The sequence below is a fragment of the Sarcophilus harrisii genome, chromosome 2, assembly GCF_902635505.1.
Source record: "Sarcophilus harrisii chromosome 2, mSarHar1.11, whole genome shotgun sequence".
Classification (NCBI taxonomy): domain Eukaryota; kingdom Metazoa; phylum Chordata; class Mammalia; order Dasyuromorphia; family Dasyuridae; genus Sarcophilus; species Sarcophilus harrisii.
The window spans coordinates 116157282-116229370 of NC_045427.1; the positions used below are offsets into that span (position 1 = coordinate 116157282).

At 35.4% G+C, this 72089-nt stretch overlaps 1 long non-coding RNA gene across 1 annotated transcript; it reads right to left on the reverse strand.

Annotated features, from left to right (window-relative positions):
• Positions 1–8969: 8969 nt before the first annotated feature.
• On the reverse strand, positions 8970–30401 carry LOC105749057. The gene is made up of 4 exons (XR_001120329.3): positions 30128–30401; positions 26067–26157; positions 10911–10980; positions 8970–9724 (listed from the first exon to the last, which is right to left on the reverse strand). It is a non-coding gene; the product is annotated as an uncharacterized LOC105749057 (long non-coding RNA).
• Between the last annotated feature and the right edge of the window lie 41688 nt (positions 30402–72089).

Here is a 72089-nt window from a genome sequence, read left to right on the forward strand (position 1 = left end):
AATTCACTTTAATAAACTTCCTGAACTAGTTTCCTCATTGGTAAAATGGGGATAATCCTGTTCTACCTACCTCAGAGAGGTTTTGTGAGGTTCAAATGAGATAATAGAAATAAAAGAGCTTTCAAAAGGTTTAAGGTTCTGAATATATAGGTCAGATTACATCATGGCCTTGCTCAAAAGCTTTCAGTAGCTCCCTATTGTCTAAAGGATAAATAACAAAGTTCTCAATCTGGCTTCTGAGTCTGTTACAGCTCATTCTTCCAAACCAATATGGCTACTGTTTCCAAGATCTCTTTCCTTCCCTCCCCTTACCTCCACACATTTGTGCAAGTTGTTCCTCAAACCTCAAACACATCTCTACCTCCACACATCAGTCAAATGAAACCCAATCTCTATAAAGTATCTGCTTCCTTCAAGAAGTCTTTTCTATTCCCTCACTCCACCTGATTCAAAATGATTTAAATTTCCTTAGAGAACCTTGTTTGGATCTCTACATTACATTGTATTTCCCCTTTGAGATTATCGCCCTATATATTCTCTTCTATATATCTTGTCTATATCTAATAATTTACGCGTCTTCTCCATTAGAATGTGAGCTCCTTGAGGGCAGGGATTGTTTTTACATTTCTTTGTAAACTTAGTGCTTAGCACAGTGCACCTAATAAATGCTTTTTAACCAAATGCCTTTGCATGTGTTCTATTTTATCTTCCTCACTATGCTATTCAATTGTAAGCACTTTGAAGTCAAGATTGTGTCCTTTTTCCACCTTTATATTTCTGGCCCCTCATTCTATGGCTGATATAGGGGTTCTATTCAGGACCCGAGAAACACTTAGAAAAAGAAAAGGAAATGGCTTTTCAAACCAAGAAAGAAAAAGAAAAAAGTCAAATGTGCTGTATATACTATCTTTTCCAGCAATAAGCTGCCATTTTGAAATTTCTCCCAACCTCCTAGATATCCCTAATTGAACAAAAGTCAAGGATTAGAGAAAGGAGTTGAGGGATGCCCCATCTACGTTTCCAGATACCTATTCCTGCCTTATAAAGATTCATCTTAAAGTGGCTTCACTCGGAGTGACACAGTCCAGGTGAGACAAGGCTGGACCAAAGCTCAAGCTGCAGACGTTGTAATCAAATTCAGGGTGAATGGTGGGGGAAAGCGGGGCAGTGACCCCTATCTAAGGCTGAACCCTGGGCTGATAAAATGCCATCCACATTCCTTGGAGGGAACTCCTTCTAGTGCTGAAAATCTGACATCATGAAAAGTATGTGCTGCCTAAGAACACTTGTAACCTTAACCCTTGCTCGAACAGAAGCAAACAAAGCAGCTGCCATTTTTCCTCCTGGATTTCTGACTGGTCAAGTGAAGATACCAATTCTCAGCCACCTATCTGCCACCATCTATACATGGAGACTCGGGTCTTTTGATAAAAAGAAGACTTTTCCTTTGAAGATGGAGACTTTTCCTTTGCTAAAAGGAAGCCAGGATCTCCATACTAATGAAAGTTTAGATTCATTCAGACTTTCCACCTTGGACTGCAGTAATCATAGGTTAGTGTCTAGAATCAAAAGGTTTTAATCTCACTGTGCTCTGCCCTGATTAGATTGCATCTGGGGATGTTGGATTGATCCTTGAGGTTAGGGGCTTTCATTTTTGTCTTTGCATTCCTAAAGCCCAGCATAATACAGCTGGGCTGTATATAGGGGCTTAACAAATGCCAAGTGATTAATTGGGCTAAGTACCACATTTTAAGGACTTTGATAGACTAGAGTCAGGGATTCATTAAACTGAAGTTCATGACTTGACCTTTAAACATTTTGATAACTTTTATTTCAGTATAGCTGGATTCTTTTGTAATGCTGTGCATTATGGACATTTAAAAACATTATTCTGAAAAGGGAAGGTCCATAAACTTGATTAGGACACCAAAAGGGTCCAGGACACAGAAAAAGTTAAGAATTCCTAAACTAGAGTGTTTTCAGAAGTAGCTAATCATTGGAAAAGACTTTTGAAAACTGTCCCTTCGCCCTCTTTTTAACAGATAAGGAAATCTAGCCACATAGAGACTAAGTGACTCATCCAGATCCAGTTTTCTTCCCACTAAACCACATCACCTCTGAGAGGATTGTACAGAGGACTGGAAACAATGTCACACAAGAGTGATTGAAAGAGGGAAGAGGCATTTTTCTGTTGCTCTAGGGGTTGAAATTAGGAACAATGAAGAGAAGTTTGACCTTACTAATGATTCCTTTTCCTATAAAGAAAGGTCCTTCCCTGAACTGACCCTAGAAACATATTTGCCCTTGACTTGGTGATTTATGGGCTCAAGACAGAAATCACTGTACTCTTAAATTGAGCCAACCAAAGCTCAATATTTAAACTCTGAACTTCCCTTACCCATCAAAAAAATAATATCCACGGGATAATAATTATCCAATCCTTTCTTTCTCCCTTTGCCCCCTACCAAAATTCAGGATGTTGACTATTTTTCCTAAAGACATTTATTTACAAAGGAAGGGGCACTTGCAGAAATAACAACCGTAAAATTCAAATAATCAAAAGGGCAGCTGAGAAAATTCTCCTCAGAAGTGACTTTTGAAAATAGAACTGGAAATATGGTTTGAAAATCATTACAACCCCCTCTTATGTGTGATGATACTAAGATTCAGAGGGAGAAGATTCCCATTCTGTCCTCCCACATATTGGCTATCTTCATCAGCTCTGTCATCCACTAATTGACAAGCACACTCCTTTTGCCCTCATCCGAATTACTGATAGATATATATACACATAATATAGAAATGTTATATATATTCTAATACATATATAATAAAGCCAAGACAAATCTGTCTTTATTAAAGAATTTCATCTAGTTTGGCACTGATTTATTAATCACCATTGTTGGACACCACCACTGGACTGGTAACCAAATTTACTTAACTAGTGTCAGCCAGTAAACCCACATCTCTTGATATGATAAAGTACTGTCTTGAATCCTCAAATGCTTTCTCAACATCCATATTCTGAAGCATTTTCCTCATCTACCAGTTCAATAACTTTGTTAAAAAAAAGAAAGATCGGTATCACTTGACTTGTTTTTAATCCTACTTTCTATAGGAAATCTTCCTTCCACTGCTTTCCTTCTTTTAATTATTTTCTCTTTATTCTGTATATAGTTTGTTTCATATATATTTGTTGACATAATATCTCCTCTCCCCATTAGATTATAAGTCCTTTGAGGGCTGGGTCTGTTTTTTGTCTCTTTTTGTATCCCTAGCATTTTGCACAGTGCCTGGCATGTCATAAGTACTTAATAAGTATCTATTCATTGATTATTGACATCTATTAGTGATTACCACTTCCTTTTCTAAATGCCCACAAATTTTGATAACTTCTAGAATATTTGTAGGAATAGAAATCAAGCTCACTAGCCTATGATTCACAGATTCTGGGATGGGGGAGGAATTTACTCTAGTTCTCCACTTTAGAACCTTTTTTTTTTCTTTTTTGCCCCTTTTAACTGCAACTGACTCCTTGGAACAGTTGGGTGGCACAGTGAACAGAGAACTTGGAATCAGAAAGACCAAAGTTCAGAACTGGCCTTGTACATTTAATAGTTGTGTGTGACCCTGCGCAAGTCAGTTAACCTCTCTTTATCTCCATTTTTTTCCATCTGTATAAAAGAGGATAATTAATAGCATTTATCTCCCAAAGTTTTGTGAAGATCAAATAAGATAATTGTAATGTGCTTAGCTTAGAATCTGGTTGTTAGTGCTAAATAAATATTAGCCATTATCATCATCATCATCATCATCATTATTTAAATGAGTTTCATGGTATAAATATCCCTCCACTGCTCAGGGAAATTGCATCAAAGGATCTGTGATTCTATCATTTTTTTTTTAAACCCTGAGTCTCTAACAAACAAAGTCCTCACAAAACTCCTCTGTATTAGATCTTTCTTTTCTCTGAAGGATGCTCCCCTCTCCCTGAAATTATTTATTCCCAATAAGTGCTCCCACACTTAACAATAGCCTATGATTAACATAGTTTAGAAAGTCAAGGTAAACATGGAAAAGAAATACAGAATTTCCTCTGCCTAGAAAGTATCCAAGCTCCCAGAGGGAGCTGAAGGGAACAAAGGAAGCATGGTATATTACCTTTGGCATTGTATTCTGGAGGGAGTTTAAGTAAAACACCATTTATCCTAATATAAATCTTACCCTCTAGGTCCACACATCCTTTTAGAGTCCTGATCACGTTCTCACATTCTTAAATCCTCTCTCTTCATGGATTTCCTTTCTCCAGCTCCATTCATCTTTTAAGATTTTCTCAGTATCTGTGTTCCTCTCCAAGACTGCCTCTGTGTCTAAGTTTGCCTGGCATGTGTATCTCTGCTCACTCAACTCTACCTCAAACTCTCCAACAACTGGATATGGTGTCTCCTTCTGGGAGACTAGCTTTGCTCCTAGATACCTTAATTGAGGGAGGAAGATGAAAGAGAAATCTGCTTCTCCCTACCTCCAAGGAAAGTTCCGTCCATATTCAGTGTCTGGACTGCACTCAACAGAACTACTGAACTCATCCAGCGCTTAGTTATTTGAAGCTCTTTAATCATGTACAATGAGGTTGCTCCCTTTAATTCCATTGAAGGAAAAAAGTATGTATTCATACATCATTAATGGATCAGCAGTTATTAACACCTTATTAACACATTAACACCTCATTACCCCTTTTATCTTACTCTTTGCCTTCTTTAACTATATCAGTTATGGGAGTTCTTTCATTAGGAAGGGGAGTCCTGGTCTTAGGGAGGCATATAGGTGATTGAGATAAAAGAAGAAGGAGGAGGAAGAGGAAGAAAAGGAAGAAGAGGAGGAGGAAAAGGAAAAGGAGGGAGGGAGGGAAAAAGGAAGGAAGGAAGGAGGGAGGTAAGGAAGGAAGAAAAAAAGGTGGGATGGAAGAAAGGAAGGATGGAAGGGAGAGAGGGAGGAAAGCAGTCAGGAAGGAATAAAAGAAGAGAAGGAAAGAGCTAGGGAAGTAAAGTAAATTTTTTGGGGAAAAAAACATTGGCTTGAAAGTTAGAAGCCCTGGGTTCAAATTATACTTCTGATGCTTACTGCTTGTGTAATTTTGGATAAGCCACTTAAATTCTCTGGCCCTATGCTTCCTCATGTATAAAATGAGGACTATAGATTAGATGAACTGAGTCCTTTCTAGCTTCACATCTAGGATCCCAAGATCTCCTCTCTCCACTCTTGTCACTTGCCTCTACAACCTTGTGAATCTTGAAAAAATAATCCAAAAAAAATTTCTTTTTGCACATATGCCTCTTTATTGCACATTGATGCCTCGGCCTGCGAGGTAGAGTGTGTGGACCCTGGAAGAAAAGAGATAAGGGCAAGAGAGAGGGGACGCGCAAAATGGAGGTAAGTCAAATCCATCTGATCAAGCCTCATTTTAATGGGTGCAATAGTACAGATATATATAGCAGTAGAAAAGAAGGCAGGGTTGTTCAAACACAGTACAGGGTGGGGGTCCATTACAAAGGGTTGGTATCCCGCCCAAGGATGAGCTGCTCAGATGTTTCTGGTGGCAGGAAGCTCTATGATGTGATTAGGGGATGCCTAGATATCTGCCTATTCAAAGTTAGGATGTGATTAGGAGATTCCTATTCAGGAAGTCTTTGGTATAATGTGATTAGGAGATTCAACCTATTCAAGGTTGGCCTTATGTGGCTGTAGATTAGTGCTGGCTCCCCACACATTGAAATAGTCTCTGCAATTCCTCTGAAATTGTCACCTCACCATAAGTAGTTCTGAATTCATAACTTCCTGTGTCCCAGTATATACCAACAGAAGACTCACCCTAATTTTAGTCATCATGCAGGATCAGCACCTTGGGCCCTAAACTTTACAAGCTGCTTTTAGTTCAGGTGAGAGCTGGACAGAGCTCATCTTTTTTGCTCACACTGAGTCTTTCAGGGCAAAACAAGCATGCTGATAACTCAGTTGTAGATGAAACATTTTAAAAATTTTCCTTTAAATTCCATGGCATTGCACTTCCCTGGATCTCACTTGATCCAACTCTGGGAGGTAGATGCTATTATTATCCCCATGCTACAGTAGAGGAAACTGAGAAAAACAAGGTAAGTAACCTGCCCAGAGTTATGCAGCCAGTAAATGTTGGAGCATGGATTTGAGCAAGTAACAAGTTTTCTTCTGGTTACTATGAGCCAGCAAGGGAGTTGCTGAGCACTAACGCAAAGCCACAATTGTGTCACTTGTTGTTGTTACTTGTGGAGCATTTGTGGTTTGTTTTGTTCATTCCTTTCACATATTTTTCATGATCCCATTTGTTTTTTTGTTTTTTTGTTTTTTTTTTTAGCATAAATACTGAAACGCTTTGCCATATTCTTCTCCAAATGAAGAAACTGAGGTAAAAGGGTTGAGTGATTTGCCCAGGGTCACATAGCTCATAAGTGACTGAGGTTAGATTTGAAGTCAGATGCTCCTGACTTCAGTATCCCCAAATGAGGTGTTGACACCAGGTGTTCCTGTGTGGTTACAACTTTGCCATAAAATCTTCCAAATCTCTGGATCACTATAAAATTAGAGAACTTTCCAACTGGAAAGGATCTTAGAGGTCCTCTGATCACAGAATAACAAAACTTTAGAATTAGTGGAAAGCTCAATAGAAGTTAATCCCATCCCAGGAAGGAATCTCTATTGACAAATGCCCAACAAGTAATCAACTAGCATCTGGTTAAGGACTTCTGATGAAGAGGAATGCACTATCCTCGGAAACTGTACATTTAATTTTTGAATAGCTTTAATTTTTAGGAAATTCTTTCTCATATCAAGACTAAATTTGCCTCATTATAACTACTACCCATTGCTACAAATTCTGTTTTGTGAAGCCAAACAGAACAGGTCTTTGAAATAAGTCCTTCAAATACTTCAAGTTTGATATCTTTTCTTTTCCAGATGAAACATCACAAATCCCTTCAACCAAACCTCAAATTCCTTCATTCTTTTGTTTGCCTTCTTCTGAATGTTTTCCAACTAATCAATGGCCTTCTTAAACTGCAGTGTCTACAATGACATTCAATACTCTAATTGTGTTCTGATTTGTGAAGCAGAAGATAGAAGGATTTTCACCTCCTTATTCCTGGAAGCTTTGTTCTTTATTCATTCTTCAGTCCTATCCAACTTTGTGACCCCATTTGAGGTTTTCTTGGTAAAGATATTGGAGTGGTTTGCCATTTTCTTCTCCAGCTCATTTTACAAATGGGGAAACTGGAGTAAACAGGATTAACTGATTTGCCCAGGATCACACAGGTAGTAAGGATCTGAGGCCAAATTTAAACTCACAGAGATTAGTCTTCTTGAATCTATGTTCAGTATTTTAGTCACTCTACCTACCCATTCCTGAAAGCTATACTTTCATTAATTTGGCTATCACATTAGTTTTTGATTGCTATATGGGAGACTTCACCCATGCTGAGTTTACAATTCACTCAGACTCCCAGATCTACTTCACTCAAGTCTAGTCTGTTTCTCCTTCATTCTATATTTATAAATTTGATTGTTTAAATACAAGTTTAATACTTTATATTTATGTCTATTGTACTTCATCATAGCAGATTTGACCTAGTTCTCCAGGCTGTCAGGATCTTACTTTATTCTGACTTGTCATCCTGTATGTTTCCTTTCCCTCCCAGATGTGTTCTACTTGAAGATTTGATGAGCATGCCTTCTATGCTTTTATCCAAATTATTGATTAAAATGTCCAATTCCTCTGGAGCTCAGTTTCCTCATTTGTAAAGAATTAAACTAGATGATCTTTAAGATCCTTTTCAGTTTTATATGTATGATCTTATGTTAAATAGAACAGGGACAGACAAGCTATTGGAGATCTCCTCACATACACACACACATACACACATCCTTTTCACAGCTGGGGAAACTGAGGCATTTAAAAGAAAAATATTACCCAATATAGAAGTCAGGAGTCAAAGTTAAAGTAAATGATGATCCTGATGTACTTTGCTTAAACTAACTGCTTCTGTACTATTGTGTATATTTAGGGGTGTCAGATTCAACTCTAGATCTAACAAGGAAAGAGTAAGAAATATGGAAACTTCTTCCTATGAGAAATTACTGAAGGAATCAGGGACACTTAGCCTGAAGGGAAGCCTGGAAAACAGGGGTAGGGGAAGACATGTTGACAGTTTTGACATATTTGAAGAACTGTCAAATGGAAGGGTGATTAGACGTTATCTTTATTGCTTTAGAGGTCAGAAGCAGTATTTATGGGCGGAAGCCACAGTGATATTTATTTTGATTTAATCAAAGGAAGAATTTGCCAATAATTAGAACTGCTTACCACTGAAATAAGCTGTCTTATTTTCTAGCAAAGCACCTATCTACCTCTGGAATTATTCAAGGAAAAACTATAAAGAATGTTGCCAATGAGATTCTTTTATGGAGTGGAAGGTTGGATTAGAAAGAAGACTTCTAAGAGTATCTTCCATTTTCCTAATTCTATGGTTATACAACTAGTTTGTGGCAAAATCAGGACTGGAACCCAGCTCTAGTCACTCAAATAACTTCCCTCTTCTTCCTCAATTAGCAAAGAATCACTTTTTGCCAGCTCAGAAGTTTGGGAATCTTTAGGTCAAACTATTTCTTAATACAGTCAAAGCTCTCCCCCTCCCCCACAACCTTTGAATATTTGAAACATTTGAATGAACAGACCAGAATAATTTTTTTTCAGAATAATTTTTTTTAATGTGGTTCTTTTGAATGAGTATTCTCTTCAAGTAGCTAATGCTGTATTTAAAAATAAATACTCTTTGACATTAAATTCCATTTAGAATATATTTATGCTAATTCACCTTAAGTTACCATTAGTGGACAAAATGACCTCTAAATTCCCTTTAAATTCCAAAAAATTGTATGAGAAATCTGAGGGCTTTTCTAATTCATTTTAGTATCTTTCTATAACAAGTGCTCACTAAATATATGTTTCCTTTAAAGTAGAATGAAAGAAATAAAGTAAAAGAGAGTAAAATATAAGAAACTCTGCTGGATGCAAGAGAATAAGGCTTTGTACCCACTCCCTTTCTCTAATGAACTCCTTTGCTCTGGATTAAAGCATAAGATCCAATCAGGTTCAGCATTCATTCTATTGAAAAGAGAGTCAGGTTTCCCTTTCTGATATTTTTTAATTTAAAATTTAGACTTAGGCTCATATCCAGGTCTCCCTAAAGCGAGATTAGGGAACTCAATGTATACTATAAATTAAGTATGGGACCAGTATTTATACCCTACACGTAAAAGAAATGCTGAATGTCAATGTGATTAGACTGTGAGCTGTGCAAGCAGGTATGGTTTTTTGTCTTTTTCTGTATCGCCATGGCTTAGCACAATGCCTGACATATAAATAAGAGGTTAACATTGATTGACTGACTAATGGACACAAAAAATTTTGGCACACATTAATAGGATAATTTCAAAGAGGATTTAATAACAACTTACAACTATTATTATTATCTCTCAGAAATCTAATGGTTAAACATCATTCTAATGCTTAAATCTCATCAGAGATTGACGACCAAGCATTTTACATCTCAACCCAGTTCTGAGTTATCCAAATTTCCACTCCATGTCTTCTGATAAAATAGGACAGGCATAAGCCAATCTTCTTAATGATGGTATTCTAGGAAGGAAGGAAGGAAGGAAGGAATGGAGAGAGGGATGGAGGGAAAGAAGTTATGCTCAGATTCTCTATAGAATACAGCAAGCAGCTATTGAATGTTTTTTTAAAAAGCAGCTTTCTCATAGAGACAAGTAATCTCTAATGTTGAATCTGAAGGAATTAACTTTCTTTCTTTCTTTCTTTCTTTTCTTTCTTTTTTTTTTTTTTTGCTACTAATTAATCCTTAAATTTGTATCCTGACATTCAAGATTAAGATATCTGTGAACTGGCTCTGGAAAGAAGAAAGAAGGAAGGAAGGAAGGAAGGAAGGAAGGAAGGAAGGAAGGGAGGGAGGGAGGGAGGGAGGAAGGAAGGAGGGGGAGGGAGGAAGGAAGGAAGGAAAGGAAGGAAAGGAAGGAAGGAAGGAAGGAAGGAAGGAAGGAAGGAAGGAAGGAAGGAAGGAAGGAAGGAAGGAAGGAAGGAAGGAAGGAAGGAAGGAAGGAAAGGAAGGAAGGAAGGTTCTCAGCTACCACCTAATAAGTGGAAAGAAAAAGAAATGCAATCACAAGAAATGACTCAGCACTCCGGTCCCTGGAAACCAGTAGTATGCACCATAGTTCAAGGTAATAAAATATAAGCCAGCACAGATTTCATAGATAAAGGATAAAGGAATTCAAACCAGCCCCAGAAAGAAATCTCAGAGGATTGCAGTTCTTCCAGAAAGTTAAGAGAAGAGAGAATGCCAAGTCATCTAAATATAGCTCAGGGAAACTCCCAGAATAGAGAGCCAGCACCCCCTTAGAATCATTCAACAGCTGTGGGGAATAGCAAGACCAAAGGGCTGTGGACTTTTCTGGAGGTTGGGCCAAGCTGGCTAGCCTCTCCTAAAACTCCCGACTGAGAGGGGCAGACATCACAGAATCTCAGAGCTGGGCCAGACTTTAGAGGCCAATTAGTCCAATTCACACCTGAATAGGAATCCTTTATATAACATACCCAACCAGTGGTTACTTAGCTTCTACCTGAAGACCTAAGTGAAAGAAAACCCACTTCCTCCCAAAGTAGTTCATCCCATTAACTCTAATTGTTAAGAACCCTTTCCTTACATCAAAACCAAATCTCCTCTGGAAACTATCATGGTTGAACTTGATTCTGTTCTCTGGGGCCAAACAGAACAAATCCCAATAAAAACATTTCAAAAACTCACCCAAAATCTTCATCATGACCCCCTTTTCTCTTTGTTGGGCTGATGCAGAAAATTGCCAAGGATTACACTTCTACAAAGGCAAGAATAAAGCTTACTCAGAGAGCCAAATTTGTCCCTAGCATCTGAAATTGAGGATGACAAAAGTAAGAGCCCCTAAATTACTGGTGACATTTAATGGCACCCAGTTCCTCATCCAAATTAAATTTCCTCTCTATACTATTGGCATCTTCATCAATTCAATTCAATATAACAAGCATTTATTACTATATGTAAGATGATGTACCAAACCCTGTGAATATATATATTTATATGAAAGAAATAGCCCCTGTCCTCAAATATTTTTCTTTATTTTTTATAAGTCTTTTTATTTTCAAAAATATGCATATATAGTTTTTGACATTCAACTTTGCAAAACCTTGTGTTCCAAATTTTTTTCCCTCCCTTCCCCCGTTTCCTCCCCTACATGGCAAGTAACCCAATATAGATCAAATATGTGGAATTCTTGCATACATAATTCCACAATCATCATGCTACACAAGAAAAATCAGATTAAAAAAAATGAAAAAGAAAACAAAATGCAAGCAAGCAACAACAAAATATGTGAAAATACTATGTTGTGATCCACACTCAGTCTCCACAGCCTTCTCTCTGGTTACAGATGGCTCTCTCCACTACAAGACCATTGGAATTGGCCTGAATTGAGGTGCTTGTTTTCTAATGCAAATGGGCATAGTGGGTACAACTGCATACAGATAAATAAATACAAGGTCATCTAAAGAGGGAGAAAGTACCACCAACTGGAGGGATCAAGAAAATCCTCCAAAAAGTGAGCTTTGACAAAAAATTCAGTTTCTAAGACAAAAAGCTGTGGAGCAAGAGAGCAGTGAGCAGAACAGATTGGCTAGTTCCACATCTAAGAGACTCCTTGACTTTTACCTTGTCCTCACTTTCTTTGACCCATGCTCATCTATCTCCCATACCTGTATTTGCTCTTCCATTCAATATCTACTCCCCTAATTCAGGCCCTAATTTCCCCAATATACATAATTGCAATAATCTCTTAAATCATCTTTTAGATTCTTGAAAGAAATATTAGAGGTCATCTAGTTTAATCCTCTTCTTCAATAGAGAATGAAAGCAAGACTCAGACAAAAGAAATGACTTGTACAAAGTCATACAACAATGTTATAACACTTCTAGCAGGGAAAGTACCATAAAATCCCTCCAATCATCTTTCAAAGATAAATTCAATTAACCAAGAACACTATGAGGCTAAAATTAAGTACGGGGTCAGGATTTGTGGAACAAAAGAAAATGGGGAAAATGCCACCTAATAGCTTCCTATTTTAGCTATTCCTAATAACTGGGTATGAAATCCAGTTATTTCTATAATGAGGAAAATATACAAATTCTTTTCAATACTCATTAAACGAACAAGATTAGAAGCGAAGCAGAAAACTGGAGGAAAATTTTACATCTAAGGGTTCTGATAAAGGCTTCATTTCCAAAATATATAGAGAATTGACTCAAATTTATAAGAATACAAGCCATTCTCTAAATGACAAATGGTCAAAAGATACGAATAGACAATTTTCAGATAAATTATGTCATATGAAAAATGCTCTAAATCACTATTAATCAGAGAAATGCAAATTAAGACAATTCTGAGATACCACTAGGCACGTCTCAGATTGGCTAAAATGATAGGAAAAGATAATGATGAATGTTTGAGGGATTGTGGAAAAACTGGAATGTTCATGCATTGTTAGTGGAATTGTGAACTGATCCAACAATTCTGGAGAGCAATTTGGAACTATGCCCAAATCAGGATATCAGGCTGTAAATACCCTTTGATCCAGCAGTGTCTCTACTGAGTCTGTATCTCAGAGAGATCATAAAGGAGGGGAAAGGACACACATGTGCAAAAATGTTTGTAGTAGCATTTTTTGTAGTGGCAAAGTACTGGAAACTGAGTGGTTGCCCATCAGTTGGAGAATGGCTGAATAAGTTATAGTATATGAATGTTATGGAACATTATATTGTATAAGAAATTATCAGCAGGATGATTCCAGAGAAGCCTGGAGAGACTTACATGAACTGATTCTCAGCAACGAGAATCTTGCACACAGCAACAACAAGATTTTGTGATCATCAAGTCTGATGAATGTGGCTCTTTTCAATAGTGAGTTGATTCAGGCCAATTCCAACAGACTTATCATGGAGAGAGCCATCTGCAACCAGAAAGAGAACTATGGGGACTGAATGTGGATCACAACATATGTCTTTTGTTGTTGTTTGCTTGCTTTTTTGTTTTGTTTTGTTTTCTTTCTCATTTTTTTGATGTGATTTTTCTTGTGCAGCATGATAAATGTGGAAATATGTACAGAAGAATTATACATGGTTTTTTAAAAATTTTAATAGCTTTTTATTTACAAGTTTATATGTATGGGTAATTTTACAGCATTGACAATTGCCAAACCTTTCGTTCCAATTTTTCCTTTCCTTCCCCTCACCCCCTGCCCTAGATAGCAGGATGACCAATACATATACATGTTTAATATATATTGGATTACTTGCTGTCTAGAAGAAGGGAGGGAGAAAAATTTGGGAAACAAGTTTTTCAAGGGTGAGTGTTGAAAACACTCTTTAAATAAATCTTTAAATATATTTTGAGAATAAAAAGCTATTATTTTAAAAATAAATAAAATAAAAATTTAAAAATACTAAATGTTGGTATCTTGGGGAAAAGCCCTGAACACCTCATCCTAGTTACTTTTCTGCTCCATGTCACAATTTCTCCAATCCTCTTCCCTTCCAATTCTTCTTGCACTCTTTCATCACTATTGCCCCTTAGATCCTGAACTTCTCTCAAAATAAAGCTCAAGCAATATCTTCTACATGAAACCTTCCTTAATCCCTCAATTTGCCAGTGCCTTCCCATCAAAAAAAAATTAACGTGTACTTATTTTGTAAATATATTTGCATATACTTACATGCGTACATGTTGTCTCCCCAAATCGAACATAATCTCTTCAAGAGTAGAATTGTCTTTGTATCCCCAGCATAATACCTCACACTTAGGATAGGTTCTTAAATATTTGTTGATTATTACACTGATTGATTGATTGGTTGATTACAGCCTCAGAAGTAGCTGAGAACTTTAAGGACACACTCTTGGTCCAGTGGGCATAAGCCTTATTTGAAGCCCTAACCATCTGTGGTTATGATTGGGAGCCATCAGTGGCAGCCCTTAGGGGTTAGCACTGGTAATCCATGAGATTTACCACTTACAAACTAGAGGAAAAAAAAAAAAAACAACTATTATCTCAGAATCATCTATTTCCTCATTGTTCCTGATAGTGTTTGGGGAACCAATTGTCGATTTTCAATTAACTTGAAGATATGGAACATATAGATCCCAGAAGGAACTCTCTGATTTCCTCTACTATACTCATCACAGGTAGCTTCCAGAAGGGATTTTATGAAGTTTTGTTTTGGATTTTGGGTTTTTTGTTTTTTTTTCATAGATTAGGGAAAACCATTGAGTCCTATCCTCTCATTTTACAGATAAGGAATTCAGGCCCAATAATACTTAGTGCTCTGTTTTACACAGCTAATAATGTGAACTCTAGTCCTACATACTGCAAATATTAAGAAAAAGAAAGATGAGAGCCTTTGCAAGGCATAAAACTAAATGGGAAGAGAGATGGTTATATTGGCAGAAAAACAGGAAGCGTGGACAATATTTATAACCTAGTCTGAATCAGACCTTTCACTCAGCCTAATTCCGTGGGTTCCACAGAAATTTTTTTTATGCTTATTATCCCTTATTTATCTTCACATGCCTTATCGTTTAGTCAAATGGTCCTTGCTATTTCTCATACATGACTCTCCATGCTTCTCTACATTAACCAGCTAGTTCACTTAGTGGATAGAGGGCTAGACCTGGAATCAGGAAGATTTCGTGAATTCAAATCCAGATTCAAACACTGTGTGAACCTGACCAAGTCACTTTGCCCTGTTTGCCTCTATTTTCTCATCTGTAAAATGAACTGGAGAAGGAAATGGCAAACTGCTCTAGTATCTTTGCCAAGAAGATCCCACATAGGGTCATGAAGAATAGATACAATGGCAATGATCGAAGAGCAACAATAACAAAAAGCTTTTCTACTAGTTTTGCAACTTAACTAACTTATGACATTATAATAACATTACTAACTTATGATCAAATAATTTTCCTTATCTGAGATTCAGTTTCTTCATTTTTTCAAATGGAAATCTTAGATCAAATCAGAAGTCATAAAGCTTTTTTTTTGTATCATGGACCCCTTTAGGAATTTGATGGAAAATGTTTTTAAATGTATAAAAGAAAATATATAAGTATAAAAAGAAAATTATGCTGAAATTTAATTATTAAATTTTTTTTCAAAAACAAGTTCTTGGACCCCAGGTTAAGAACACCAGATAAATGTTCTCTATGAGCAAAGTCTCTTTCAGCTCTTGCAGGCTCTGATTCCAAGTTGAATATATTTAAGGGGTATTTCATAGTAGCCCTTTCCTACTCTATAAATATTTCAGCCTAGCTTATTGAGCACTTTCCACCCACTCTTAGTCCATGCTGGGCACAAGTTTAATAGCTTTCCTTATCTCTTGCTGTCCTTTTTGATTTTAAATTTTCAGGTACTGAAAGCCTCTGTACTTTTGACCCATCCCCATGACCAACATAACACAATTTCCAGGATTATAGTTAATCTTACAATAGTTATGTTTAAACTGAATTCTTCAGAGATATAAAGTTTATGTATGGTACAATTCCTTTCTTCATTGAGCTTATTGTCTAGAAGGGAAACAGAAAACTACAAACAGGTAAGTGAAACACACAATATATCATGCTAAGCATATTAGAGAGATAGTGTTATTTAAAGTCTAAGAGGGAAAGTCATTATCACCTGAGAGGATCAAGTCAGAAGCAGATTTAGATTGGTGAGAGAGATGAGAAATACACGAGGCTATTTTAAAAAGTTATTTGCAAAATGAAGGTTAGAAGAATTTCCTTCAAATACAGTTGGTCTTTGGATTTCATAGAGCAAAGGAAAAACTCTCCTTCCCTTCCTCTGTTCCTCTCAAGGAGTTTACATTCTATTAGCACGCAAAAAAAATGTACATAAATAAATATATTCAAATATAATCCAGGTCAAGTGGTAGGATGGCCACAAAACTTTCTGGGATTTGTAGTTCTTACTACTTTTGGAAGAAAGGAAACTAAATTGAGGATAGCTGTAGTGTTCTTCTCTTAAATATAAGTTCTCCAGGAGCAGTTTTCTTCAGGGGCTTCTGGGAGCAGCCTTCCTTTCAGTTCAATGTAATCACCCCAAATGCAGCCAGGAGTTAAAGTCCAGATCCTTTTTCTCTTTCCAAGTCTCCTTCCTTGGACCCGGTTAGCTTTCTTAGAGGCCTATCTCTCTCCTTGGTTCCAAGAGCTCTTGCCTCTAGTCCTTTGCCTCTGCCAGCTTTAGCCTCTCTTCCTCCAAATTTCTCCAACCAGCACAAAGGTGGAAGTTGGAATGAATCTGACTCTGACTCCAAGAGTGGGCTTGTGGTCTAGTGGGCTTCCTCTCTAGAGGGCTTGAGAGCTCCTCCTTATATATGCTTTCATAAAGGTGTGAATCTTGTGGAACTCTAATTAGTACTAAGTACATCTAGAGAACTGTTAAGCATCCTGCTAAACAACTATTGTCTCTATCAATTCCACTGACTTAGCACCTTATAAGAATTCTAATAGATAGCCCTTGAATAAGGGATGAAAGGTTGGCATTTTTCAGATACAGTAATGATGGGTCATGGGGAATGTGAGAGAGAAGAATGAAGTTGTCATTGGATGTTAGCAGAGTGACCGTGGAAATCAATGTCCAGGACCTTAGTGGTTCCCTTTTCCTGAACCCTGAAATAATTTCTTCATGAACAAGTATGTGACTGTTGAGAACTTTGTTAGGCAATTATTCCATTAGCAGAAAAACCAGATGGGAAAAAAGGCAGCTTTACTCCACCTTTGCTTCTCTTCCACTTAATTGTGTCTGTATTTTAAAAACTTTTTGTTAGAAAATTACATTTTCAAAATTTTTATATTAATTTTATAAATACCTGTGAGTGATCTTATCTTAAAGTTGCCTGGTGTCTTTTATTTGCAACAGAAAGGCTTGGGAGAACATTGTAATCCTCTTAAGAGAGGGATCTTTCTTAACACAGAACTAGGTATTCAAACCCCTACCCAATGTTAAAGAGTTCTACTCTCTCACTGGAGGAATAAGCATAAGCCATTTCAAAAGCACAGAATTGGTACAAACCCAGGCTCTATTGCAAAATTTTACCCCATGCATACGAGCCAAGTGTATGTTGTAGGAATCTCTCCAGAATGAATTTTCTTCTTTTTCCCTCCCTCTCCCCCACTCTATGTTATCCAAAAATTAATGATATCAATATTATTGGGATTTGCTTTTCATCTTGATTTTAACCAATTGGTGGTTACAATTTTATAATCATTACTATTCATTTTATCAATTGAATTGAATTAAACTCAATAATGTCTAATTTTGAGGAGAATTTTATATAACAATTGTCATTGAAGCTAGGCAGTTTGAGTTTCTCTTCTGAGACAGAATAATTGGTTTTTAACCAATTATTGGGGTTTTTTTCCTTTGTTGGTTTTGAAATTGTTTTGTTTTCAAATACAGTACTATTAAATAGCTCATGTATGCCTTACTCAAAGCCTTAACAAAGGGTAATGATTGTTATTTGGTGGCACCAGTGAGACTACCTCCTGCTTGGTGATTGCTTTGAGTATTAGAGTTGTGACTAAACTGTCATTTGCTCAAGTCTGAGCTTGTGCCTTGTTATTACTGCTGTTGAGCTATGTCAGTTTTGACTAAATTCCTTGGCCAATTGTGTATTATTCTTTGGTAACTGGTTAAACACTGGCATTATGGAGTTTCATTGTGATCTTATGATAGTGTTATTGGTAAAACATTATCACTGTGCAAACATTGATGTATGTAAGGGTATATTGATACTTCGCACATACTTTGTGATCAGGATATAATGAAAGCTTTGAAGGATAATGTAAGCAAGTTGAGGGATAGTTGGAAAGCCCACTTAAGAAGTAAATTATGGCAACTCACTATAGATGTGCTATATGAATTGTCAAGAGCCATATAATCATAAGTTACCAGAAAAAATTTTGATAGGAAAGAATGACTAGTTTGTGACTGATCCACCTACCCCAATGTGATAAAATTAGCATTCTAAGGAATTAAGAGGATAATGAAGTATGGTAATTGAGAAATAAGTTTGAAAATACATTTGAATTCTCACCTGTTCAAAAGATTAAAGAACTCTCTTGGCCATCTACCTACAATTCATGGGATTGTTGTTCCTCCTGCAAGGAGTTTGACTCTTCATATGTCCAGAGGTTCAAGACAGGATATTTCCCTTGTGTCTGATTATTAATGTGATATCAAGGGGACAACTTAATGACAGATCTCTTAGGTCACAGAAAAAGAGGATGATGAAACCTCATGGATGACATTGTTGGAGTGGGCTTAGTTCCCTGAATTGTACAATAAAACCTCTTCTGAATATAAAAAAGGGGTAAGATCCACCAGAAGGTGTGGAAAATATCTGCTTGATAATAAAGATAAGACAAAGTATGTTATGGTAGAGAAAAGTTACTGGTCCAGATTGGGACATTTTTTTTTAGAGAAGGAGCCAGATCCTCATGGAGAACAAGCATGGGCAACCCAGATTACATGATTCTTAGTGGCACTTCTTGGCCAGTTGACATTTGATGTAGTACAGAGGGAATGGTTAATAGAGAATCTCAGCAGAAAAACTTTCAAGTTATTAATAGGTTTGGTAGTTAGGAATCCAGATATGATGTGGCAAAATTGCTTACAAAAACTGGGAAAATGCTTAAGGAACAGTGAAGCATGAAATCAAGTATATTTCACATTTGTTAATATACATATCGGCGCAGAAGTAAGAAATCATATAATTTTATGCTCTGTGTGGATGCTAAATTATGAAGGCTGATAGAACTGGGGTCAACACATTTTGAAGTGGAGAATGAAATCAGGTTAGAACAAGTGCACATAGGTTTCAAATACAACAAATTCATTAGAGTACAATTGGGTGGCCAAAACTTTAAGCAGAATCCTTCTAGTCTGAAAGAGTTGCTAAGCACCATAAGTGACATGAGAAATAAGTCCAGGAATGTCCAGAAGTCTCACTGGAAGCCCATTATACAAATGGTTTTGGAGCACCTGCTAAAGCTAGGACCAAAATTGTAAGGCAGAAGAATCACTATAGGGATATTGAATTCACAGAAGAAACTTGAAAGGAAAAACTTCACAAGCTGAGCACCATGAGAGCAACAGTTTCCTTGGAAGAGTAGTGTTCTAAAGGAATTGAGACCACTACAAATTGACATGCATATAGTGTCACCTAGAGAAGGCTGAGAAAGCAACCCTCATTTCTGTTAACTGTAGAGAGAAAAGTTGCTAAATGCACAAGCAAAGAGAATGGACCTATAGTACTGCAGAGGCCAAGAGCTACAAGTTTGCTTAAAGAAAATAAAATGGACCCAGACAAAGAGATCAGCTTGGTGCCAACAAGCACTGACTAATTGATGATTCCTATTGATTCTTTTCTACCTTGTTTCATAGGACTTCAAACAGAAATGTCTGTAAAATTGGGAATGTGGATTGCATTGCCTTCTTGGAAAATTGTGTACAATGACCGTTGTGTTCCTGTCATTCTGTGAGAGACATTTAAAGAATGACTCTTGTTGATTTTGGCCTTGAAGAATTGTGTGACACAAAACTACCCGTACTTGGGATATATCAAGGGGACTTTAGAATATCCTGAAGATATCACTGGTGACAACAAAGTAATGGACAGTCTTGCCCTGGTCTGTCAGGACCTTTTATGTGAAAATTGACTTTTAGTACTAATTAGAACCAATTCCAATGAGTTCTAATTCAATTCAGAATACTAGTTGAATATAGAAAGCAACAGACTGTACCTCAATAGCTGCTTGTTTTGATCATCCATGCAGCTTATACAGACACATGTAGAAAGATTGAGTCAAGCAATAACTATGTGTTATAAATATTGAAATAGGTCCTAAGTAATTTGATTTTGGAATAGAAAGAGTGGCTGAAACTCAGCAAGAGTATAGGTATGTTCTCACCTTATAAGTGGGATATGGCATGTACATAGTGAACAATCCACAAATCCATCTTGATGGTATTCACAGACTTCTCAGGAAAGATGTGGAAAGATCTCTTTAGATGTGAGATGACTTCAGAAAACACTCAAGAATCAATATATCCGTATACATCATTCACAGTGGTAGCTGCCCCCCTCCCAAAAGGAAAAATTCATATGTTTGTAAACTATTATATTCTGAATAAGAGAACTAAATTAGAGTAATTCACCATGCCAAAGATTCAAAGTGCCTTGGATCGTCTATAAGGTTATTATCTGATTCCTGTGGCAGAAGAAGATAAGACTGCTTTTATCCATCCTACTGGATTTTTACCAGTTTGAACATACACCCCAAAGCATTTCAGGGACACCTAAGACCTTCCAAAGACTGATGGAGAAATTAAATGACATAAATTACCTGAAAGTGTTAAGTTACAACTTAATGCTGTAATTGTCTTTGGGAAGACCCTGGGGGAGCATGAAGAAAGCCTAATGAGGTCAATGGAAGGAAACTAGCCTAAAACTTTCAACTGCTAAATGTGAGTTTTGTAACACATCTGTCAAGCATTTAGGGCACACTGTGTCATAACCAGCTCTGAATATTGACCCAAAAAAATAGAGTCACTCCTCAGTTGACTATGGGCAAAGAATACTTGAGATTTGAAATTATTAGACTTAGCAGTTAGTATAAAATTTTTGCTTAAAACTATGCTGCTAGCAAGATAATTATATAAATATGTATACCTATTTTGGATTTAACACATTTTTACCATGTTTAATATATTGATTACATGCCCTCTAGGGAAGGGAATTGGGGGAAGGAGGGGGAAAATTGACACACAAGCTTTTTCAAGGGTCAGTGTTGAAAAAATTATCCTTGCATATGTTTTGAAAATAAAAAAATCTCCATTAAAAATTTTAATCTAGATTAAACTTTTTTAAACATTTTCTTAAATGTAAACAATTAACAAAATAATAAAACAAGCCTTGATTTGTTAAAAAAAAAAAAAAAACTATGCTGCTATTGCTAAATCACTGAGTAAAGATGATTGGTAGACACAAAGCAGAAAGAGAAGATGCACAAAGTTGTTTCGAAACCAATAAATCCTTTTAAGGATCATTAGACAGGTGTATAAACAAGTATTTAAAGACTTGGTCAACTACCTTATCTGCGAACCAGTATTGGTTTATGCTGACCCAGCCAAGCTTTTTGCTCTGCATTAAAATGCCAGCATAAAGGGTTTGAGAGCAGTTCAGTACCAAGAGAGTGATGGTACATGTAACCAGATACAATTGCCAACAGAAATTTGAGTGATGATGCAACATGCTATCCCATTCCCAAGCTAGAATTTCTGGCTCTGAAATGGGCTGTCAACTGAAAAATTCAGAGACTGTATGAAGCAAAAATGCAAGTGTGAAGTGATAGCAGTCCATTGACATAGTCTGACAAGTGCCAAGTTGGATGCTCTTTGCCAAAGATGGATGTCAGCACTAGCTAACTATGAATTCAATATTCACTACCAACCAGGAAAAAATAATGTGGATGCAGATGAATTTTCTAAAAGACCATAGGACAACAAAGCTGTGGTGATACCTAAAGAAAGAGTAAAAGCTATACTTAACAGCCAAAAGATTGGACTGCAAGCAGATGGCAGTACAGCTGAAAGTTTGGGACTTGTGCCAGACTATATGCCAGTCACACACATGAATCTCCCTTCATCAAACCAACTTTCCTTGCCTCAGTTGTCTGTGGATGAATGGCAAAGAGGGCAGATGGCTGACAAGGGGCTATGTGAAGTGATGCAAATCATAAAATGTGGTAGCAATAGCAAACAACTCGTGTCAGTCTTCTGAATACTCTTTACCATAAAGACAATGGCTGAAGCTGGAGCTGGACAGTGATTACCATAGTGGACACCTATCAGTCCTCCTTCAGGTATAAGGAAGCAGTGGGTGCTGCTCAGGGGATACCACGCTACAATTATGAAAGGTCTATATGATGATTTTGGAAAGATGGGCCAAAAAAAGGATATTACAGCTAGCAAGAAATAGATCTTACAGGCTCAGGATGGCTGTGTATATGAGCAAGATGTGTGAGACTTATAAGCCTGTTGTGTGAAAAATACTGCAAACACCTGCTGCTTACTTAAAGAATATAAATATTAGAAAACTTTTGGAACTGGTTTGAATTTATTTTCTATCTCTAGAAAGACATATTAAAAACCATGTAATATATTAATGATAATGGATCACTTTTCTTTGCATCAAGAAATTTAGAATAAGGGATGGAATAAACTACAGATAGCAATCTAATCAAATTTTCCCAACATTCTTCTTCAAAGAACTTTAAATAATGCCTCAAATGAAATTTGGAGAGGCATAGTCAAAAAAGTGTCACGGAAAGACATTTTTCTAGCCTAAGGTAATTTAGGAGATTGGCAGAACGGTCTGTAACTCTAGAATGAAAATCTGTTTGAATTGTAGGCACATGGTGGGCAGTACTAGTGGTGGCTTTGGAGGCAGCACCAGTTTCAGCATCTCTCAGCCCAAAGACTATAAGGAGATTGGACAGCTAATCAAAAAAAAAAAAAGATTACTGAGTATGTTTTGCTGGCACTGAGCACAGCTTGAACTAATTGGCAATTCTATGGCTTATATACAGTTCTGTGTCACAGTTACAGAATGCAGAGGATGCTTTTGGTCATTCACAAGGAAGCAAGGGCCCTGGTCACAATTCCAAGACCAAGAAGCTTGTTACTGCTTGTGGGTGCAGGAGAGAAGGGGCTCTTTGTAGATAAAACCCAAAGTACAGACCAGGAAAACAGTGCCCACATTTCTACAAGCATCATCCATCTTGGAAAGTACTGAAAACTTGCAGACCCCCAGAACTCACTCTGAAAACTATAGCATGAAAAAGACTGAAGCTCGGGATAACATGTTCCAACTTCAAATGAGCAGAGCTCAACTTTAGCATAAAGTTCAAAGTCAACAATTAGTCTGGGAGATATCACTTCTAATTCTGTATCATGAAAGAGATTAAAAAAAGAAAAAATAGTGTAAAACAATCAACTGTCAATGGCATAACTATTTTCAAAAATAAAAATGATCCAAGACAACTCTGAAGGGCTTATGAGAAAAATGCTATCCATATCCAAAGAAATAGCTGAGGGTGTCTGAATGCAGATTAAAATATACTTAAAAAAAACTTTATTTTTCTGGAGGATTTTCTTTGGGGTACTCTATGTTTCCTTTCACAACATGAATATCATGGAATTTTTTTTTTCTGCACATGTATAACCTATATTGAATTGCTTGCATTCTCACTTGGGGGTAGGAGAAGGGAAAGAATGTGGGAAAAAAAAAATGAAAATTGTTGTACTTGGGAGGAAATAAAATGCTACATAAAACTCAAAAGAAAAAGAAATAGGCCAAAAAAACAACAAAATAGCAAAAATAAATTTTGACCATAAAAAAGCAAACAGCAAAAAATAAAATAAAATAAATTGACCATAAAACAATTATTATAATTGCAGGACATAAACTCAGAAGAAGATAACAGCATGGAAAACTCTATAACCAAACTCTCAAAGAAATATGCTAATTGAAAAATCTATAACCAAACTCTCAAAGAAATATGCTAATTGAACTTAGGTCCAACAAGAATTCCTGGAAGAGTTAAAGAAAGAGAAAAGTGATAAATTGGGGAGAAAAATGAGAGTAATACAAGAAAATTATGAAAGGAGAATTAATAGCTTGCTAAAAGGGCACCAAAAAATACTGAAGAAAATAACATCTCAAAAAAAAATAAAATAAAAAAAAGCAGAAGTGACCAAATAGAAAAGGAGGTACAAAAGCTTTTGAAAGAAAATGATTCCTTAAAAATTAGAATGGAAAAACTGAAAGGTAATCATGCAATTGAGATGTCAAGAAACAATAAAACAAAGTCAAAAGAATGAAAAAATAGAAGAACATAAAATTTCATGGAAATTTTATTACATGGAAAATAGATTGAAAAGGCATAATTTAAGAATTATTAGAGTTCCCAAGAGCCTAGACATCGTATTTAAAGAAATGATGAAGAAAGAATGAGTCTTAGATCAATAGTGTAAAATAGAAATGGAAAGAATCTACTGATTATTTTTCTGAAAGAGATGCCAAAATGAAAATGCCCAGAAATATGATAGCTAAATTCCAGAGCTTCCAAGGCAAGGAGAAAATATTGCAAGCACCCAGGGAGGAACAATTTAAAAATTGTGGAACCACACTCATGATCAGACAAGATTTAGTAGCTTCCATGTTACAGGAATGTAGGACCTGGAATAGAATATTCTGAAAGGCAAAGGAGTTAGGGTTACAGCCGAGAATAACCTACCCAGCAAAACTGAACATTATCTTCAGGGGGAAAATTTAATTAAATAGAGGACTTTCAAGCGTTGCTTAAAGAAAAGACCAGAGATGAATTGATCCAGTTGGCTATTTCTTTTACTCTGGCATTCAAAGAAGAACTATTTTGGAAGAAATAAGCCAAGGGGAATACCTGTTAGTCAAATTTGAGGAGAAGGTATGGGAACCAAATTATGAATAAAAGAAGAGGGGGAAATATGAGAAACTGGATGGTTTAGTTTTCATGGAGTTATGAAAACTGAGTTAGAGAAATACAGAGAAATGAAACAAATTAGAAAAATAAAATTGAAATCTAAGATATAGAGGCAAGGACAAGGAACAAGGAATTAAAAAAAAAAAAAGGAAAATGTAATCAGGGATAGGGGATTTAGAATAGGAAACATTATTATAAAATGCATTTAGAGGTGGAGAACCATGTATAAGGACTTGAAGGGAGAGGTGGATAGAGGAATTAAACTCTTCAGATAGGATAGTACTCAGCCAGTAGGGAACCAGAGGAAGAACTGAACTACATCTAAATAAGGTGAAAGCCAAGGGAAGAGTAATGATGTAATCAGGGGTGGAGATTCATACTCATTTAGGGAGATTATAACCTGAGAGGTTGTGACCTGTGGTACTCAGTCAATGGGGTATCAGGGGAGGCATTTATGTTTCAGGTATAAAATGGACAAGTATTGATTCCAAACACTCCTATTCTATAGGATACCCACCTCTGTAGCTGTGTAATTAAAGACTTCTAACTTTTAAAAAAGGGTAAAAAAAAAGACCAGAGTTGAGTAGAAAATTTGACATGAAAACGCAAGATTCCAGAAAAGAAAAGAAAAAATCAAAGGGAAATCATAAAGAACTTAATTAGTTTAACCTATTAATATTCCTATATGGGAAGATGATTCAATGGCAGAAATAACAAAAAAAAAAGTTCTTTATAAATATATTTACATCAGCCAATAGATAATCCACTTAGTTTTCTGCCTGATAAAATGCCAGTCACAGAAAAAAAAAAAAACTTATCTATACTTCATATTCAAACTTAATTAGCTCAATCCAAGAGAATAGAATTAAAATAATCAGCTCTACAACTTTCATCATAAAATCATAATCATTTTATCTTGAAAGAGATCTTAGAAATCATTAAATCTAATCTTTTTATTTCGAACATGAAGAAATGGAAGGTAAATCATTTGTTCAAGGGCACATGGCTAGTTAGACAAGAACTCAAATCCCCACCTAAACTACCCTGCCTGATAGCATTACAACAGTACAGAGAGCAATGTCATTCCTGTTGGAATGCTGAGGCTGTTTCATTCAGGGTAGAATATTTTTAAGCTTGATAAAAGCAATTGAAAAACTATAAGCAGAGATTAACCATTTATTTATTCATAGGGACTGTATATTTTCCCCACCATACATAGACATCTGTGCCCTTAAATGGGAATTAATTAAGTGCACAAAAGCTCAAAACAGTTATATAATTATGGGTCCAAAGATTACCTTCAGATATCACTCATCCAGTTAGTATGGCATGGAAGAATCCTGGACTTCAGGTCAAGGAACTGGTGCCAATGTCTGGCTCTGCCACCTACTAACAATATAAATGTGTGACCTTGGATGAGTTAACAGTTCTTAGCTTTGTTTTCCTTGCTGTTAAATAAAATAGGGTAATAACAATTTCACTATCTGCTTCAAAGAGTTTTAAGAGAGATTAGAAAACCCTAAAGTGCTATAAAAATATGAGCTATTGTCATTATTGTTGATACAAATATTCATGAGCCAGTCATAGCAGATGATGACAAAAGAAGTCTCTCTATGGCTAACAGAGTAACTCAGAAACATCCGTCCATCTTTCTTTCCATTTCTTTCTCCTTTTACTCTATATAACATAGAACCACAATTTTTTTTTTTTTTATAATTTGTCATATTTGTTGCAGAGGTTTGTGTTTCTTATTTTTTAAAAAAATGGGCAAGGAACACATTTTGAATTTAACACCTAAAAAGTCACCACTGAAAAAACAACTCAACAACAACAACAACATCCATTCCAACTTTCAATTGATTTTGTTCCCCTTGTGAATAAACATTAGTAAAACTTGTTGTAGAAAGATATGAAAACCCAACCTGGAAGTTTGAAATTATAATTTATTATCGTCTTTCCCCATTTCAAACCTCCAGATTTTGGAGAAAACTCCCTGTTACAGAATTAATTCATTTCTAGCAAGAGCCAGGACTGAAACTGGATAAACTATTGGTCTTGAAGAAAATAAGCCCCAGTTTATCCCAGGCAAACCAGATCATCTGGTTATATTCATTATGTATCGAGTACTTTGTCTCTGGTCTTCAGGTCATTTGCACTGTCAGAATTCTCCCCCACCAGGAAAGGTGCTGACTTTTGGCTCAAATCCACCCCTTTCCATGGGGCTCCTAGAACTCCTGGTGAGTGAAAACAAAGCAGCGATCTTTGGACATCACCTCTCTAAGCACATGACAGGATGTTGGGTTCTGATATTGCGATGGCATTTCAGATTGGATGAAAGGCACTGAAACAGTTTCCACATGCAGTACCATGAGTAACTCTAAGTGGCTCAAATGCTATGTATTAGCCAGGAATGCAGGCTTAGATAGTATCATCCAAATATCTCTTACTTACAGAATCATCATTATGTTCTAACATAGTATTGTCCTACTGCAGGTCAGCAACATTTATGGGACACACATCCTGTGCAAGGTACTTTGTCAGCCAAAGAAAAAATAGGAGGAGGCCAAGCCCTGTTTCCGTTTCAGAAGGGACTCTCACTTGCTTGATGTTGTTAATTCCATCTGTCATAATCAGCTTCCATTCAGAGCTCCTTGAGGAGCTCTGTCATTTACATTGATGAAGCACATGGAAGAGGGAGAGGGATCCTCCAAGAGCTGAGTAGCAATTTCAAGAACTTTCAATTAAATGAAATTGACCTAATTTATTACTTCATTATTCAAAGAGCCTAGGATTTAATCAGATTTAAAGGGCCTGTGATTTAATCATAATTCTTCCTTGCCTTAGTAGTTGGTATTCTTGAGTTGCTAACACCAAAATAAAAGCCTTTTTCGGATTCCACTTTCCCCCAATACATATACAGCAGGTGCTCTCCCTCTTAAACCACCTCCCATTTAATTATTTTATGTGTATATACTTATACGTGTTTATTAACTTTATATTTAAATGATGCATTTAAATGTATTCTCTCTTATTAGATATAAATTTATTTAGAGATCTAAGAAAGAAGAAAAGGATTCACATGTACAAAAATATTCATAACAACTCATTTTTATAGTAGCCAAAAATTAGGAAGTCCCCAACAATTGAGAAATGGCTAAACTAATTATGGTATATGAATTTTATTATGTTATAATAGAATACTATTAAGCCATAAAACTGATGAGAGGGACAGTTTTAGTGAACTTTGAGAAGATTTGTATGAGCTGCGGAGAAGAGGAAACAGAATCAGAATAATTGTGCAATAAGAAGCAACTTTAAAAAGCTTGGAAAATTAAATCAATTCAATCAACCTTGATTCCAAATGACCAAAGATGAAATATGACCCACCTTCTAACAGAAATGGCAGTCTCAGATTACTGGTTAAGATGGAAATTTTGAGACTATGGACAAGGGAGAATTTGTTTTGCTTGACTCTGCATATTATTACAAGGGTTTTATTTCATTTCATTTTGTTTTCCGAGAAAGACGGGTGAGAGGAAGAGGAAATCAATTTTTGGTTCATTGAAAAATACTAAAATTGAATTAAAAGAATCAAGCTGATTGTAATCAGGAATTGTTTCATTGGTTGTACTTGTATTCCCAACAACTGGCTTTAAAAATGTGTGTAGATTGATGGGATGATTGATTTAGGAGTCAGCCTCTCAAGAGAAAAATCTTATCTGTACTTAGCTAGGTTGTAGCTGGGGTTCATGTTCACAGCCTTCTAACTTGATAAGACCTGTAAGAGTTTCTACTCTGCTGACATATATAACCTTGGGGAATGCAAAAATCTGTTACAAATAATTTAATTTTTTTTCTCTAATTGAAGAGGCAATATATTATGGTTGAAAGAGCAGTAGTCTTAGTGGGCTGAATTTGAAGTTGCTGAACCTGAATTCAGTTTCTACATCTCCTATTTACTACTAATGTGACTTTGGGCAAGTCAACTGAAGTCAACTAGTCTTTACTGAGAACCTACTGTGTGCCAGACTTGAGTAACCTCCAATTAAGTGCTGGAGATATTAGAAAGTCAACATATTAAGTGATAATAAGGACTATATCTGGCATGAGAACCAGAATAAAACCTCTCTGCAAGACACTATCTGTTGGTGGATAGGGTTACTGGAAGCTCAATCACAAAATCAGAAGGCATCTTGGTAAACAGGTAAGCAGACAGAGTAGCTTGGGAAAAAAAGTATCAAACTCCCAGCTTGAACACCAGAGTAAGAAAGAATCATATTAAAATATGCTGAATTGGGAAATGCTTAACAAAATGGGTAGAAATGCAACACAACAAAGATCATGTTAATTTATGGTTTTCTAAGTCACTATGCATCCTACAAGGATTCATTTCTCTTTGATTTTGACACCACGGATTTGAATCATAAAGATCCTAAGTTTAGTGATAAGGAGACCTTAGACATCGTGTAGTTAAAGTTACATTCTACTCTGAAGCCAAGAGGTCATGTTCAATATCACACAGAGCTAAAATGTCACAAAGTAGAGAAGTGTCTTCCTGAATTAGCACTGGGAAACTAGCTCACATTTTTCTAACTATTCTTTGTTATCTCTTTTTGGGCACCAGAAATACCCACCCTTCCAACATTTCCTCGTGACAGATATATTACAGTTTTTAAGATTATAGTGGATCTTCCATTCATTATGTTTTAAATGAATGCTCTTCCTTTTAGGAAACCTTTCCAAGATTCCTTCTGAGACAGGAAGCAATAGTCTCACTAGTTTTACCCACTAATCAAAGATCCTTCAGACAAAGTTGTCTTTTCCACAAAGGGCTGATCTTACCCATTTCTTTAGATTCTTATAATCTTTTAGGAAACCTTCCCAGGAGAGAGGAAATAATTCAGGCTCATTAATAACCTATTAACCAAGTCTGCTCTCTGAAAAGGAACAATCTCATCTATTTGTTTAAATTCTTATAGTAACCATAATTGCCATTTTAAATACATTTTTCTCAATAAATAAAAATCTATTTTCTCTCTCTCAGCTACTCTTGGGGAAAAACAGAAAAATTTATTTTAACAAATAAGCAGAGTCAAAGAAAAAGAAAAAACCTGTTCAACAAATGTATATCTCATTCTTCACCCTGAGTCCATCACCTTTCTGTCAGGAGGAAAAGATGCTTTGTCATCTATCCTCTGTTTCAGAAGTTGTTCATTGCACAACTGAGTTAAGATTTAGAAAACACTACAGACACACACACACACACACACACACACACACTAATCCTATGTGGTAAATAATGCTGGCACTATTTTTCAGAAAAAATAAACTGAATATAAAATAAGTAAAGTAATTTTACCTAGGCTTCCATAGTGCTCAGAGCTAGGACTCAAATCCAGAACTCCTGGCTCCAGCCACTGCACCAGAAAATGTCACCTTCTGAAAATAAAGTAGGTGATCTTTTTTTCTGACCTTGGCTCCAATACCTGGAATGTTCCCTTTATGGAAATTTCAGCCCCGTTTGTATGGATTCCATTAGGTTGGTAATGTGTCAGATTAAAGGGTTCAGAGAAACTATATCTAAGCCTCTGTCAGAAAAAAAGGGGTAAATGCCTCAGGAAAGGAAGTGCAGAACAGCCTGTTCTGATGCCTGACCACTATAATCAGAAGCTCTTCCTCCTCTCTAAATTGAGTTCTTCCTATTACACACTGAACTAGTTTCCTTTGGGGTGCTTAAGGGAAAAGGAGAAGAGCTGGTTCTCCCAGTAAACTCAGGATTTGAAACATCATGTCCTCTCTGCACCCACTTCAGCCTTCTCTTCTTTGGATTAAATCATTTCAAGTCTTTTAGACTTTTCTTCATTATTCATATTTTCTATTTTTATCATTTTTGCCATTTTTATTTGTACTATTTCCTGTTTCTCTCGTGCCAACCCATCATATTGTTTATATTACTAAGCAGAATTGGAATGATGTCAAAAAGAATGAGAAACTAATAATCATCATCATCGTGATAAGGAAAATAATAACAATAATAACTAGCACTGCATACAAGTTCATTTGATCCTTAAAAACAACTCTAAGGTGTTATTTCTATCCACATTGGAATATATATGCTTCCGTTTTGTTGTTGTTGTTTGTTCTTTGTTCTTGAAGAGGACCATGACTTTGGAAAGATAATGCCATCACTTACAAGAGAATTGGATTTCAGTGAGGAAAAGTTATGTAAAGTCACCAGATTCACTTTCTCCACTAGAGTCATCTGGGTCTAGTGACAAAATATAGATGTGAGATGCAATGGGATACTTTGGCCTTTTTAAGCTAAGGTCTTTCCCAGATATCAATTTGTCAGAGAAAATGCTCATCTCATTTTGTTAGGTGGGTAAGTGCCTAAAATGGATTTTGAATTCAAACTATGCCAAAGATAACGATGGTGGTGGTGGTTATGATGAAGATATATTAAAGTAGTAGAAATGGCCCAGAATTAAAACTAGAGGATCAGAGTACAAATTCCAATTCTACAACTTATTATACATGTTCTGAAGCAAATTATTTCCCTTCTATGGGCTTTAGAGTATCAGAATGGTAGTTGGAAGGCACCCTAAGGAATGGAAGTATTCTGGAGTCAGAAAGATATGAATTAAAATCCACACTTACCAGCTGTGACTAGCTGTGAAAACAAGTCATTTAACCTGTGTCTGTTTCAATTTGCTCATCTGTTAAATGGGGATAATAATAACAAATACAAAGGCCAACTCATCTCCAACAAGCAACCACTCAGGCTTTTTTAAAAACCTCTAGAGACCAGAAGTGCATTCTACATTAGATACCTCCAATTCTTAGGATATATATCTGTCCTTTCATCAAAACTAAATTGTCCTAACTGAAATGTCAATCAACAAGCACTTATTAAGTCCCTACTATGTGCCAAGGGTAGCAACTGGGGATTCAAAGACAAAAAATGAAACAGCTTCTGCCCTCAAGGGGCTTACATTTTATTAGAGAAGTTCAGTGACTTGCCCAATGTCAATCAATCAAAAAATATCTATTAATTACTCTAGACCTGCCTTCCTACTGAATTATGTCATGGGGACTAGAGCAGTAAGGGACCAACAATCTAGATTTGAAGGAGAAAATGGTCCATTCCTATTTGTATCCAACACTGACTTTTTCATATACCCACTGGCATCTATTGGAAAAACTAATATATTATGAAAGAACCTGTGGTATATTAACATTATGCTAAATTCTGGGAAAACAAAAAAGGAAGAAAAAAAAGGCAAAAAACAGTTCCTGCCCTTAAGAAGCTCACAGTCTAATCAGGAAGCCAACATACCAACAACTATTTATAGACAACCAGAATACAGGATAAATTGAAGATAATTAACAGAAGGAAAGAATTAGAATTATGGGGAATAGGAAAAGGAATTGTATAAGTATGGATTCCAACCAAAAGTCTCCAAAAGTAGCAGCCAACTCTTTTTAGCTAATGTCTAGCTCTTTCCTTCCTGACTTCAGACACAAGTATAAATGTCTTCTAAATGAGCACCTTTCTAAAACTGACTCCTTGGAAAGATAAATTAATGCTAGTACTAGATGTCCTAGTATTTCTATTTCTATTTCTTTTTTTAAAGAAATTCCCCGTGGGGGAAAACGATCATGTAAGGTACAAAGGGATAGTTGAGGCAAGCTAGAAATTGAACTGATTCATAAAACTTCTGACTAATGTTTTACATTGGGGTACAGGGTAAGTAATGAAAAGAAGCTCATTTCAAGCCCTAGTAATTCAAAGGATTTAGGAGAAGCTGGTGGCACAGTGATTAGAGTGCTGGGCCTAGAGTCAAGAAGATTCATGTTCCTGAGTTCAAATGTGGCCTTATACACCTACTGGATAAGTTGCTTAACATAGTTTCCCTTAGTTTCCTCATCTATAAAATGAGTTGAAGAAGGAAATGCCAAAATACTCATTATTGCCAAGAAAATCCCAAATGGGGTCATGAAAATTTAAACATTACTGAAAACAACTGAACAAAAACAACAAAAAAAAGGATTAAAATGAATGCTTATTATATAATTTAGAACTTGGCTAGAGTGTGATTTCTTCATTATGGGCATTCTATCCACTCACACAAACTATAATTTTCCCATCCTTTGCAATTCTTGTCCATTTTTCTTTTTTTCTTAATTTTTTTTTAATAATGGCTTTTTTATTTTCATAATACATGCAAAGATATTTTCTTTTTTTATTATAGCTTTTATTTACAAGCTATATGTATGGGTAATTTTTCAGCATTAACAATTGTAAAACTTTTTGTTCCAAATTTTCCCCTCCTTCCCCCCACCCTATGCAAAGATAATTTCAACATTTACCCTTGCAAAACCTTGTGTTCCAAACTTTTCTCCCTCCCTTTCCCCCAATCCTCTCCCTTAGACAGCAAGCAACCCAATATAAGTTGAACATGTACAATTCTTCTAAACATATTTCCATATTTATCATGGTGCACACGAACAATCAGATCAAAAAGGAAAAATGAAAAAGAAAAAAAGCAAACAACAACAAAAAAGGTGATAATACTATATTGTTATCCACATTCAATCCCCTTAGTCTTTTCTCTGGATGCAGATGGCTCTCTCCATCACAAATCTATTGAAATTGTCCTGAGTCACCCCGTTGTTGAAAAATTATGTTAATTGATCATCACATAATCTTGTTGCTGTGTACAAATTCTCTTGATTGTATTTAATTCACTTAGCATCAGTTCATATAAGTCTCTCCAAGACTTTCTGCTGATTAACCTTTTTTTCTGAAATCATCCTGCTGGATCATTTCTTAGAGAACAATAATACCCTATTACATTCATATACCATAATTTATCCATTTCCCAACTTAAGGGCATCTACTCAATTTTCCGTTCCTTACCACTACAAAAGGGCTACTACAAACATTTTTGTACATGTGGGTCCTTTTTCCATTTTTTATGATTTCTTTGGGATACAAACCCTGTAAGACACTGCTGGATCAAAGGATATGTACAGTTTGATAACTCTTTGGGGATAGTTGCAAATTGCTCCCCAGAATGGTTGGATAAGTTCACAACTCTACCAATAATGTATTCGTGTCCCAGTTTTTCCCCATTCCCTCAGAGTTGTCTTAATTTGCAATAGTGATCAATTGTAATTTAGAACATTTTTTTTCATATGACTAGAAATGGTTTTAATTTCTTCATTTGAAAATTATCTGTTCATATTCTTTCACCATTTATCAGTTGGAGAATGGGTTGTATTCCTATAAATTTGAATAAATTCTCTATATATTTTAGAAATGAGGCCTTTATGAGAATCCTTATATGTAAAAAAAAAAAAATTCCCCCCACTCTCTGCTTCCCTTTTAATTTTGGCTGCATTGGCTTTGTTTGTACAATTTTTTTAAATTTAATATTATCAAAATTATGTATTTTTAATTTCCTAATGTTCTCTAATTCTTTGGTCATAAATTCCTTCCTCTCCATAGATCTGAGAGTTAGACTGTCACTTGTTCTCCCAATGTGTTTATAGTATTATCCTTTATGTCTAAATCATGAACCCATTTCAACCTTATCTTGGTATGGGGTGTTAGGTGTTGGTCAATGCTTAGTTTCTGCCATACTATTTTCCAACTTTCCCAGCAATTTATGTCAAATAGTGAGTTCTTATTCCAGAAGTTTGGATTTTTGAATTTATCAACTATAGTCATTGACTACTCTGTCTTGTGAACCTAATCTATTCCACTTATCAACTATTCTATTTCTTAACAAGTAGTAAATTCTTGTCTATTTTTCTTCTATAAATCATGGGATGATTTTATAATCTTGATTTTAAGTTGAAAAGGTAAGCCAAGTGGTCCAACTCCTAATTTTACAGATGAGAAAAATGGCAGCTATAGTGGTTAATTGACTTGCTTATGGTCACACAGGTAGGAAATAGCACTGACAAGATTTGAACCCAAGTGTTCTGATTCAAAAATTCAGTGTTCTTTTCCATTGTCCAACACTTTCTTAGGATTTAGAAAAATCCTTTTTAAAATATTGAGCTGATGTTCTTTCAATATCTCAGGAGTACCAACATACTGTTAAAGTTATATAACTATTATCTCAGATTTTTGTGACTTAATTAGCTTACTTCCTTTCCCATTTATATGTGTGTTTTTGTATTCATGATGAATATTGTTTACTCATTTTTCAGTTGAGCATGACTCTTCATGACCCCATTTGTTTTTTTTTCTAAATTGTTGTTGTTATTGTTGTTTTTACTAAAGATATGAGAGTAGATTGTCATTTCCTTCTCCAGCTCATTTTATAGTTTGAAGAAATTGAGATAAGTAGGGTTATATGAACTTGCCGAGAGTCATACAGATAGGAAGTAAATTTGATTTGAACTCAGAAAGAGGACTCTTCTTGACTCTAGGCTTAGCCCTCTATCTACTGAAACATGGTGATCCTTGGCTGGAGGGGGATGTGGGGAAGACTTAGGGGAGAGAGGGAAAGGAAGACAAAGAAAGAGAGGAAGGTGATAAAGAGACGGAAAGGAACTTAGGGAGATAAAAGAAGGAGGGAAAGAAAAGAGAAGTAGAAAATAAAGGGAGGGAGTGGGAAGGTTAGAGAGGGGTGGGGAGAGAAGAAAAAACAGGGAAGACAGAAGGAAAAAGAAAAGGAGGGAGAAGAAAAAGAGAAAGATGTTATATGGCAGACAAAAGAAAGAATTAAACGAATGCTTTTGTTTGTTTTGGGGGTTCATAATATCTTTTTTTATTTTAAAGCTTTTTAAAAATTTTCAATAGTCATCTCTCTGGGTGAAGATAACTCTCTTCATCACAAGACCACTGGAACTGGCCTGAATCACCTCACTCTTGAAAAGAGCCACATTCGGCAGCCCTTTTTATAGGGGCTAGAAACTGGAAACTGAATGGATGTCCATCAGTTGGAGATTGGCTGAATAAATTGTGGTATATGAAAATTATGGAATATTACTGTTCTGTAAGAAATGACCAACAGGATGATTTCAGAAAGGCCTGGAGAGACTTACACGAACTGATGCTGAGTGAAATGAGCAGGACCAGGAGATCATTATATACTTCAACAACAATACTAGATGATGACCAGTTCTGATGGATCAGGCCATCCTCAGCAACGAGATCAACCAAATCATTTCTAATGGAGCAGTAATGAACTGAACTAGCTAGCCCCAGAAAAAGAACTCTGGGAGATGACTAAAAACCATTACATTGAATTCCCAATCCCTATATTTATGCACACCTGCATTTTTGATTTCCTTCACAAGCTAATTGTACAATAATTCAGAGTCTGATTCTTTTTGTACAGCAAAATAACGGTTTGGTCATGTATACTTATTGTGTATCTAAGTTATATTTTAATATATTTAACATCTACTGGTCATCCTACCATTTAGGGGAGGGGGTGGTGGGGGGGTAAGAGGTGAAAAATTGGAACAAGAGGTTTGGCAATTGTTAATGCTGTAAAGTTACCCATGTATATATCCTGTAAATAAAAGGCTATTAAATTTAAAAAAAAAAAAAAAAGAAAAGAGCCACATTCATCAGAACTGATCATCACATAATCTTGTTGTTTCTGTGGACAATGTTCTTTTGGTTCAACTCACTTCACTTAACATCAGTTAAGCCTTTCTGAAATTGTCCTACTGATCATTTCTTATAGAACAATAATATTCCATAACATTCATATACCATAACTTATTCATCCATTCTCCAACTGATGGGCATTCACTCAGTTTCCAGTTCCTTGTCACTTTAAAAAGGGCTGCTATAAATATTTTTGCATATGTGGGTCCTTTTCCCTTTTTTATGATATCTTTGGAATACAGACCTGGATCAAAGAGTAAGCACAGTTACATGGCTTTTCAGAATGGTTGAATCAGTTCACAACTCCACCAACAATGTATTAGTGTCCAGTGTTCCCACATCCCCTTCAACATTCATTGTTATCTTTTCTTGTCATCTTAGCTAATCTGAGAGGTATGTAATGGTACTTCAGAGTTGTCTTAACTTGCATTTCTTTAACCAATAGTGATTTAGAACATTTTTTCATATGAGTAGGAATAGTTTTAATTTCTTCATCTGAAAATTGTCTGTTCATATCCTTTGACCATTTATAAATTGGAGAATAGCTTATGTTCTTATAAACTTGAGTCAATTCTCTATATATTTTAGAAATGAGGCCTTTATCAGAATCCTTGGATATAAAATTTTTTTTCCCACAGTTTACTGCTTCTCTTCTAATCTTGTCTATATTGGTTTTGTTTGTACAAACCCTTTTTAACTTAATGTAATTAAAATTAACCATTTTGCATTCCATAATATACTCTAGTTCTTTGGCCACACATTCCTTCCTTCTCCACAGATCTGAGAGATAGACTATCCTTTGTACTTCTTATTTGCTTATAGTATCACTCTTTTTTTGGTTTTTTGTTTTTTACTGAGGCAATTGGGGTTAAGTGACTTGCCCAGGGTCACACAGCTAGGATGTGTTAAGTATCTGAGATCACATTTGAACTCAGGTCCTCCTAACTTCAGGGCTATTGCTCTAACCATTGCGTCACCTACCTGCTTCTATGGTATTACTTTTTCTAAATCATGAACCCCTTTAAATCTTATCTAAATGTTAGATGCGGGTCAATCCGAGTTTCTGCCATACTAATTTCTAATTTTCCTAGCAATTTTCGTCAAATAGTTAATTCTTATCCCAGAATCTGGGGCTTGGAGTTTATCAAATACTAGATTTCTATAGTAATTGACTGTTTTGTCCTGTGAACCTAACCTATTCCACTGATCAACTAGTCTATTTTTTTGCCAGTACAAATGGTTTTGATGAAAGCTGCTTTATAATATAGTTTTAGGTTTGGCACAGCTAGGTCACATTCAATTTTTTTTTGCTAATTCCCTTGGAATTCTTGACCTTTTGTTTTTCCAGATGAACTTCGTTATTATTTTTTCTAGCTCTAAAATAAATTCTTGGGAGTTTGATTGATATGGCACTGAATAAGTAGATCAATTTAAGTTAAATTACATTTTTATGATATTAGCTCAGCCTACCCATGAGCACATCCTATAATTCTTTATCAAGTTGAATCTCACCATTTTATAGATAAAGAAACTTAGGCTGTTGTGAAAGGTAAAGAGGTAAAGTGACTTTAGAATCAATGCTCTTTCCAAACAGACTGTTCCAACTGCTTTCCAATATCAAGTGGAAAAATCTCCCAAATGAATTCTACTAACTTGTGTTTTCCTTAAGAAGGGTGATTATGTCTTATTTGGTTTTTGATTCCTTCTCTCCCCTCCCTGCCAAAGTATCTAGTTCAATGTCTCTGGCACAGTTGGTACACAATATATATTTAACTGAATGAATGAATGCATATTTTGGAATTAAGAAACACTCTGTTTTGGTATTCATTCATATGTGTTTGAACAAGATGGTTCCTCTCTGTGTATTCTATTTTTCTTCTTGCCCCAGCTACAACTTTCCTAATTGCAACAGAGGATTCTACTGTGAGGGATTTTTATTTGAGATAGCAAAATATATTGCTATAGACAGTGGCTAATAACATCCCAACCAGATCTAGAAGGGCAAGTTAAATGCAGGTTGTCTAAAGACTAAAATGTTTTCTTGCTCCTTTGTTCTCTAGCTTCTACCAATTAGAAACATTTATATGAAGAATGTTAGTGCCATTGTGATAATAACAGCTCATATTTACATAACACTTCATTTATAGTTTTTAAAGTACTTTCTTTTTAACTCCATGTTAACATGATATATATATATATATATAAAATATATAAATGTGATATTTATATAGCACTTCAAAGTTTGCAAAGCATTTTACATATATTGTCTCATTTAGGTAGCTAGAAAGTGCCATGGATAGGATGCTAGGCCTAAAGTAAGGGATAGCTAAATTCAAGTCTAGCTATGTGACTAACAGATAATTTAACCTCTGTTTGCCTCAGTCACCTCAACTGTAAAATGGAAATATTAATAGCACCTATTTTCCAGGGTCATTGTTAGGATAAATTGAGATAGTATCTGTCAAGTGCCTGACACAATCATAAGTACTAGTTGTTAGTGTTATTAATTAATTAATGTTTTTACTAAATAATCTTTATTATTATTTAAATAAGCATCTATATCCCAGAGTTGGGAAGATCAAATGAGATAAAAATGCTTAATACAGTGTCTGGCACATGTTATTCATTCATTTCAATTATGTCTGACTCTTCATGACCCTGTTTGTGATTTTCTTGGCAAAGACAATGGAGTGGTCTGCTATTTCCTTCTCCACTTATTTTACAGATGGGGAAACTGAGACAAATAAAGTTAAATGATTTTCCTATAGTTATACAGCTAGTAAATGTTTAAGACTGAATTTGAACTCAGGTCTTAAGATTGTAAAATCTTATCAAGTATTAGAGCTAAGATTCAGATTTTACATAGAATCCTGTGTTCTTTCCATTATACTCTGCTGCCTCTTGTTAGCAGCATTTCAGTGATGAAATATTTAAAGGTATGTAACATGGAAATTAGTTTAAAAAAAAAAAAAAAAAGCTCTTTGCAGAAGTCCCCTTGACTAACATGACTTGCATAAAGGTCTTCCTAGAAATAATACCATGAAAGGGAAACCAGCTCTAGTCTTTGTACACATTCACCACACACCCCCATCCACCCATCCAACCTTATATAACCTCAAGTTTCCCCTAATCCCTAACCAACTGCAAACACCAGTGCCCCTCCCCCACAAAAAAAGAAGTAAAAACAAAAAAATACATCCTTCCTGTTCTTAACATTTGAGACCTACTGAAGAATTAAGAAACAATTCAATCAAGATTTTCAGCTTTGATCATTTCCATTCTATCAGATCCCAATGAACATTCTGGATAAACCTCATGACATCCCTGATTCAGAAAGAACCAAGCCCCTTACACTTATTTCTTTTCCCCCACCTAATAAATACTTTTCTTATGATCTCAGAGTTTTCAAAGTATAGTAATTGTGATACTCAAAAGTTCACAGAATGTGAAGTCCAAGGAAGCAGGTGGTAATAAAATCTTTGGCCTCAGGTGTCTGTACACCAATGTACAAAATATAGATATTCAGAAATTAGAAGTAGAGGTTCTCAAAAGAGAGAGAGCAAAATGAACTTCATAAGCATCATTGAGACTTTGTGGGAGACCCAAGACTGGAACAGGACTCTTAAAGGCCTTACCCTATTCCAAAGAATTAAGTAAAAGGAAGGGACATTGTGAAGAAGCCATATTCATGTGAGGAAGTCCAGGAACCAAAAGGAAGAAGAATGATGAAGAGTGTTTGAATAAAAACCAAGGAAGGTTCAAATAGAAATGGTCTTATCCTTGGAATATACCTCCTGGACAAAATGAGGAGCTTGGAAAAACACAAGTAATGATCCATTGAACTTCTAGAGTATGCTCTTTCTGTCTCTCTTCTTTCTTTCTTTCTCTCTCTCTCTCTCTCTCTCTCTCTCTCTCTCTCTCTCTCTCTTTCTCTCCTCCTCCCCCTCCTCCTCTCTGTCTATTTTTCTGCCTCTGTCTCTCTTGAAAGCAGAGTAGCTAATAATTTCTTTCCTCTAAGATCATTTCACCCTCCAAAAGATGGAGGAACCAACAAGGAGGAAACTCTTCTGGATATAATTCTCACCAAAAGGTAAGAGTACATATCAGAAGAATCTTAAAGAACAACTTGTTCTTTAAATTTTTGTAGCATCGGAAAGGAAATCTAGGAGAGGACCAATATACTCACTCTAGATCCTCAAAGAAAATTCCCAAGGATTCGGAAAAAATATAGATTTTATCACATGAATGAATGAAGTTCTATTGAGGAAAGAAGTCTAGGAAAAATGGGAAGCTCTCAAGTGTGATATTCCAAAGACACAAAGGTAATTAATTATGATGAGGGGGGAAAAAAAGAGAATTGTATGAATAGGTTGATATGATAGCACAATGGTTTTTACCAAGCAGTTTGGATTTTTAAAGGTATGAGCAGAAGAAAGAAGCCAAGATGGGCAATGGAGAATAAATACAGTGATATTACATTGAGTAAAGACAAAAATTCCAAAAGGAATGTTTTGTTTTTTTTCTTCATGCTTTACTAAGGAAAAGAAGGGGATAAATTAGGGACAGTAGAACCTCTGCTCAGGGTTGATTCAGACTAGGATAACTGAAAGTTATCACAAAGAGTGAAAATAGATCTGCTGGCAGCCCTTTTTGTAGTGGCTAGAAACTGGAAACTGAATGGATGTCCATCAGTTGGAGAATGGCTGAATAAATTGTGGTATATTAATATGATGGAATATTACTGTTCTGTAAGAAATGACCAACAGGATGATTTCAGAAAGGCCTGGAGAGACTTACACGAACTGATGCTGAGTGAAATGAGCAGGACCAGGAGATCATTGTATACTTCAACAACAATACTATATGATGACCAATTCTGATGGACCTGGCCATCCTCAGCAAGGAGATCAACCAAATCATTTCCAGTGGAGCAGTAATGAACTGAACCAGCTACGCCCAGAGAAAGAACTCTGGGAGATGACTAAAAACCATTACATTGAATTCCCAATCCCTATATTTATGCCCACCTGCAGTTTTGTTTTCCTTCACAAGCTAATTGTACAATATTTCAAAGTCTGATTCTTTTTGTACAGCAAAATAATGTTTTGGTCATGTATACTTATTGTGTATCTAATTTATATTTTAATGCATTTAACATCTACTCGTCATCCTGCCATCTAGGGGAGGGGGTGAGGGGGTAAGAGGTGAAAAATTGGAACAAGAGGTTTGGCAATTGTTAATGCTGTAAAGTTACCCATGCATATAACCTGTAAATAAAAGGCTATTAAATAAAAATTAAAAAAAAAAGAAAAGAAAAGAAAATAGATCTGCTGAATACTTATTTTTTTTTTTTTTATTTCTCTGCCACTAAGAATGAACTTTGAATTACAAAGTAGAAAGTAAAAGTAACTAATTGGAGATCCATATCCCCAGGTAAATAAAGAGAAAAGAGCCCCTTTAGATCACCATTTTAGACACCATCCGTCCTGAAATAAAGAGATGTAATTATTGTCATTGTCAAAAATCTCCAAAGGACTGTGGACAATTGGAGAGTTATTACAGGTTGGAAGAAAAAAATCTGTAAAAGTGGGAGAGGAGAAAAATGTAATTTAAAAATTATAAATTTGGATTAACTCTTGATTCTTGGCAAATTTTTAGAATGTATTTTTTAAAAAGGTTATCATATGTAGAAAGAAGTAAAGATATAAAGATGTAAGAAGATGGTTATTGAATTGTAGAAGAGAAAATGATTATAAAAACTAGTTTAGTTTCATTAAGTTTAGTTTCATTCTGTGATGAATGATCCATCCCAGTTTAGTCAAATGTTTGAGAAAATTTTTTCATGCTTTCTTTTAGAAAGTTGGGAAAAGAAAAACAAACAAGAACCCTGTGATTTTATTAATGTGTCAAACACTTAAATGATTTCGCTCATAGATTAACAATAAGTGTGTGTCAAAATTAGAATTTAAGTTCAGGTCTTCTTGATCTGAAGGCATTCTTTCTACCCATGATATTTCTCATAATATAGATTAAAAGTATTAAAGAGAGATACAAAGTACAAGGTGAAGTCCCAGAGTGGACAGACAGAAAAGAAAGAAGAAGAATGCAGTTTTTAACTTTTTGTGTGTCACAGACCCCTTGGTAAAATCATGCTTTTAAGTAATTGAAAGGAAATGCTAAATTTCAACTAGATACTAGTGGAAACAAAGATGTATAATGTTTTTGTTCATCCCATTTCACAGAAGCTTTGCATCTGTTCATGGGCCACTTGAGAAGTTTGTGGATCTTGGGATAAGAGTCTATGGTTTGGAGGGAAGGTTTTTGGTTTTATTTTTTGCCCTAGGTCTTTATTGGGCAATAGCAGGGCTTCTTAAACTTTTTTCATTCATTACCCTTTTCCCCTACGAAATTTTTACATGGCCAAGTAGATAGGTATATGAAATAGCTATAAAAACCCAACATTTACTGATAATAAATCATAATTTATGCCACTTTCAGTTACAAGACCCCATATGGAGTTTCGACCCACAATTTTAAGAGATTGGAGATTAGATAACTACTCAAGTCCCTTCTAAGCAGTCCATTCTGCTTTGGGATAGCTCTGGTCATTAAAAAAAAAAAAAAATTATGTAATATAGAGGTGAAATCTGTTTCTCTTCTACTTCCATCTATTGCTCCTAGTTCTATCTTCTGGGACCAAGTAGAAAAAGTCTAAAATTTAGTACACTGGAATGTTGGGCTTATGTCCTGGGTTGAGCTCTAGCTTTGCAACCATGGGCAAATTACTTAGCTTCTTGGAGCCTCAGTTTCTCCATCTATAAAATAGAAGATCTTTATTGTCTCTGCCTCACCAAATTGTTGTGAGAATGAAATGAAATGATGTCTGTAAAACACTTTGCAAGTTTTCAAGGACTATATAATTATACCTTCCTTACATATACTATCATTATTTCTTTTTTCTGTTGATCTTCATAATTGCCTTTCAAATACTTGAAAATAGAAATCATATCTTTCTCCCACCCTCAAGCCTTCTCAAAAAGGTGGGCTGCTCTTCTCAAGTCAACAAGGATTTATTAAGTAACCACTATGTATAAGAAATAATGTTAGCAGCTAGTTCTACAATGATCAAAATGGAACTGTGTCTACAATCAGAGAGTTTGCATTTCCAGTTAGGATGACTTAACCTTTAGGAGATTAACACACACATGTTTCTTAGTTTCATCAGTAAGTAATAGAGCCAAAAATCGAATACAATTTCCTAAAATTTAACCTACTTTGCTAACTGCACAACTGTCATATTAGGTTTCCCAAAAATAATCTGGTGTTCTTTCCTCCTTCCTTATACTAGGCTCAAATAATTATCCATTTGTAATGTCTGTTTAACATTCACATGTTGATGTTTCATCAGTAGTAAGCTGACCACTTGGTAACAAAAACTCCAGTCATGGCAAGCTATGGAATGAAGAAAAAAGGTCTATTATCTCATTGATATGAGGGCTCCAGAAATGAGCATTAGAATCCATCCATCTTTGTGGGTGGGACTTTGTGAATTTCTGGGACTGAAAAATTCAATAATGACAGCCAGCCTTCTAGACATTATTCTCCCTGAATTTAGCTAGGTTAGGTCTTAGAAGAGAGGCATACAATTCAGTGAGAATAGCAACCAAGGCCTTTAAAATAAGCTTGTTGCTTGAATTCAGTTGAATGGAGTAGAATCTTAGCATAAATAAAGCCAAGTCTTGCTTTCTGCATCAAATATTGAAAGGCTTAGATAAGCTAATAAGGAAGGGCAAATTAGTGTTATTGCTGGCCATGTACAAGCCTGTCAGCCCATCTGCTCCAATCTTGACCTTGGGCTGTATGTCTGGATCTCTGGTCTGTGACCAAAGGCCTATTCTCCTTGCAGCTTAAGCTACAATTCCTCAGACAACAAAGCAAGCCTTTCTACCTGCTTAAAATGTTTGTTGCTGTCTTGGTCCATGAGAAAATATAGAGTAGGAAGATAATGTACTGCTTCTTTCTGCTTCAATAAAATTAATAACAATAATAAAAATAATAATGTTATGAAACTCAAGCCTGAGGCCAAAGTAGGTTCTTTGTCATCTGTTTTTGTAAAAGGAATAGTTTATGTAAGAGAAACTTTAGAATGCAAGGTGTTGGGCAGAAAGCTGTAAACAAGCCAATATGGTTCATGTTGTAGAAACTGAGCTACTCACGAGGCCTTCTAAAGGGAAAGGAAAGAGCATTTTTGGCCAATGATCACTCTGCTTCACACTCTGCTGCCACCTTAACTTTCTAGACTAATGTCAGACTACTCATTTCCATGAACTTTCCTCTCTGGTCAATCTTTGTGATTCCTATTTTCCCAACTTCTTTTTCTTTCCTAATGCCATCCTACTAAATTCTTACCATTAAAAAAAAGTATAACTCAAATGTCACTTCCTTCATTAAAGCTTCCCTGATTCCTCCATTTGGTAACCACCTGTCTGTCCACTCTGGGACTTCACCTTGTAATTTGTATCTCTCTTTAATACTTTTAATCTATATTATGAGAAGTATCATGGGTAGAAAGAAGGCCTTCAGATCAAGAAGACCTGAACTTAAATTCTAATTTTGACACACACTTATTGTTAATCTATGAGCGAAATCATTTAAGTGTTTGACACATTAATAAAATCACAAGGTTCTTGTTTGTTTTTCTTTTCCCCCAAAAATTCAGAAAACCTTTTATATTGTTATTCTCATTATCTATGTGAATCTTAAACACACAGAATCACACCAAATGAGTTAGCATAAAAATGTAGTCTGTGGCAGTATTCCTGGGTAGATATCACATCCTGGACTTAGGATCTGGGAGATCACTAAACCAGCTATGAGTGTACATGTACACAATAGAGCCAACAACATAGTTCCCTTGGACTTCAGAATTTTTCAAAGCAGACCTAAAGGTCCACAAGAAAGGCAGAAGTTTTTGACATGGCCAACATGTCTTATTTGTGCCTCTTGTATCTTCTTTTTCTTCTCTTCTTATTCAGGAACTACAATAGGTTATGGGGTTTCAGAAGAACTCAAGACATAATTCAACTAGTGTATGTGTAAAACCAGTGAAAAAGGGCTAAAAAAAAAAGTTCTTTTTTTGTATGTCATAATGCTGCAGAGCTCCAAAGACTGGGTAACTTAAAAAAAATTCATTTCCCCTTTCTTTACTTCCTTTTTTCTAATTTGTAAAATAAAGGAAATTTATCAGATGATCTCTGAGGTCTCTTGTAGCTCTAATGATTTTTGACTAGAAAAAAGAAAAGATAGCTTTCATTTGAAGGAGGTAAGAATGGAAAGGAAGGAGGTCTTTATTGCATTAGAGGCAGCTCAAACCAGCTTAGCAAATGCTATAAATCATGGCTTGGCTTGAATTTACTGATTTGTTGACTGTCCAGACTTAATAAAGCTATCAAGAAAATGTTAATGATATAGATTAAATTTAAGTGTGCCATGTATGCTTTTTTTCTTTTTTCCAGGAAGCTGATTGTTAAACATTTACCAGCATACTCCTGGAACTAGGTCACAAAGAAGAAAACTGGAGAAAGAAGCTTTGACACTGAGGAAATCAAAAAGAATTATTTTTGTTTTTGTATCCTCATAGAATGATGCCTATAACTTAATAGGCATTTAATAATTATTTCCAGATTGTTTATTGAAGTGCTTCCAAAGAAGGACTTTGTATCTCATAGAAAATGGTACATTTTCAGAATTGGAAGGGATATAAGAGACCATCCAGTCCAACTTATACTTGAACAAAAATCCCCCTTTATACACTCCCAACATGTGGCCACCTGCTTTTACTAGAAGGTAGAAGGGAGAGAGTCAGTCCTTTTTCAAGTGAACTGCTTTCTAACCATTAGTCTACTCTATATTATGATTATTTTTTTTAATTGAAGCTTTTTATTTTCAAAACATATGGAAGGATTATTTTTCACCATTGACCCTTGCAAAGCCTTGTGTTTCAATTCCCCCCACATATCTTCTCCCTACCCCCTTTCCTAGATGGCAAGTAATCCAATATATGTTAAATATGGTAAAAATCTCTTAAGCTTATGAAAAAAGATTTTTTAAAATATGCACCTGTAACACTTTGCTTTTATCCCTATTCAGTATATTTTCTTGGATTTTGGCCGATATTCTATCCTGTCTTTAAGATCTTCTTGATTCCTGATTCAGATATCTATTGAGTTGGTTATCCCACTGAGTTTTATGTCATTCACTGACAATTTTGGTAAGCATGCTATGTATGTCTTTGTCCATTTATAAAAATGCTAAACTACATAGGTCAGGCAGAGGCTTCACCACTGGTATCTGACTCAAATAGAAATGGATCCTTGGGTATATTGACTTTAAAAAACATAAATTAACATTATCTATGTTGCATTGTGTTTTTATTTATTTTGTTAAATATTTCCCAATTACTGTTAAACTGGTTAAGCCTGCATTGTGGTTTTTTTTTTTTCTCTGCCTTCTAGTTTAACACCTCTGGAGTTCAAGGTTGACACCTCTGCTGGAGTTTGACACTTCTGCTCAGAGGCAGCCCATTCTAATTTTGGAGCGTTCTAATTTTTAGTAAATTATTCTTTCCATGAAGTCTAAAATAACTTCTTTGCAACTTCCACCCATTGCTCCTGATTGTGCTCTCTGAGGTCAAGCAAAGGAAGCCCAATGCCCTTACCTCAGGACAGTCTTTCAAATAATTGAAAATAGCTAGCAACAAACCCCTCTCACAACACCCCATCACCACCAAATTTCATTTCTCTAAGTAAAACAGTGGTAATTTTTTGACTGAGTATCCTATGGCATTAACTCTAAGCTTTTATCATCTTTGTTACCCTCTTTTAAACATTCTCTAGATTATTGATGTCCTTCCTAAGACATGGCACCCAGAACTAAACACCATATTTGATATATGGTCTGAGTGAGGTAGAAGAAAGCAAAACTCTCCAGTCCTGAACAATATGCCTCTTTTAAGGAAGCCTAAGATCCCACTGGAGGCAGCTAGGTGACTCAGTGAGTAGTGCTAGGCATAAAGTCAGAAAAATCTGTATGCAAATGTGGCCTCAGTCACTCATTAGCTGTGTGACACTGGGAAAGTCATTTAACTTCTGTTAGCCTTAGTCCATTGGAGAAGAAAATGTCAAACCACTTCAGTATTTTCATTATGAAAACCCAATATGGGATCATGAAGAGTTGGACAGGACTAAATAATTGAGCAATAAAGATCTCATTAGTTTTCCAGGCTTCTATATCACATATTTGACTCATATTATGATCTACTAAAATTCTCAGCCCTTTTCCCACTGACCTGCTGTCTAACAATGACCTCCTCTGTTTTATACTTATGAAAAAAAAGATTTTTTAAAACACAAGTATAACACTTTGCTTTTCTAAAAGCAATGTATTTGGTTACATTTTATTAAATTTGGCTGATATTCTAGCCTGTCTTTATGATCTTCTTGACTCCTGATTCAGATATCTATTTGGTTGGCTATCCCTCTGAGTTTTATGTCATTCAATGACAATTTTGATAAGCATGCTATTTATGTCTTTATCCATTTATAAAAATGTTAAACCACATAGGGACAAACAGAGGTTTTAGGGAAGTCCACTGGAGACCTCATTCTCAATTGACATTTGAACCATTAAAGTCTACTCTTTGGGGCTGGCCATTCAATCAGTTCAGAATCCACTTAATGGTTCTCAAGACTTTGAGTCTTAAGAAGGAAGGAATAAAGAAAGGAAGGAAGGAAGGAAGGAAGGAAAGAAGGAAGGAAGGAAGGAAGGAAGAAAGGAAGGAAGGAAGGAAGGAAGGAAGAAAGGAAGGAAGGAAGGAAGGAAGGAAGGAAGGAAGGAAAGAAGGAAGGAAAGAAGGAAGGAAGGAAAAAAGAAGGAAAGAAGGAGGGAGGAAGGAAAAAGAGGAGGAAAAGAAGGAACTGAGAAGAGACAGAGAAGGGAGAGAGGGAGGGAGGGAGGGAGGAAACAGGTATTTATTAAGTATCTATTATGTACCAAGCACTGTGCTAAGTTCTAAGTGCTTTACATAGTTTATCTCATTTGATCTTCACAACAATCCTGTGAAATAGGTGCTACTATTATCATTCTCCATTCTATATTTGAGGAAACTGAAGAGACAAAGCTTAATTGCTTGCCCAAGGTCACAGAGCTACTGTCTGAGGTCCAGTATTCCACATTTTGTGCCCCTTAACTGCCTCTAAAAGATCTCCCAGGAACCCCAGACCACATTGCTGCTGGTATAGCTTACATGTCTCCATTTGTCCACAAGAAAAGACTTCTTTTGAGACCAACCCAACATAATAAAATTATACTCATGCTCTCTACGTAGACTCACTCTAACAGCCCAGTTAAAACTCTGAGGGGGATGCATATGTCATCTTCCCATATAGGAATATAAACAGTTCAATATTATTTATTCTTTGTGACTTCTCATTCACTTTTAGCTTTTATGTATTGTGTTGGAATGTTGAATTTTCTATTCAGCTCTGCTCTTTTCATCAGGAGTATTTGAAAATCCTCTAATTCATTAAATATCCTTTTTTCCCTGTAGGGGAAATACTCAGTTTTTCTGGGTAGGTTATTCTTGGTTGCAATCCTAGATCCTTAGCCTTCAAGAATATGATATTCCAAGTTCTCTGTTCCTTTATAGTGATAGCTGCAAAATCTTGTATGTTCACCCTCTGATCCAGCAATACCAATGCTAGTTTTATATCCCAAAGACATACAAAAAAAAGGGAAAAGGACCTATTTGTACAAAAATATTTATAGCAGTACTTCTTGCAGTAAAAACTAAAAATCAAAGAGATGATCATCAATTGGAGAATGGTTAAACAACCCATGGTATATAATTGTGATAGAATATTATTGTAGTATAATAAATGACAAGTAGGATGATTTTAGAAAAACTTGAACTTACATGAACTGATATATAGTAAAGTGAACAGAACTAGGAGAACATTGTACACAGTAATAGCAATATTATTTGATGAAGAACTGTGAACTGACTTAGATATTTTCAGCAATACAATGATCTAAAACAATCTCAAAGGACTAATGATGAAGCATACTATCTGCTTCCAGAGAAAGAACTTGAATACAGACTGTAGCATGCTATTTTTCATTGTCTTTTAATTATTTTTTACTAATATGGAAATGTTTTACATAATTGCATATGTATAACCTATATCTGATTGCTTACTATCTCAGGGAGAGAGGGAGAACTACAATTTGAAACTCAAAACTTTATTTTTTTTATTAAAGCTTTTTATTTTCAAAAGATATGCATGGATAGTTTTTCAACGTTGATCCTTGCAAAACCTTGAATTCCAATTTTCTCCCTCTTCCCCTTACCCTGGAACTCAAAACTTTAAATAAAGTGTTTAAAAGTTGTAGAAAAAAAATCTTGTATGATACTGATTGTGACCTCATGTTATTTAAATTTTTTTCTGCCTGTTTGTAATATTTGTCCTGTGATCTGAGAGTTCTGGATTTTGGCTATAATACTTCTAGAAGTTTGGGATTTCTTCCAGGAATCAATGAGTAGATTCTTTCAGTTTCTACACTGCCCTTTGGTTTTAAGATATCTGAAGAATTTTCCTTAAAATTTTCTTAAAATATGATGTCTAGGCTTTTTTTTCTGTTCATAGTTTTTAGATAGTCAAGTGGTTACTAAATTATATTTTTCTCAATCTATTTTTTAGATCAATTGTTTTAACGATGACATATTTCTTTTCTCTATGTTTTTATTCTTTTGACTTTATTTAATATTTCATGAAGTCTCATGGAGTCATTAAATTTTACTTGCCCAATTTTAATTTTGAAGGAATTATTTTCTTCAGTGGAATTTGTCATCTCTTTTGCCATTTGTCCAATTCTGGTTTTTAAGGAATTGTTTTCTTCAGTATTTTTGGTACTTCTTCAATAGTCTGTTAATTTTCTTTTCATTATTTTCTTGTATAGCTCTCATTTCTTTTCCTAATTTTTTTTTCTCTATTACTTATTTGATTTTTTAAAAAATTTTGTTCTTTTTAAAAAAGATCTCTTTAACTCTGATGATATTCTTATTGACCCAATCTACATTTTTCTTGAGATTTGGCTTGTAAATGTTTTTAAATCATTGTTTTCTGTGTTTGTGACTTGAGCTTCCCTGTCACCATAGCGGCTTTATATGGCCAGGTTCTTTTTTGTTTGCTCATGTTTCCAGTATACTTTCTCATTTTGAACTTTATATTAGTATTAGACTCTCAAAGGGGTGGGGACCAGGAAGGAAGGGATGTCTAGCCTGAGCTCCTGTCTTGCTGCTTTTATAGATCAGTTTGAGGGTCTGTAATTTTTTCATGCTTCCAAAGAGATGAGATTTGGGTAAAGATCTGTTCACTACCCTCCTGGTCTGAAAATTCCTGACCAGGTTTGGCTCTGTTAGTTTGTATATAGTTGAATTTCCATAGACTGCTCCTGGATTCAGTCATAGTTATCCTGCTGGGAGGTTCTCCAGATTCAAAGGACTGGCTTCCCTTTGGCTTTGATCTTTTGCCCTGGCTTTTTCCTCTGCAGGCTTGTTTGCAAGGCTAAAGGTTAGAATTGAGTCACTGTTTGTAGGCCAAGACCCCTGAAACTTGTTCTTTGCTCCTTACACACTTAAAAAAAAAATCAACCAGGATATTTATCCTTCTCTAGTCCCATAAGATCACTTTAGTTCTCTGCATTCTTTCAAAAATCTCTGAAATAGCAAAACTGATCATAACATATATACCAGTTCTGTCAGTACTATAAGATATCAGTCAAAATTAGGACTGCTCTTACCTGGAAGAAAGTATAATGAGCCCATTCCAGCCATAGCCTCTCTCAGACTCTTAGCTAGATAATAGAAGAATCCCTCATTTTCTTGAATTACATCATAAAAAGTAAAAGAGATAGCATAATGTCATGGCCAAAACAACAAAACAAAAACCATATTTGGAGTCAAAGGAACTGCAATTTAAAAAAAAAATTATCCTTAGCTATTTATTCTCTTTGAGACCATGGTGAATTATTTCCCCTTTAGGCCTCAGTTTCCCCATCTATAAAATGAAGGAGTTAGAGTCAATAATCTTCAAGGTCCTTTTTGGCTCTAGATGCCATTAACTCTAGCCACCTGCCTGAGGCTCCTTGAATATCTGGCCATTGGCATTGTTAATCTAGCCTGGTTCTCTTGGGAGCAAAGAACTCCCCAGGGGCCTCCTTTCTCCTTTGCCATTCCCCTCCCTATAGAGAGGACAGAAAGCCACTCATGTGGTGGTTATTCAGAGCACAAGACTCACAGTGAGCCTCTGTACCCCACACAGGCTACCTACTGTCTGAGTCTCTTGGCTTTTCATCTACCCAGAAAGGGAAAACCTCACTCACACAACAAGAATTACTAGCATGGGATGTGTTAGTCCATCGCAGTCCTATAATATGTAAACTACTGACTCCTCCCTCCAAGCTTAAATAGATGCTTTGACTTGAGCTTACAAACTAGCCAAAGGTTAGGAAGCTTCTGGCTTCTAAGATGTGGCTTTTTTGGGGGGCCACATTAATAAAGCTGGTTTCTTTGACTAAGGCCCAATCAGTCAATCAATAAGTACTTAACAAGTACCTTCTATGTTTCTAGCTTTGTACTAGGTACCACATGAAATGATAATCGATAAAACAGAATCCAAAAGCTTAGAGATGAAAAGGATTTTACAAATGATTCAGTTTAACCCTGTTTTACAAACGAAGCTACTTGAAGCCCAGAGAGGGGAAAATTTATTTGCCCAAATCACAAAGAAAATAACAGAGCTAAGATTAAAACTTAAGTTTTTAAGATTCCAAACCCAGCATTCCTTATTCAAATACTGCTGATATGGGACTGATATGAGACTTAGAGATCAGCTTGTGTCCTTCAATTTCTTTTATTCCTAGAAATGTCACTCTTCCTCCCTACTCATACTTTATATCTCCAGGAAGCTATACTTTGTAGCTAACTTCCTCTTTTTTCAGCATGCTTTCATCATATAGAATGAGGGATGATTATTCTTTCCAACAATTTCATCTCCCAAGTGAGACTACCGCTCAAAGTTATTGTGAAGATTGAATAAGATTGAACCATAGGAATCATACTAAACACTTAATATTTTGCTGAATTGAATTAAATTGAATTGAATCGGAGCTAAGATTTATAAATCAATCTCATGATAAGCCTTTTAATTTGCTGCTGTGTTGTACTTAAAGTATACATATTTTAAAAGGCCTAAAGACCAGAACTCTTCCCTGATGGCTTTTGAGTGAAAAAGTTCAATCTCAGTTCAAACCAGTTTAAACTCATTCAATTCACTCAAACAAGTTTATTTTTGTTCTAATCATTTTGATTTGATTCAAACTAATTCAATTAATTTTAATTAGAGATTGGGAACATCCTTTTGTTTCAGTGATGTTTTGGAAGAGAAACAATTTTAGGATGGGGAGGATCTCATTTATTTGGTCCAGGTCCTCTGCCTGAGTAGGGATGTGCAGCAGCTAGTGAAGATTGGGTTCAGTTTCCTTGGGAAAGGGAGGGATTGGTGTCCAGTTGGAGTGGTGTGATAGGCAGCAGAAAGTGCACAGGACTTCTGCTGCAGGATTCCTGAAACACAAATCAAAAGACCCTCCCATGACCATGCTTCAGCAAAACTGAAAGATCAAAGTCCCATATGCCAAACTCCCCATAGACCTATTGGACAATATGGCCATCTAGAAAGTTCAAGTAGTCCAATGTGATTTCCTGGAAAATGTAGATTTGCTCAAAGATGTTATCTTGCTTCTTTTCAATTAAATCTTGAAAGCAATTTTATTAATTCCACACTAGATAATATATCCACTCAATAAAAAGTTATGGAGATCCCTCCTCTCTCCTTCCCTCCCCCCAAAAAATAACATCATTTAATCTAGTTCAAACTGGTTAAAACCATTTTCATACAGTTCATAGCAGTTTAATTTGTTTCAAATTTATTCAAACCAGTTTAATCTAGTTCAAACCATCTTAATTCTATTAAATACAGTTCAAAATCATTCTCAAATCATTGTCTAGTTCAAACTGGTCTAATACAGTAGGGGCAGGTACCTTCCAATATATATTCCTAGAAATAGGCTCACCAACAATTCATGAGTTGGATTGTAACAGATAGAGAAAATTGTATACATTTTAAGGAAGATGGATACATTGGTTAGTTCCTCTGTTATAACATCAATGAGAAAACCCATTGAAGAAAAGGAATACTAATAATATGGTGCTTAAGGTTTGTAAAGCTCTTTACAAATACTCTCATTTTATTCTTGCTACAATCCCAGAAAGTAGATGCTATTATTATCCCTATTTTACAGATGAGGAAATTGTGGCAGACAGAAATTAAGTGAATTGCCTAGGGTCAGATCTTGCTGATTTCATGCCTAACACTCTCTCTACTGCACTTCTGAACTCCCTCTAAAAGTTGCATCAAAGAAATATAAGATAAGAAGAGAAAAAGAGCCAGTGGCGTGGCAAAAATGAGAAATGACAGGTTGAGAGGCAGTGCTTCATTGATTTCCTCCAAATGTCAGGAGAAAATAAGGATGACTCCAGCACACTGGAGAGATCTTTCATAAAGAACTCTGGAGAGGACATGCACAATAGTTACATGGGATGGAAGGGCATGAGAGAGCTAGAGACATCTCCAAAATCAGTGAGATCACAGATGCATTTGAGTATTTGAGTATGATTATTGTTTTTGTTGTTTTTGTTGTCATTAATATTATTATTATTGGGTTTGGCCATGAAAACTCATGAAAAACAATTTTCTCATAGCCTTCTCATAGCCTTATAGATCTACTGCTCATGCCCGTTCCTTCACAGATTTTTCTAGAGGAAGAGGAGCATGCATACCAACAAATAGGCAAACAGCCTATGCTTGAATATATATATATATATATATATATATATATATATATATATATATATATTATTATTGTTATTATTGTTGTCACAGTAGATGAGGGATTTAGACCTATAAGAAAATAAGTCAATATCTCCAAAGATGGCCCAATATATTACAAGAAGCTCCAGCATGAAGGTACCATAGGACAAGATTTATAAGTCTTTCTCTCTACAAGTAATGTCATCTGTGTTTTAGCTGTCCCCAGCAGGCCCAGCAATGTCAAGTTAGGGTGGAGTTGGAAAAGAAAGGGGAAAAAAAAATAGGCTGAGAAGTGCCATGATTAACCCCTGGCTTTCATTCCCATAGCCACTCAGCCAAACCACCTCATCTATACATGGGCCTCCCACCCCACCCAGCCTGGTACGTGCCTGGGAAGTCCTTGTAAGCAGGGTTCTCCTCGGTACCTTATGCCAGCTCCTGGCAGGGGGAACACAGTGTCCTTCTATAGCTGCCATTCATGGATAAAGCACCCTATGGTTATTTTCCCCTACAGAGCCCTCCTCCTGCCACAGATGAGGGCAAACAACAGCTGTGTCACAACCACACCCATAGTTAAGTTTTAGATGTAAATCTTTACATGAAGCACTCAAGACCCCACCTTGCTCTTGGTATGTAGTTGAGCTTCTTTGTAGAACCTAGACACTTGTGAATTTCCCCCCAATGTCCTCCACATATCCCTTGGGGAGTCATACTTCCTGAAGGGAGGCCAATCCCTTGCTTCATCAGCAGGCAGTATCTTTATAGACTAATTCATACCAAAAAAACCCTCTCATGTGGAACTCCTCCTGAGGCAAAGCATGTTGAAGACAGCTACCATTGGCTCTAGAGAACTAATTGTTAAATTTTCAATATGAACATTTACAAGTCAGAAAATCAACAAATGCTAAAATTAGGGCTTATATGATTATTTTGTAGATTGTTGAACTCAAGGAAGTGATAGAAAAATATTAATAACGCAAACCAAACTTAAAAGTTTATCCAGCATACTTTTTTTTGAAGAGCTGTTCATTTTGCTAGTAAATGGCTGCAAACAGAACTAAGAATAATAGACAGAAGTTGGAGAAAGGCACATTTTAATTCAAATTGAGAATAAATTCCCTATTGATATCAATTTGTGCCAAAATAATATAACTTGCTTTAGGAAATAGTGAGTTGCTTATCCTTAGAGTTTCTTTTTTGTTTTTTGTTTTTTGTTTTAGCAGATTTAGGATATTATCAAGGCTCTCATGGAGGGAGTTCTTGATTGAGTTGAGCAACAAATGGCAGACCCCTTCCAACTTGGTTGGAACCAGATTATGAAATGAAGGAAGGAACTGAGATTCTATGTTTCAGCAGTGGTAGAGAAATTGAGTCCTGATGTACTACTCTTTGCAAAAGGAATTCCTGATTCAACTCCCATCATCCCAGGGAGATGTGTACAGTTGAAGTTTCCCAGTCCATCTTATGGATGTCAATTCCTGAGAACTCTTGCCATATGATTATTCTTGAGATTAGGGTGGGAGGATGGCTAGAAGGTATATCTTGAATATCCTTGAGATTTTAAATTGAAAGAAGAGAAGGAAAGATAAAGTAAGATTTTCTATATCATACAAGAATCACAATAATGACCATAAACAGTGCCATAAGACTGTCATCTTGAGGTTCCATACTTAATAAGGAAGTATGGCTTGAAAGTCAAAGGACTTGGGTTCTAATCCTCTCTCTAACACTTGATATCCATATGGCTTTGAACAAATTACCAAATTTCTCTAAGTTCCATTTCCTTAACCATAAACTGAAATGGTTGGAATAAATAGCCACTGAGGTTCCTTCCAGGGCAAGATTTATGACTATGAACTCTGAGGTTCTGTGATCCTGTGAGCTAAGATTACAGATATCATAGAAGCAATCTCTCCCATCTCTATCTTTGGGTATCCAGCCAGATCAAGGTAGGAAGGTATTGGAAGCTAAGCATAGAAATAAATAGCATCAAACTTTTCTTGAGAAATATCTCAAAAGTTTTGATCAGTGATTTGGGCAAGGTCTCAGAAAGATATTTGAGTAAGTTGATTCACCCTGCCAGCAGACAAGTTCATGAATCTATCTCCCAAATAGGGCTGAATATCAGGTAACCTCACTACCCCTATAAAGAACTAGCTCACGGTCCAAACTCTATTAATGGAGCCCTGAACATCCCAAAATTTGATCAAAGCAATAATGGCTCTGATTTTTATGATGCTACAAAGTCTATAAAGGGCTTTTCTCTTTGTTTGCTTTTTCTATTCTTTTTTCATATAGTATTTTATTTTTCTAAATACATGTAAAGATAGTTTTCAACACTCATTTTTGTGTTCAAATTTTTCTCCTTTCCTACCTTCTCTCCTCTCTCCAAGACAGCAAGCAATCTAATATAGGTTAAATATGTGCAATCCTTTTAAACATATTTCCATATTTCTTATGTTGAGCAAGAAAAATCACAATAAAAGGGAAAAAAAACATGAATAAGAGAAAAACTAAAAAACTTAAGTGAAAATATGAAAACTCAATCTACATTTAATCCCTGTTCTCTTACTGGATACAGATAGCATTTTCCAAAAAAGGGTTTCTTCTTAAGTATATTGCATAGTTAAGTATGCAAGCATTATTATCCCCATTTTATACCTGGAGATGGGCAGAGAGGTTAAATGTTAAAAGTCACTAATGATGATGATGATAACAATGATAATAATATCTAGTATTTTCATATCTTTTTAAGGTTTGTGAGGCACTTTAGCATAGGTTAACAAATTTGATAAGTGTCAGGTCTGTGGTTTGAACCCAAGACTCTTGACTCCATTGCCTGCACTCTTTCCACTATGTCCTTTTGCAGAGAGAATTCCTTTGTTCTCTGGACACCTTGTTCTCACATTCTTCTGCTCTATAGAAGCAGACTGAGCCTCCCTGTGCAGTCAAATGGGCCACACCCCACTGGTGCCCAATAAATGTGTAGATTCTTAAAGCTAGAAAGGAATGGAGTTATTACTTCTAGTCCTTTCCCTTCAGGCCAGATGAAATTTTAAACCAGAAGCCTCATTTGACTAGTCCTTTCATCTCCAAAACTTAATGGGCAACCTAGAAGCAAATACAAAAGAAGTAAAATATGGGGTTCAGTGTGGAGATTGCCAATAAAATAACAACAAATACAAAGAAAGATACTACTCAGTCAAAATAAAATTAATTGTATTAATTACAGCACATTATACTTGTGGGTTTATTATTGATTAGAATGATGATATTGATTATAACACATTATGGCAATGATTAATAATGCTTGTATTACAAAGCACTTCCCTCACAACAAATCTTTGAAGTAATTAGTTAGTACAAATACTTTTATTCCCATTTCTGTTGTCACTCAACCATTTCAGTCAGTCCAACTCTTTGTGACTCCATTTGGGGTTTTCTTGGCAAAGATACTAAAATGGTTTGCAATTCCCTTCTTCAACTCATTTTTCAGATGAAGAAATGGAGGCAAACAGAGGTAAGTGACTTACCCAGGATCACATAGGCAATAAGTGTCTGGCAATAGATTTAAACTCAGGAAGATGAATCTTCCTAACTTCAGTCCACTGTGTCACCTAGCTGCCCTTTTTCCTATTTGGAAGATAAGAAAATTGAGGCACAAAATGAAGTGATTTGCTCAGTCACTTTGTTAGTGAGAATCAGGACTGAGATTCAAACTTACTCCTCTTATATTCCAAAACCAACACTTGTTTTTCCTACTGCACTATGGACAATAATTGGATGACTAATGTAATCAATATAATGTAATCTTCTGCCTAAGTCCTTCTGTAATGTACAGGAATGACCCTGGGTCCTTACAGGCTATGCCAGCAGAGTGCAACCTCCAGCAGATCTTACAAGGACAGAAAGAATTCAAATACTGGCTCAGATGTGGACCCTAGTCATCTGAGAAGCAGTCTAGCAAAATGCATAGAAACTCCTCAAAAGAGAGCTAACCATCAGCTGATATATACCTACCAACTTTTGCCCATAGCAACTCCTGAAACCATTTGCTAAGACTTGAAGCAGCTGAGATCAATGTATCAATGCAGGGACCACTCACATCATCAAAATCATGGATGGAAGTAATAAAGGGGCTGGGTGTTAAACATATGTATATGTAAAAGGGGAAAGAAAAACATAGTGGTCTTTTCTGTAATATTGATAACAATCCAAACCAGGTCAGGTTGCCCACTTCTAATCTAAACCATCCAGGACAGTTGGTGCCTATTGTTCTCTTATCGCTCCTCAGTGAAGACAATTCAACACTTACATTCAAATGTCTGATATAAATTCACAGAATTTAGAACTGGAAATTGACCTTGAAAAATAACTAATCCAAGGACTCATCTCTTTTTTTTTTTAATTTTAATTTTTTATTTTATTTTATTTTTTTTTAATAGCCTTTTATTTACAAGTTATATGTATGGGTAGTTTTACAGCATCGACAATTGCCAAATCTTTTGTTCCAATTTTTCCCCTCCTTCCCCCTCCCCCCTCCCCTAGATGGCAGAATGACCAGTACATGTTAAATATATTAAAGTATAAATTAGATACACAATAAGTATACATGACCAAATTATTTTGCTGTACAAAAAGAATTGGACTCTGAAATACTGTACAATTAGCCTGTGAAGGAAATCCAAAATGCAGGTGGGCAAAAATATAGGGATTGGGAATTCAATGTAATGGTTCTTAGTCATCTCCCAGAGTTCTTTCACTGGGCGTAGCTGGTTCAGTTCATTACTGCTCCATTGGAACTGATTTGGTTCCTCTCATTGCTCCTCATCTTTTTTTATATCATGGATCCCTTTGGCAATCTGGTAAAGTCTATGGACTCTTCAAGAAAATATTAATTGCCTATATTCATACTTGAAGGTATTACAAATTTTTGTCTAAGGGTTATAGAAAATAAAGATATCTCATTTGTTCCATCCAAGTTTCCAGACTCCCTAATGTTTATCACTTGGGAGAGGGGTGTCCCATGAATCTTAGAGTTAGAACTCCTTATCTACTTCAATTCATTTTAAAAAGGAAGAAACTATGACCCAGAGAAAATAGCGTAGAAAGGATTCTATTGGGGAGGAGGCAGAGAGATTCCATTACATAATGTTGCCTTCTTAAAAGTGATTTGCCAATATGATTTTCCTTGTCCTCCAGCACTTAGAAAAAATGCCTGGAATAAAATAGACATTTAATAATTGTTTAGTTAATTGACTTGAATCGAATCCCTTATGAGCAACCCATAAAATCACCTGCTGTAATTTCAGTCTACTTCCTCTTTTCAGTTTTGTTCAAATGTGTGTGTGTGTGTGTGTATGCACATCTGTGTATGTATATCAGGCAAACATAATAACAACACTTCTGGAAATCAGCTGCACAGTGACCTCATCTAACCAGGAAATGGCCAAGAGCCACAAAAACAGCAAAAATGATCTCTAAGCAGTCAAAACATATCATAAAATCTATGCACTGAAACTAATCAACTTTATTTTTAAACCAGAAAAGCCCCTCAGAACCTCATTCATAGCCTATTCATTCTTATTTATATATTTTTAATATTTTATCATAATTTTAATAAGCAAGGTTATTAAGTTTTCAAGTCTATAGTACATAGAAAGCAATAAATTAAAAGGACTGCTAGGATAAAGAATACCTCTTCACAACTGAAAATTACTCTTGTCAGAAAAGGACAACAGGAAAAAAAAGTGTAAGAAAAAGTCACAAGAATTAAAAATAAACCTCACTTTGGGACCATTTAATTTATGGGCATATATAGTTATATACCTAAACAATCCCTCAGTTTCTTTTTTTTCAAGTACCACAGAATTTTGGAGCTGGGACTTTGGTCTTTTACAGTTCTGGCTAACCCAATCCCCTCATTCTTAAATGTGGAAACTGAGATCTTTATTTAAGGACTTTATTTGACTTTTTTTTTTTTTTTTTTTTTTTTTTTTTTTTTTTTTTTTACAAATATCACACAGGTAATAAGTTCCAGAGATATGACTGAAACCAACATTTTCTAACTCCAAATTTAGCGTATTGTTTCAGCTTTATGTTCCCAGTAATGACCTTGAATTATCCAGAAAAGGTTTTCATATTCAGTATTCTCTTTATAAGAAGCAAGGAATTGCACTGTTTTAAAAAGATTTCTATCTGTTTCTATTCCCAAAATAACTATTTCTATCTACACTCTATTCTATTTCTAACCTTCTATCTAGGTTAGCACACAAAAAAGTCTTGATATTTAAAGAGGGTATACTAGAAGTTAATTGGAAAATTTAATTATTAGTGGCTGTGCAATGAAATGAGCCTGCTCTTAGAAGTGGGAAGCTTACCTTTGGATCCTGGTTATGATACCTCCTAACTTTGTGAGTAATTAACTAGATAACACAATGGTGTTAGGTCTGGAGTTCAAATCCAATCTCTGACATTTAATAGCTGTGTGTTTCTGGGCAAGACACTTAATCTTATTTTCCTTCAATTTCTTCAGTATTCTTCAGTAAAATGAGCTGAAGGAAATGGCAAATTATTCCAGCATATTTGGTTCAAAAACCCCAAATAAGGTCACAAAGAGTTGGACACAACTGAAACAAATAAATAACAAAAGCTGTTTCCAAGAACAAGCTACTGAACTTTTTAGAACCCATATTTTCTTAAACTCTAGTGAAGTAGTAGAGAGAACCTTAGGTTTGTAGCTAGAAAACCTGGGTTCAAACCCTATCTCTGCTACCTTACTACTTAAATAATAATAGCCTCTCTGGGTCTTGGTTTCCTTATCTGTAGAATAAGAACATTGTATGTATGTTGCTGTTGAGTCATTTTTCAATACTGACCAACTCTTTAAGATCTAATTTAAAGTTTTCTTGGTAAAGATTTTGGAATGATTTGCCATTTCTTCTCCAACTTGTTTTACAGATGAGTAAACTGAAGCAAATAGGGTTAAGTGACTTGTCTAGGGGTCACAGAGCTAGTAAATGTCTGAGGACAGATTCAAATGTAAGAAGATGATTCTTCCTCACTCCAAGACTGACACACTATCCACTGTACCTCCTAGCTGTAAACATATCCGTATATATGTGTATATGTGTGTATATCTATATTTATATACACATAAATTATATATAATATATATTTATATGTAATGTAGATACAGATATAGATTTGGATAGACATGATTGAATTAGAGATAAAAACAGAGAGAAGGATATTTGGATTAGATCTATGATTTCCTTGATATAGGAAACTCTCAGGGAGGAAAATCTTTCTACTAATTCAGGGATGCAGTTTGTAGTCTCAGAGAATTATCAAAGGCATTGAGAAGTTAAATAATTTATCCAAGATCATACAGTTAATCAGTGACTACAGGAGTGTAATGGAGGAGCCTCCCCTAAATATATTCTATCTGGGCACTGCGATAAGGTCTAAATACCCAGTTTTAGGGAAATACCATTAATATCTGGAATACAACCAGAGCAATGTAAACAAGGTAGTGGTTAGACACAAAGTCATTGTTATACAGGGCCAAGTAAAGAAATTTGGAGTTTTTAATCTGAAGACGAAATTGAATTGAAAACAAATTGGATATGTTTTGCTTTTGCTTGGGTTTTTTTCTTTCTTCCTTTTTTTTTTTTTTTTTTTTTTTTTTTTTTTTTGAAAAACAACTATAGCTTTATTGGAGAAAATTGGAGTTTGTAAGTTGATGAATAGTTTATTATACTTCAATAAATATATCAATAAAGGAAAAGTTAAGGCAATAAGTTCATTACTAATATAGCTACTGATTCTTAAGTGTCTAAAATAAAGTGGTACTGGAAAAGAAATAGAGGAAACAGTATCCTTTAAATACCAAAAATCTGAAGTACATCAAAAACACAGATGTATAACAATGATAAAAGGCACAAAGGAGTTTTCAGACCATTTATTTTTTAACTTCTTCATATTCTGATAAGGAGAAATAACACTCTCCAGTCTTTACCCTTAATATCTTCTGGAACCAGGTCGTAGTTGTAATAAATTAGATTTTTTGTCTTGCTTTCTCTAATAGTTTATTCTTTGAATTTACTATTCCTTCCAATTCATCTGAGAAAGAAAAAAATCTCCATATTACTTTAAAATGCCTATTAGAAAATTTTTGTTTGTTTCTGAGGGCAAAGTTTGGAATAATGGATTGAAATTATAAAGAGGAAGACATGTATAATATAATGGAAAACATGCTAACAGTTTGAATTCAGGGTTAATGGGTTTCCCATCAGTAAATATGTTCATTTGAACCATGGATGGCCACTTGCTGGGACTGCTGTAGCGAGGATTACTATTCAAGTATATGACTTCTGACTTGGAGATTCTGCAAATTCCTCCAATGTTCTTTCTGTCTCCAGTCTAGCTAAACTGGAGCTCAGAAGAGTCTTCTCCCTCAGTTTTCCTATTGGAAAGGAAAAGGGGAAAAAAAGCATCAAAAACATTGGCAGGTAAAACTGCTTCCCAATGCATGGAATACTGGCATTCACTTATGTGTTCTCTCTCATACTTTTCTTCAGGGGGAAAAAAGGGACACATTTCTGTTTAACTAACAAACATCCAATCCCACAGATCACATGGTTCTTTCCCCCCATAATTCAGGAATTGCCTTAACTTTATCACCCATGAAATAGGCCAACAGAGAGACTGATAGGTGTGGGGGCACATAGGAATGTTTTGAATTGACTGGAAACATCTGAATTCTATTCAAATAAGCATTTTGGAGCTAAGTGGGTACAAACATGATTCCCCATGGGGGGGAAAAACAACATCTCCCAGTATTCTCAAAGCGCCTTGTAGAAGAGTTCTTTGGAAGATCTTATATATGCAAAAAGGCTATTCATTAAGATCCAAAGTGGAAAGTTAAATGTATATGGCATCACTGCCCTGACTATCTTTGAAAGCTGTAGTCAGTGGTATACATGGTTCTTGCTTTAGTGGGGGAGGGAGCACTTCATGGGTCCTATGGTTAGAGATGGAGGCTTTTGTTAGCTGAGTTAATCATTCAAATATTTATAGAGAACAGAATCTCTTGAAGTAGGATTGAGGGCAATGAGGTGGTATAGTGAATAGAGTGCCAGCCCTGGAGTCAGGAAGACTCCTGAGTTCAAATCCAGCCTCAGACACTCACTAATTAAGTGATCCTGGGTAAGTCACCTAACCCTGTTTGCCTCAATTTCCTCATTTATAAAATATGTTTGAGAAGAAAATGGTAAACTACTCCAGTATCTTTGCCAAGAAAACTCCCAATGGGGTCATAAAAAAATTGTACACAAATAACCAAAACAAAGAAGGAGATATACTGTGCTATGATTGCTTATAGTAGATGGCCATGTGACCAATACCCACCAGCTTCCAAGTGGAAGCTAAAGGTCAGCCTAGTTAGGGAAAATTGGATTTCATCACTAAGATCTCTGTAGATCCTGGTGGATAGGGGAAGCAAAACAGTTTTCCTAGCAACAAGAAATTTATAGATGTCACAGTACTGTAGCACCCACAATGTTTGACAATGGATCTTCTTCCCCTATATCCACATCCATTGCTGTGTGTGTGTATGTGTGTGTGTGTGTGTGTGTGTGTTGGGGGGAGATGGGAAAGAATATCTGTGATGTTTCAATTCTACAACACCAAAAATATCTAATGAAAGCTTCCAGCTGGACATCTTGGGGGCATTTCAAACTTAACAAATGTACGAAACAGAAATTCATTATTTTTCCCTCCATAACCAGGTCTTGTCAAATAACTCCATTTCTTCAAAGGGTACCACTTTCATTCTAGTCATCCTCAGCTCTTCACTATCCCTAACTTTATTATAGACAGTCATTTATCAAGTGTTGCTAAATCTATCTCCAAGACATTGCTTATATCTGCCCCCCCTTCACACCATTCATACATCCACCATCCTAATACTCAATTCCATCACCTTCTGCCTGGACTAAAGCAATAGATTTTATTTGATCTCTCTATTTCAAATTTCTCCCCTCTCCAATCTATTCTTCACATAACAACCAAAATGATATTCTAAAAGGACAGATTGACCATTTTGCTTCAATAAGATCCCCAAATTGTACTAATGATGATAACATTTTCCTGTTTCCATGTCTTTCTTTGTGATACCATCCAATGGGTAAAGAGCCAGCTTCCAAGGGTCTGGGGCTAGAACAGAAAAGAATCAATACATACTACTTGTGTAGATTGAAGGAAATCATTAAAGAAGGGAAGGAAAAAACCAAGATAGAAAATCCAGAGGAGTAGTTGGGAACAGATATTTCAATGAAAACTGATTTCAATAAAATAGAATTGCCAGAGAAGAAGGAATGATATAGAAGAATTCAAATTGGAAATTAAATGCTCACAATATCAAGAATCAGGCAGACATTTCTAATATATGTTCACTAGGAAGAAGAGCATGTTAGTACTCAACAGCAATGCCTTTATGCATCTTCCTCTTATAAGATGAAGAAAATCATTCCCTACTAGCCATGTTCCCTTTTGTATTTTAAAGAACATGGCCAACTTGGGTTGGGGAACAGAAATCATCAACTATGCCAAGTGGAACAGTGACCAGGGAAAGGTGAAAGAGACACATAATAAGAATTATACCTGGCTGTCTTTGTGTAGCTATTCCTTTTATGTCTCATGTTGACTTTTGTACATGATCTTGTCATCTCAGATAATAACCTGCAGGTATCCTTAAACACATCGTTATTGTGCTCAAAAATCTTTAGTGGCTCCCATTTGCTTTAAATTAAATTTAAATTGCTTGTTAAATTAACATTTCTTTGTCTGACAGTCATAATCCTCCACAATTTGATACCACCATATCTTTTTAGTCTTATGTAATATTATTATCCTTAATCCAACTTACTTTCTGATTAAGATGGATAATTTTCTACCCCTCATACACACCCAGTACTCTCACACTTCCATTTTTTTTTCCTGGGCTATTATGTAACTCTGGAATGCCCTCTGTCTGAATTCTATCCATTTTTTAAAATACAATCCAGAAGCTACCCCCACAAGACCTTTTCTGATTTCCCTCAAAGATAACAACTTTCCTCCTCAAAACTAGATAGATAGAACAGTCAATTCTCATCATTCATGGTATCTAGCTTCTATAAGTCATCACATTATAGAGTCGACAAATATTGAACCATTGCTCTAGGAGAAATAGAAAATTGGGTTTCTGCAAGCCTCTAGTCACTACATTTACTTTAGCACCCTCCAGAGTTGCCTTATATACAGATCAGTGAATATCCTTTTCCATTTTCTGAATGTACCATATTGATGATTTATTAACATTAAACTCAAGGTCAACAGGACTATAACTCATGTCTGACTGTGGCTTATCTAACACATAACAACACATCTCTAAGGCATATCCCAGCCTTGTTATGCTTGGGAAAACTAGACAGTACTTCAGCAACACACTTAGAGGCCATTTTAAATAGAAAAATCAACAACCAAAAATGTGGAAAATGTGGCCCTCAATAGAACACAATAAGTACGCTTGTTTATGGTTTAAGAGCTGAATGAAAAGGCAGAGTCACTTTGTTGAACCTCAGCTGGAAACATGAGCCTCAAGTGATTTAAATTTTTTTTTATCACATATCTCTGAATGACCAAGAAAAAATTATTCAAGTATTGATTTTGAGATTGCAAAAATTTTTAGTAAGGGGGAAAATCTGTAAATAATGAGGAATAACAATGCTTTATTTTGTGCCTTACTACTTACTGCATTTTTCATATATTATACCTTAGCTGCATAAAACCTTATGTTTTATATTCCTCCTGAGCTATAATTTTCATGAGAGCAGGGACAGCGTGCAATCCAAATGTAATCTCTAGACCCAGCCCTAATTCAGCGATCTTCATGCAAAAGGAACCTATTAAATATTAATTTGTAGTATGGTTTATAATTCCAGCATATGCACCAATATTGATTGCTGAGGACAAAATGATAGTGAAATTCTATGAAGGGCTCAATAAGCTCCTTCAAATCCAATTGACCATGATACCCCTTCAAGGCAAGCATCAAAAAAGAAGAAGAAGAAGATGGGGAAAAATATATGTGAAAGTATGAAGGTGGGGGGAAGAAATGAAAGACTGAAAGGCCAGAGATTTGTAGATTGTGCAGAAGTTCCTTATCTTTATATTAGAAATACTTTCTTCACTAAATAAATAAATAGTAGTCACTAAATATAATGAGGGCCAAACAATACCACCAAAACTGGTATTAACTATGTTTAAATAGACAGGAAGGATTTGTTATGGATATAGGAGTTATCCTTGTATCAGCTGTCTATGGACACAGACAAGACACTGGCTTATCAGAGCTAAGACCAGAATTTAAAATAAACAAGGAAAAAAAATCATCAAAATGAGAAAAAGATAGAGCATACGATTAATTTTTGGCCTTGAGTTATGTAAATAAGCTATTGAAATTAAATGTTGAAAAATGGACAATAGAAATAAGATTGATGATTGTAGTAAATCTCATCCAGATATTAAACCAATGTAAATTAATTGCTAAAACAAGGAAACCAAAAGAAACCAGAACTTGTTTTAGTCAGCAAACATTTTACTTAATAGTCAAAAATAGAGAGATGTCTAGTAAAGAAAATATCATGTTAGAATATAAACTTTTCTGTAATATCTTATGAAGAAAGATGATGGATAATTATGAGCAGTAGCATCCAGTACAATAGAGAGAAGCCATGGAGAGTAAAAGCATAAAGAAAGTTTGGAAAGATATCCAACTAAGTGTAGTTATCACAAGAGCATTCAATCATGAAAACAGAGAATCACAAACAGGAAACAAAAATAGACAAGATTTGCAAAAAATATTTAAACAAATTATCTCCTCTGTCTTGGATATCAAATGGAACCACCATACTTGAAAGCCTGATAGTTTCTGAGGTGCTTATAGAGGAAATAGAAGTGGCAGTGAGAACAAATATGAGAAGAAACAGAAAAATTGGATAAAAAAATGTGTAAAGTAAATCCATATTGGAGGCAATAGTGAAGCTATTGTGGTACCCAAGGTTTTTTTAATCTCAGAGTTGACTGAAAGATGTAAAGAATATTCAATTCCATTGTGCTTATTATTTGTTGATTGTGAAAAAGCATTCAACTCCATGGAGGGGAGGGGGGAATTCACTGCTTTACAGGCTCTTTATAACAAGATATCTCCCATCCATATATAAAAATCCTTTGAAAGTATTACAACAAAAATAACCCTGTTCAATGTTAGGAAAAATGTATGGTCCTTAAAAGTCTTTAACACCATAATAAAGGATATATTTTAGCATAGATTCCAGGTCAGAAAGGAATTACCAGGGGATGATGGTGTCCTCCAGAAGTTATTTTTCTTGTTATTTGTTTTGTGGATGACATTGTATTGATTAAATGAAGCTACAAGACATTGCAGAGCCTCCTGGATCATTCAAAGGACTCTGGCTTGTCCATTCACATAGGAAAGACCAAATAGGAAAGATTTATTGTCCAGATTTCAACATGCATCTGAATAGATAACTCATAGAGCTTTCCAACAATACATATGTCTAGGATAGACAATACAAATGAATAATGAGCTGGGCCCAGAATTGAAATGGAATGAATTGGATTATTTTAGAAAATTGCAAAGCACTTTTACCGAACCCAAGCTTTTCACAACACTGAAGATTCAACTTTTCAGTATAAACATTTTGCTGCTGTTATTATATGATAAGGAAACCTAGAATGTCACTACATCAAAGAACTAAAAATTCATTTGAATATTGAAGCATTGTTGCTTTTAGTATCCAATGTACAAGTCTAAAATGGATACCACTATTATAAGGATGAAAACCATAAAGAATTGGAAGTAGAAAATACAAATGGCATGAAAGAGAATGTTCCAAGTAAATCAATTTACTAGAGCAAAATTTTGCAAGGGAATATGAAATGGTGGGCTTATTTTGATGATAAGAAACGACAGGAGCTTTGGGTATGCTTGGTATGTTGAGTTTCTTTCCTTCTACTAAAAGTAGTAAAACATGTAAACATGGCTTATACAAAATTCAGCTTAGTGCATAATTTCTACTTTGGAGAAGTTTGAGAGATCATAAAAATAAAAGAAAATGTCTAATCCACCATCTTATTGCTCATATATCCTGGCATTCTCTAGTATTTTTTTTCATCAATCATGTTAAATGGGAGTTGGGCTAAGGGCCTAGAATATATGGAGAATTCCTCTGAGGCAAAGGCCATATCATAGTTCTAAATTCTCTTTTGACTCCCACTTGAGCCACTTTTTAAAAAAGCATTGCCTGAAGCTAATGAATACAGAATTGGTCTCTGCCAAGGATGTAAGGAGAGAAAATGTGTGTGTGTGTGTGTGTGTGTGTGTGTGTGTATGTGTATGTACATTATATATATAGTGTGTGTACATATATTTTGTACATTATATATAATTTTATAAGCTATATGTTAACTTTTTGGCTATATAAGTGACATTCTACTTTCAAAAAACTGAACAATTTTAAACAAAATAAAACATCTAAATTAGATATTGAAGAAGATTAGTAAAATATACTAAAGATTTTGTGTAAACTTGCAGACAATATTTTGATGTAATAAAAGGTTTCCCATTTTAATTATAAAACAAAGATAAGAAATTTCATTGAAATTTTTTATTTGAAATATATTGCATATTACTTTACAAAAGAATAACAAACAAGACAGCTACATTGGAATATAATTTTCCTTATTGACTGCCAAATATTTTAGTGTCCAAATTCATAAAAAAAAAGTTATCTGATTTTTAAGAAGACAGACAATAGCACAATAGTGACAAGAGACCTCAATATTCCTCTACCAGTTTTGGATAAGTCTATCAGAAAGATAAACAAAATGGAAAATATGGAACTGAACAAATTTCTGGAGAAACCAAAATTTAAAAACTTAGAAGTCTTCTAAATTGACAGCAAAGGATATACATATTTCTCTGCACCACTTGGAACTTTTACAGAAGTTGATCATGTACTAAGAGATATTGCAAGCAAATGTAAACACGCAAAAAATAGTCCCTTTACAGAACCATAAAGCATTAAGAACAGAAATTATTCAGGGAGCACAAACAAAAGATACAGATAATATGGTCCATGGGATCATGAAAAGTAAGACATGACTGAATGAGTCAATAAATAATAATATTCAAGATGCATAACACACACACACACACACATATATATATATACACATATATAACATATATATGTTTTATACATATATATATGATTTTATACATGTGTGTGTATGTATGTGTGTGTAAAACAGTCATTCCCCTAATAGGTAAATGGTCAAAGGAATGAACAAACTTCTTTAAAAAGAATTGCAAAATGTTCAGAATCATGTAAAAAAAAAAGCTCTAAATCACTAATAATAAAAGAAATGCAAATCAAAACAACCCTGAAGTTTCATCTCACACCCTGTAAATTGGCAAATGTGACTAAAAAAAAAATGATAGCAGTCAATATTGAAGGAGTTGTGGGAAGATATGCCCACAAATACATTGTTGATAGAGTTGTAAAGTGGCATGGTAGTTTTTGAAAGCAATTTGAAATCCTACAAATAAAGTGACTACAATGTCTTTACTCTTTGAATCAGACTCTATACCTCAATGAAGCCATTGATTTTTTTAAAAAGTTCCTCCTATACTTCAAAATATTTATACAGTATTTTCTGTACTCAAAATTGGAAACAAAGTAGATGTCCATCAATTGAAGAATAGCTGAATAAATTGTGGTATATTAATATAATGAATTATTACTGTGCTGTAAGAAATTATCTGTGTGATGAATATAGAGAAGCAAGGGAAGAGCTATGTGATCTGATGCAGAGTGAAATGAGCAGTCAAGAATCAAGATACACAGTAGCTACAACAATGTAAATGGAAAGAACACTGCGCCCCCCCAAAAAAAATCACAAATAAATGTAACAAAACTATAAAGATCAAGCAGGATTTAAATGAAGAGATATGGAAAGACATCCCTAATGTATCTCTTTGTGGAGGTGGGAGATCCACAAGTGTTACATATTACACATTTTTTGATTTCTTCAATATTTCAATAAGTTGAAATTTTATTTTTCCAAATACATGCAAACATAGTTTTCAACATTCGTTTTTGTAAAACTTTTATGTTCTAAGCTCTTCTCCCTCCCTTTCTTACCTCCCTCCTGCCTGACAGCAAGTAATATAATGTAGATTAAATATGTGCAATCCTTTTAAACATTTCCATATTTGTCATGTTGTGCAAGAAAAATCAGATCAAAAGGGAAGGGAAAAAACCATGAGAAACAAATAAACAAAAAAGTGAAAATACTATGTGTTGATCCATACTCAGTCTCCAAAGTTCTCTCTCTGAATATAATTGGCACATTCTATCTCAAGTTTATTGGGATTGCCTTAAATCACAGCATTGTTGAGAAAAGCCAAGTCCATCACAATTGATCATCACATAATCTTATTGTTACTATGTACAATGTTCACTCAGCATCAATATTGACTAGTTTTAAGTCACTTAAACCTGTTTGCCTCAGTTCCTCAACTGTAAAATGAGATAGAGAATGGCAAACCATTCCAATATCTTTGCCAAGAAAACCCCAAAATGGGGTCATAGAGAGTTAGCCATGACTGAAATGACTGAACCACAACAATACTATATAGATCCAAATTCAGATACTAGAGGCATCCCACTAGCAAGTTTCCTCTCACATTGACTTTGTTACATTTCAGTTCCATCCATCTACATAATTAAATAGTAGACATCTCTCCACAAAAAGAGTTTGAGTGGCTTTTCAATGCTTTCCTGAAAGCAAAGTATACCTTATCTTAAGAATTATCTTGTTGTATCAATATTTCAACCCTGTTGGGGAAGTAGAGGTGGAAAAGGAAATATAGTTGCTCTAACATGCCCTGCTCTGTGTATTAGTAATCATTGCTTCCTTTTCAAAATAATCATAAACCATTCTTTTACTAATGCCTTCTTTTTGCCAGAAATCAAAATCAAGTTTGTTGGCTCATATTTTGAGTACTCCACCCTACTACCCTTTTTCAAAAATCAACATGACATTTTCCTGTCTCCAGTCCCATGGCACATTTCCTATTCTCCATAATTTTTCAAAGATTGTTAATAATGGTTCAGCAATTATATCTGGCAATTTTTCCTCTGGAAAGAGGTTTTTCAAGCTCTGGGATTTGAACTCACTGAATGTGAGGTGGGTGTTCTTATTATCTCCTTGATTATCTTGGATGTTAACTACTTACTAACATTTATATTTTATCTTTCATAATCAGAAGATCATTCTCGAAGAAGAAGAAGAAGAAGAAAAAGAAGGAGGAAGAGGAGGAGGAAGAGGAGGAGGAGGAGGAGGAGGAGGAGGAGAAGGAAGAAGAGGAGGAGGAGGAGGAAGAGGAAGAGGAGGAGGAGGAGGAAGAGGAAGAAGAGGAGGAGGAGGAAGAGGAAGAAGAGGAGGAGGAGGAGAAGGAAGAAGAGGAGGAGGAGGAGAAGGAAGAAGAGGAGGAGGAGGAAGAGGAGGAGAGGAAAAATTTGAGCCAAGAAATTCTGCTTTCTTCCTATCACCTATTGTCTTTG